Source organism: Cinclus cinclus, chromosome 3 (assembly GCF_963662255.1).
Source record: "Cinclus cinclus chromosome 3, bCinCin1.1, whole genome shotgun sequence".
NCBI classification, from domain to species: Eukaryota; Metazoa; Chordata; class Aves; order Passeriformes; family Cinclidae; genus Cinclus; species Cinclus cinclus.
This window is the reverse complement of record NC_085048.1, coordinates 71,902,018-71,963,548: the sequence shown is the minus strand read 5'-3', so window position 1 is coordinate 71,963,548 and position 61,531 is coordinate 71,902,018. Positions and strand designations below refer to the sequence as shown.

General features: G+C 38.9%; 4 protein-coding genes across 8 annotated transcripts; 2 read left to right on the top strand and 2 right to left on the bottom strand.

Moving 5' to 3' along the window:
* Positions 1-1,263: 1,263 nt before the first annotated feature.
* C3H6orf120 (chromosome 3 C6orf120 homolog) lies at positions 1,264-3,803 on the top strand. 2 transcript variants are annotated; one of them, XM_062490203.1, is made up of 2 exons: positions 1,264-1,502; positions 3,192-3,803. In XM_062490203.1, exon 2 carries the CDS (start codon positions 3,236-3,238, stop codon positions 3,791-3,793), a length of 558 nt encoding a protein of 185 aa, XP_062346187.1. In that variant the 5' UTR covers positions 1,264-1,502; positions 3,192-3,235; the 3' UTR covers positions 3,794-3,803. The 2 variants fall into 2 exon arrangements, with proteins under 2 accessions (XP_062346187.1, XP_062346186.1); XM_062490202.1 differs by lacking the exon at positions 1,264-1,502 and adding an exon at positions 1,951-2,023.
* A 1,216-nt stretch (positions 3,804-5,019) lies between these two features.
* On the bottom strand, positions 5,020-23,126 carry PHF10 (PHD finger protein 10). Of its 4 annotated transcripts, none has more exons than XM_062490199.1 (12): positions 22,665-22,778; positions 20,053-20,159; positions 19,362-19,492; positions 18,449-18,532; positions 17,303-17,436; positions 17,043-17,192; positions 15,814-15,923; positions 14,276-14,429; positions 11,677-11,832; positions 6,849-6,957; positions 6,394-6,582; positions 5,020-5,171 (listed from the first exon to the last, which is right to left on the bottom strand). In XM_062490199.1, exons 1-12 carry the CDS (start codon positions 22,731-22,733, stop codon positions 5,086-5,088), a joined length of 1,479 nt encoding a protein of 492 aa, XP_062346183.1. In that variant the 5' UTR covers positions 22,734-22,778; the 3' UTR covers positions 5,020-5,085. The 4 variants fall into 4 exon arrangements, with proteins under 4 accessions (XP_062346183.1, XP_062346184.1, XP_062346182.1 ...); XM_062490200.1 differs by having other exon boundaries at positions 18,449-18,526; XM_062490198.1 differs by lacking the exon at positions 11,677-11,832 and having other exon boundaries at positions 22,665-23,126.
* Positions 23,127-24,589: 1,463 nt separating this feature from the next.
* Positions 24,590-29,709, bottom strand: DYNLT2 (dynein light chain Tctex-type 2). The gene is made up of 4 exons (XM_062490204.1): positions 29,674-29,709; positions 27,015-27,164; positions 26,037-26,195; positions 24,590-24,700 (listed from the first exon to the last, which is right to left on the bottom strand). The coding sequence occupies exons 1-4, from the start codon at positions 29,707-29,709 to the stop codon at positions 24,590-24,592; spliced, it is 456 nt and encodes a 151-aa protein (XP_062346188.1).
* Positions 29,710-33,054: 3,345 nt separating this feature from the next.
* Positions 33,055-45,700, top strand: ERMARD (ER membrane associated RNA degradation). The gene is made up of 15 exons (XM_062490197.1): positions 33,055-33,108; positions 34,271-34,360; positions 34,787-34,884; positions 35,426-35,562; positions 36,861-36,975; positions 37,524-37,626; positions 38,067-38,096; positions 38,616-38,690; positions 39,256-39,426; positions 40,333-40,416; positions 41,188-41,267; positions 41,797-41,925; positions 43,399-43,608; positions 44,498-44,611; positions 45,293-45,700. Exons 1-15 carry the CDS (start codon positions 33,070-33,072, stop codon positions 45,450-45,452), a joined length of 1,635 nt encoding a protein of 544 aa, XP_062346181.1. The 5' UTR covers positions 33,055-33,069; the 3' UTR covers positions 45,453-45,700.
* The last annotated feature ends 15,831 nt before the right edge of the window (positions 45,701-61,531 follow it).

Sequence of the window (61,531 nt, the reverse complement as noted above, 5' to 3'; positions counted from 1 at the left end):
CAATACATTAATATTCAAGGGACAGTGACTCCAGCACCTCCCTGGGAAGCTCATTCCGGTGTCTAATCACCCCCCTGACGAATTTTTCCTAGTGTCCAACCTACACCTCCCACGGGACACCTTAAGGCCATTTCCTCTTGTCTGGCCATTTGTTGCCTGGGAGAAAAGACCAACCCCAAACTGGCTACAGTCTCCTTCCACGTGGTTATAGAGAGTGATAAGGTCTCCTGAGCCTCCTCGTCTCCAGGGCGAACAATCCCAGCTCCCTCAGCTGCTCCTTATATTACATGTGCTCCAGACCCCTCACCAGCTTCATTGCCCTTCTCTGGATTCATTCCAGCACTTCCAGTGAAATTGACATCTGTGTGGAAAATGAAAGACTGCTGGAAATAACAGTTCCTGATCATATCATGCTTTTGTGTCCAACAGTATATTTCTAGTGGTCTCAATACTGACTCATAAGAAGAACTTTAAAAATGAAGTCTAGCAACTTTAATATTTTAATGTTTTAAGCAGAATAAAAGTCTTTTTACAAACAAAACTGATTTCAAAAAAGCCTAAATTTATCAGAATCTGCATTTGGCAGTCTTATGTAGCCAGTTTGTTTGAGCTAGAAATGAAGGTAACAAATTACATGGGTTTATGAAATTAGAGGGCTTTGAAGATAGAACATTAGCTCAGTTAGCACAGGGCCCTTGGGGTACATACACAGGTTCTCTTGAATCTCTTAGAACACAATGCACGCCATGATTTTTTTTTTCCCACTTTCTGCCTTTCACACTTGCTTCTGATTTTAAGCAGGTCAGCCATGTCAAGGTAATTGTTGAAATCAATGGGTATTAATAAAACAGTGTTTGGAGTTTTTTCTCTCGGTCATACTGTTTTTCTGTTCTGTGATCTTAGGGCAGGTTTACGCCGACAGCCAAATAAGCTGTCGCTAACCCACGGAGGGACACCTATCCTCCAGCAAACACCTTACATCCCCTCTCAGTGCAGCCGAAGGACGGCTTCTCTAATTTTAGGCTTTCCTGGTGAAAAACGCTTCCCGGGGCGTACCGAGCCCTCCCCGTTCCGCCCCCGGTGCCTCCCCGCCCTCCCCAGGCCCTCCCCTCAGCCCGCCCGCCGCGCGCTCTCGCGATACCGGGGGCGCGGCCGTGCCCGGGGCCGCCCGGCGGTACCGGCGGCGCTCGGGGCGGCGCGGCGGCTCCACCCGCCCCCAGCGACTCCCCCCGTGCCGCCGCGGGCCGAGCTCGGCCGGGCACACCGAGCGGCTCCCGGGGTGCGCAGGAAGAGAGGCGTCCCGCCCTGCGTGCCGGCTCCTCGGCGCCGGCCGCCTCTGGGCCGCCTCTGGGCCGCCGCGCTGCCCCGGGGCCCGCCCCGGGGAGGGGCTTTGCCGCGGCGTCCCGGCCGCGCTGCGCTGCCGCACGTCCGCGGAGTCTCCGCTGCTCTTCCTCGCCGTGGCTGCGGCCTCGCCGGAGCCGGAGCCGCGCGGCAGGTCGGAGGTGAGCCGTGCCCCAGCCCCCGGCCCGCGGCCTGACGCCGGGCCCGTCACGGCCGCCCGGCGGGAGCGGAGCGAAGCCGCCCGCGTCCCCCGGAGCCGCCGCCACCCTCGGCGGGGATCCCGCCCGCGGGGAGGCGGGGGCGAGCTGGGGTGGGCTGAGCTGCTCTGCTCGTTCGTGGCTCTGTCCAAGGTCTCTTGGAATCGCTTCTCCTCCCGAGCGCTGCGCCAGCTCCAGGACCCTTTCGTTCTTTCTTATAGAAGTTATTTTCTGGTCCGATGTGGAGCTCCTCCTGTGGCTCCGCTTGGCTTTTTCATCATTACTTCGATGTACAAGTGACAGAGAGTCAGCTCCCACATACGGGCGAGACAAAAGACTGTTTTTTTCCTGTGGCTGTTGAGGAAGTTCTGTCAGTCTGGCAGGTTCAGCAAATGCTGCACCTCGTTCTTTTATGCTGTCTTTGCAGAATCGTGGCCTTGCAGTAGAGAGGCCTCTGGGACAGGAAACGTCGAACTACAGAAACAGCTGGGCAATTTTTTTTCTATTTTTTTTTCTCCCCTGGATCTGTTCAGTTGTAGAACTTAAAACGTTTTAGTGACATCTCAGTGGAAGTAATGCAGTTTGTATTGATGTTTCTAGGGTACAAAACGAGTTACAGGCAGCTTTCTGGTTTCAGATAATTTAGTGTCCTTATGGAAGGAATGAGATGAGAATCTTCCTAAACATGAAGGTGTTCAGGCTTGTGGCTCCCTGGATTTGCATGTCAAATTCAGTCAGCTGTATACTTTGGAAGCCTTCAGTAAGGTTTGGAAGTTGCTGCTTTGCACACAGAGACTGAGTGAAGCTGTTCAGAGGGCTGGAGTGTGGCAGGCACGCTCAGGCTGCCCAACTGGGAGTGTGCAGCAAGGAGGGAATAGGCTGTAAGAGCCTTGATCTTGAAACAGTTCTTTCCATCTCCCCTTGTCCCAGGACTTCAGCCTTACCTTTTGTATGCAAGTGCTGTAAAGAGCTGAGTGCTTGTACTGTAACAAAACCTTCCTGAAAGCAAATGCATTTTTTTAGGGAAAATGTGCCAAATTTGGTCCTAGAAACAAGCCATAAATCAGGATCATAGATTAATGTATTACCTCATTAATTAATTTGTTTATCTAACTAACTAGCTCCATCCCAGTGCAAGTTGGAATGCCTACTGCTTCAAGTCCACATCCAGATTTACACCTGTCTTTTGAAGTTGAGATGTGAGGATGAGGGTGGGAGAACAAATAGGAAGCCCTAAGGACCTCAAATAAAATTAAGCATATTCAAGCATACAAAAGCCTTCCTTTCCTTAAGTGTGTTTTGGGGTTTTTTTAAGTGACCCTAAAATCATTATTTGGTTTCATGCCTTCTGGGTATCTGTTGAGTTTGGCATGCATGCAGGTAGAATGAAACTAAGGTCTTTATGTCAGTTCTGTTGAAAGAACACAGGCTTGATTAATTTCTGTTTAACTTTTGGAAATTTAAGCCATTTTATTCTGACAAAGTTCTGAATCTGGTTTCTGTGACTTAAAAAATACAAGTTAATGAACACAATTGAAGCTAACTTTGTGTGGACCAGAGAGGATCTATAAGAGTTACCAAATTAAAACAAAATAATAGATTACTTCCAAGAAGGGAGTGTACTAAATATTAATTGTGTTTTGTATTCATAAGGTAGCACACGAGCCACAGGAGGAATCCAAACACAACTGAAGATCATGGCAACACACTGGAGAAGAATCCTGACAGTGTTTGTGACAGCTCAAGTACTATTTGTGGCAAATGCCTTTGAGGAAGAGGAGGTACCAGAGGAATGGATTCTTCTTCATGTTGTCCAAGGTCAGATTGGAGCAGGGAACTACAGCTATTTGAGACTAAATCACGAGGGAAAGATTGTTCTTCAGATGCGGAGTTTAAAAGGTGACGCAGACTTGTACGTGTCTGATGTGACACTTCACCCCAGCTTTGACGAGTACGAGTTACAGTCTGTAACTTGTGGCCAGGACGTCGTCCACGTGCCTGCTCACTTCCGCCGCCCTGTGGGAATAGGGATTTACGGCCACCCCTCTCACCTAGAGAGCGAGTTTGAAATGAAGGTGTACTACGATCGAACAGTTGTACAGTACCCGTTCGGTGAGGCTTCTTATAACCCTGAGGAGATGGAGGCGCACCAGAAATATTCACAGTCTGCAGAAGATGAATCTCAGGATGAGGAGTCTGTTTTCTGGACTATACTTATTGGAATCTTGAAATTAATACTTGAAATCCTTTTTTAAATTGATACACACTGGACTTAAGTCACACTTCATCCTGTGAAACTGGTATGAATGACTCGCTGTAATATTTAATACTCACACGTTTCCCGAAGAGATATTCAGGTTACATTTCCTAAACCAGAAAGGAAGTGGGGAGAAAAAGCCATATTTAATTTTATACTGTAAATCCTCCCCAGTACGTAAAATTAGCAGCCAGCACAGTATTTGCAGTACTCTTCAGAGATCAGGGTTTAAAAATGAGTGTATAGTTGGGATCTTGTTAAATTCACTTAAAATAGGTGCTTAGAAAAATCAATTCCAATTCAGTATGTTCTATTGTTTTTTATAAAGAAAAGTGAATAAACTACTTCAGCCCCCCCCTCTCAATTTAGAGCATATTTAAAAATAAAACCTGCTTCTTTTCTGGGCAAGCATCTCCAGAAAAACAAATCTGCAGCATGTTTGAGTATATTCATGGAGTTGAGGAGCTTAGGGTGAAGGGAGGAGCAAACAATCAATCACCTAAGGGAATAGATGGTCTTTGACTGCATATGCTGTACATCACATCAGCCACCTGTCAAACAGAAGGTGGTTCAGTCACTCATCACCACTACAAATCCATGACCTGAATCAAATGCATGTTGCTTCTTTGCTATTACTGCAGGGAGAGGGAACCTTCACCTGTTGTTACTTGTCAATATGACATTTTCATCTCTCATCAGAAACACCACAGCATATAGGTATCTTAAACTTGAGAGGTGCCTTCTCACACTTCCCTTTATAGCTTTTTGTGATTGATTTTTTTTTCAAGCACATTAATAAATTAGTCACTAGCTTGCAAGGAAAATTTCTGCTGAAAGGGAGTTTGCAAGAAGGTCATCTCATGCCCACTTTTCCTTAGAAGTTACTTTTATCAGGAATATTTTTTGCTTTGGTTGAGTTTCAGAATAACAGCTGCTATGCAAATAAAGTACATTTAAATTGCTCTGTAATTTTCTTTTCACAGAGCTTACTGATGAGTGCACTGAAATAAACAAGTATGTTACTATAATTTATACAAATGCCTGTGTAATTTAAATTTCATTACTGAAAGACTTCTCTTTTGATTGGGAATTCGGCTTGCCTCTCAACACCTGACAGGACATTAGTGACTTGTATCACAAAAACGTCATTATATAGACAAAGTTTATTTAGTAAAAAGGGAAAAAAAAAAGTGGTATTGCTCCTCTAATAGAGTGGTTGATTAAATAGCACCAGAGTATCACTTTAATTTGTGCAGTAAAGTTTTGGACAGCAAGTTTTTAAGGGCTTTTTTAGCCCTCCTTGCTGTTTTTTCCCCTTCTTCCTCCTCTTCTGGGTACAGGAGGTTCTTTCTGACAACAATCACAAATCCAGCGACCTAAGAAAAGAAAGTTATCAATTATTAGGAAACTAAGTTTGTTACTCTCTCATCTATTTAGGCAGCCCTTCACCAATTTGTTAGGTGCTTATCTATTTGCAGTACTTCCTTTAATGCAAACAACCAATGCTTTTAAAGTTGAGCATCTTTTCTATAAAGCAGCATACACAATTCCCTTGCAGACTCACTGTGTGTACCCACTAGCAACACCAATCTTCATGGACCTCAGGAAGTGCCAGCACTCCAAGAAGGTGGTTATTAGGTAATGGCTTTACAAACGATGCTCAAGTTTGCCAGTCATATTTTCAGGTCAATGACTACAGTTTGAGGTCATGAAGTTAACCAGAGCAGAAATGAATGGCAATTTTTAAACATTTAACTGTTTATATTACAACAGCTGGAATCAAAGGCTGCTTTGGTAATTTTGTAGTTTTGTAGACACAATCTATTTTGATTATATTTTTAGGTCAGCCTCAAAGTGAAATCAGCCACAGAATCTGTATGAAAGTGACAGCTAGCTCCTGTGCTTCCCAGAATGGGGCAGTGCCGTGTGTTCAGGGAATACTGCCTCTGAATATGTATTCATGAATTTACCATGGACTTAGAATTACATGTAAAGCAACAGTACCACCTGTTATTTTCTTTCTACTGCCCTGAGTTGGCCACATGATATGAGTGACTGGGCAATTTAAAGCTACTGGCTTGCCTGCCTACCACAGAGGTACTTCTGTTGCAGTTTTGATGTTTAAGAATAAAAAAGGGAATGAAAGAGTTTAAAGAGATATTTAAAAATATTAAATTGAGACAACAATTTCATTTAGACGCTAAAACAGGACAACTAATTTGAAAGCTATACTCTAGCAATATGCAGCAAATTTTTTTTACAGGTTTCTTCAATGAAAAGAGGCAATTATTCTCAGTATTCTGTGGATATGGAAAAAAATAGTTCTGAGTGAGCCTGTTCAGATTACGCTGTAAAAACTAATTATATTTCCTACACAGGAATTGCCAGGTTTAACTGTGCACAACCAAATATACATGAATAAAGCTTAGTAAAAAAATCGAGTCCTATAGTGTGAATGCTTTCCTAAAATGTTTCTTACTCTTTCCCTTCACACTTGTTTTAAACTATTCTTTCAAAAGCAGTGCATGTATTAGTTCTGAGAGTGAGCCCAGGACTCAGAGGAAGTGGGAAGGGAACAAGTAACTCTTACTTTATTACCTGAAGGGATAGCATCAAGGCCCACACAAAAAGTGTGATAACCACGGTCACATACATCACAGAACATCATTTCTTCTTCGTGGTGAGGCTGCCCACATATAATGCACGTTTTACACTCCATACATTGCCAAGGGTAAGTCTTAATCATAGCAACAAGCTCCGGGGTCATATCAAGGCAAGAAGGGTGGCCTAGATGAAAACCAGTAATATTACTTTTATGCCTGAAATGAAATTTAATATTAGTTAGACTGTTTGCTTTTACCAAACATGAAGCTTAGGTCATCTCCTGGTGAGATCCCACAGTGCACTGTGTGAGAGCACAGAGAAGAGATGGGGTCGTAACAAAGGACAGGAAAAGCAACTGAACTCTTGCTACACAGAAGTACACCAAATATGTCCACAAACAGATCTGTCAAATTCCCTTAGGAATCCACTTAGTGTATGTAGATACTCACCACTGTTGTCACACTGGGAGCAATGTATAAGAGCTTCAGGTTTTCCTTTCTTGTTGGACTCCTTACCCTTCAGACAAATTCCACATATAGCATTTGGAATGACCTTTGGCTGGAAGGGTAGAAGAGGGCTATAAATTCATTCCAGAAGAATTTACAGATTCAACAGGAAATGTCATCTATCTCCTTAACTATTAAAATTAATAAACTATCTGTCAGGATGCGTGAACCCTGAAACAGTGACAGTCACTGACAACCAGCAGCACTGAAAAAAATAATAGATTTAACTACAAAATATTTTGCATTTGTCATACGTAGTGAGTTATATGTAAATCCAATTGGATCAAAAGCATGTACTTGCCTCTTCCTATTAATTCATCAGTTAACATTCTCCTCATGGTAAACTAAAAGTGACATAGGGTAAAAAATTTCAGGAAGATTCTTCCAATATAGAATACTACTTTATGAACTTCTGTGTGGATTCCTGTTTATGAAGGAAATTATATATACTTTTTTATTTGCACTACATTTGTCCCCACATACAGAAAATTAATTATAAAAGAAAAAAACTTGATTTTTTTCTATTTTCAGTTTCAAATTATCTGGTTAGCTGTGCTGTACAGGGCTGTATTTCTTTTATCGTTCCTTCTTGTATCCAGTCATAATCATACAAGAAACAAGAGCCCTGCATTTGACTAGAAATTTACATTTATAATTTTTCTAAGTGATCATCTGGAGTGTGTCTGGGTCCATGAGATCCATGTAAAGGCTAAGAGAAATAGCAGGCTGTTACAATGTGGAACATCTGCGTATATACTCTGTGTGCCAACTCCATAGATGATACACCAACTTTCATCCTGATGAGGCCTGAGGAAGAAGTAAGGCATTCCGAATTTCGGAAACATGGCAGTAGTTACATTGCTGAGCTTTGACTGCTGCACAATGAAATCAGTGAGAAATGTAGCCTACAATTTACTTACTCACTGATGTTAAACTGACTAGTGTCAGTTTGAAGAAACAATGTTGTGGCAAAGACACAGCTAGCAGAGGGAGCTGAAGGCTTCTGAACAGCTTGTCAGTAAGCAAGAATCTCACTCAACTACCAAACACACACGAGGAGAAGAATGAGGTTTAATTTTAAAACAAATTTTAAAAGTGAAAACATGAATAAATAAATAAATATAATTACAAAGATCTTTTGCAATACAACTTATCTTTAAGTGTGTTTATTTCCCCAACCAGTTTTTGATAGCACCTAGCAAGGTAATTAGTATTTTGACTCATTTTTAAAGTATCAGGATGCATTACTTTAAGTTTTCTGAAGTTTTCAGTGTGCTTTTTATGTCAAAGCATGGCTACAGTCTGCTTCGAATTGTTCAGTCTAAGGAGTTTTATTCAAGAAAGCAAAACACCACACCGTATGTTTACAGGTAACTTCCTTCAAAAGATGACAGAGGCATTCATAGACACTTTTTTTTTTGCTTATTTATTTTAAAAAAGCAAAGTCAACCTGTTTTATACATAAATATAATGAAACAGTAAAAGAAGTCTAACACACAAACATGTCTACAAAATAATAAATATAATGGAAGCAAAACCACGCATAAACTCTTTTACTGTTAACTATACTATGTGTCCTACATGTATACCTTTATACCCTGCTCCTCCCAACAAAAGTGGCACATGCTTAAACTTTGTCAGTGTGGCAGCATTTACCCTTCCATTGTTTAAGCTATTTTTTAAAAAAATGTATTGTAATCTCAGAAACCGAGCCTTTCTAGAATAGCAAGCACGCTTTTCTGATCAGACTTCTGGCTTGCTACAGATTTGTATTTTACTGCCTTTAATATACAACAGCACACTCCCCAGCACTCCAGCCAAAGTGAGCTGCTTTTTTGGACACATCTAAGTGTTACAGGTGTGTGCAGTCCACATTCTGATACATTTAACTCTCAAGGCAGACATTGCTACAGACGCATTTATCAACAATGCCTCCATCTAGTCTTAGTTCACTAACCTGTATTCATTAGAAACCGTTTATATTAAGGGGGAGGGGGGGAGAAGAATCACAGCCTTTTAATAATGAAGTTTCAACAGTATGGAAGTATTTTTACAAAAACAAAAATTTTAAAAGTCAAGACTATTCACATTTTAATCCAGTTCCATTCTACCACCATAAATGGCTTTGAGAAATGCTAGAAAAATGTCTGTCAATTCCAAATGGGAAGTCACAATATCCCATCTCATTAGGAGTAAATTTTGCTTTCTATATCCCCATCTCATTGGGATAAGATAGGAGAGAAAATGAATGCAGGCTCAAAATGATGACTGTGCTGTGTAGGTTTTCACTTCCATGCTGCTGTGCTGCAGCTCTCAAAGTAAGCTTTCCAACTACACCATTTTTATAACATCCTATTCTGAATGCAAAGTGTTACATTTTCATATACAGTGACCCAAAACAGAAGTGTTGCAAAATAAAGATATTCAATACATCTCAGTTTTATGTGCAAAAAAAAACCACCTGTACTTTTAACAGTACCCTGTGTGTGCAATTGTAGCAGTCAGTCCTGCAGCAACAGTCTCACTACTTGTAACATGACAAAATGTAAAACACACACTAATTGTTCTTTGTTAAAGAACTGATAATAAAAAAGACTCCATATAAAATACAGTATTTCTTTTACTTGAAAATAACTCAGTGGAAATGTATGGAATCCTGTAATACTCATAATGTTGCTATAACTATACATACATATGCTGATGCTATAGCAGTTATCCCTCAATTTTAACTACACGTAACCAAAAGATTAGTGTCCTACAAAAATAGTCAAATATTAGAGAACATTATAGAACAAAAGTATTATAAAGATTCTGTGAACAGGGAAAACATTTTGAATCAGTTAAGCCTTCGGCTAGAAGTGCCTTAACACGTAGGCACATATGGCAGGTATATTGTTGTGTGGTGTTTTTGTAGACTTAAAAACAAGAATCATTCTATCTTGCCAGTTAAAATGGCTCATGTAATTTGGCTTATTGCAAGATTTCAAATATTCCCACAAACAAGAAAGCCAATCTTCTCACCCTCCCAACATATCATTACCACTCCTGACTGAACAACAGCCTGATGGTTGATGCAGGCAGGGTATGCTGACATTGTAACGATGTGGCACTCTAATATATAATTTATAATAAGACCTTGCTACTGACAGAATCAGTGATTTTGAAGTAATTGCTACGGAAATCCATTTTCAAAATGCAGTGCTGTATACTACTATTGCTTTCCTGCAATTTTAAGTTCAAAACTTTGCTGAAAGTTCTGGTCCATCAGTTCTCTCTCTACGCATTCATAAGGCCATCAAATAGATTGAACTCATCAAACATTTGGGCATCTCACAGCTAAGTGAAGCTTCTGTAAACCAGTGGCACACAGTTTCTAATGTCAAGTTAAACAAAGCTAAAGCAAAATTTCAGCCTTCATCTTTGGATTTCATGTTCACGGGAATACTGAAATGCATTCTATGTCTACAACTTCTTGCAAAATTACATATAAAAAATATATATATGTGGTAACCACAGTCTAAATCTACACAGTTCACGCATTTCTTAGTAAGTTCCTGAAAAGAGAAAATGCAAATGGAGCTTGCTGTCTGTTATGAACTTGTACAGACACTGTATGTAGAGGAAATTTATCAAAGCTACCCAATTCTTGCTGGAAATTAGCTTCTTATTGTAAGTTATAGTTTATTTACTATTAACTTGGTAAACACAGATAGTAAATATTTATAAACATAAAATGCAATCCATCAACAGCTCACTTTTGCTGAGACAAATTCTCAGTATGTACAAACTTGTCACTGGCAAGTGTTCCTCATCCCATAACTGTCAATAAGCATTCTTGACTGGTAAACACTCAACCCCATCTTAACTTAGTGTTTTCCCTCTTTATGCATCTATTCCTGCTCCCATTTAAGTCAATGGAAAATTCCAATTCCTCTAGGTGGAGCAGGACTAGACAATTACATGCATTAAATGTGTTACAGTTTATTTAGTTCCTCAGTATGCAGAATAGTAACACATAACAATGCATGTCTATACCCATTTCTTCTGGAAAGTATTTTTATCATAATCCTCAAAATTCTTGTACAGGAATACTGAAGATGAGGGTCCTAGGTCTGGCAATCACTGCTGAATAGCTGAAATATCTTAACATCCTCACCAAGTTTCTAGTTTAGATAAAAACATATTGCCCACAAACGTTACTACATAGCATGAACTACATAAAAAGCTTTTTTCCAAATACTGTTACAGGGGTTACATAGTTGCCTATACAGCTGAAGTAAGCTTTTTGTCTTCCATCCTATACATCATAACATTGCAGGATAAAAGGCTGTATTTAAAATGAATATCATAACAATATGTTCAGCCATACAGCTGCACTTTATAGGACTGATCTCTTGGTATGCTGCCATATGAAATAAAAAAAGGAACAGATAGTGAATGCTAACTTCAAACTGGCACATACTTCTGGCTGCTATGTTAAAGCAGACAGAAAGATGTTGAGTTCCAATGATAAATCCACAATGGATTTTTCTACTATTATTGCCTATGAATCTAAGAAGTTAACCCAATAGGAGGCCATTGTACAACTAGGGTAAAGAAAAGCCCAACACGAAATATAAGCAAAAGGAAATAAGGAAGCAAACAGATGGAGCACACAACAGGAGAACAGCTAGTGAAGTACAGCAAGCAGAAGTTCCACATTATTGAAAAAACCAATTACTTCAGGAAGAAGCTGGTGAGTAAAATTCGGTCAGGGGCTTTTTTCTTCTACCTTGTACCCAGGAACTGATTTGGGTAATACAGAACGTTTGGAACCATCTTTTCTTGGAGTAGCACTTTTGTCTCTTGTTTTTTGTCTTCCCTGAAAAGAATCCTCCTGGTTGTCTGTGGCGCAATCACCTTCAGATACATTGCCAGACGAATTGTCCTATAATAAAAATACCATAGCTATATATATTTTATTTTTTTTTGGATAGACAGACAAGTCTTTCCTATGCCCCTCAGAGTCAACTAAGGTAAGAGAAGGATATGTCATTCCTTCTGCAAAAGCATGGGGTTTATCACAATCTAGAACACCTTTGTTCAGAACATTCATAATCTTGTTATTTTCTGGTTTAAGAGACTGGCATAATCAACAGCAGTCATGTTTTTGCAGTTGGTCTTGGTACCAGTATGGGGAGCATAACAGTGTAATTCTCCAAAGCGTTTTCATTAGAAGTCAATAAGAAATCAACTACATGCAAGATGCTGTTTACAAAATAAAGGGCCAGCAAAAAGTTTAAAGTGCCCTTGTCATTCATTTAAAGTGTACAAGGACTGCCTTGAATTAAACATGTGAAGGTTTTTTTTCTGCCACCCTCACCTACTGTTTTCACCAGGAGCAATCTAAATATTTAATTTGGACTGCAGCAGAAGAATGCCATCAGTGGCAAAACACACTTCCACATTTAATACAGAACCAAACAATAGAATTTATTTTACAGTTAAAGCTGTTTTTTTGTTTGTTTTTTTTGAGTAATGAGGAAGCAAGAAAGCGGGGAAGAGGTTCAAAGAGGGTGAGAGATCAATGTAGGCATACTTAAGAGCAGCAGCACAAGACTTTTCTCAGAGAAGTGTTAATAAAGGCTTCCAAAAAGCTCCAGAAGGAAGCAGTATGATTACCCACATTTATAACAAGGCTAAATAACAATGATGCCCTAGAGTAAAACACTCTGTAAATAGCAATCAGCCTGTGCCCCAGGTCCTGAAATCAAAACAGACAAAACAGACACAGAGCAACTAGCGGAGTGTAACACAAAAGCAGATGGAACTATGTGGCAACAAGAAATTGTATGTTTCATCATTATTTTAGGGGAAGGGTTATTTAGGTCAGACCCACTAAAACACTACAGAAAAGAAAACTGCTACCAACTCCAACAGTGGAGAGGGGGGGTGGTGTGAAAAATGAGAAGTTGTAAAGTATATTATGGGGCTCACCATAGAGATCTGACAAATGGTAGGTAGCTCAAATCTGACAATGTCCCACCTCTGTGTTTTTTCTGAACTATATGCCCCCTTCAATGACTAACAAGCTAAGAAACCCTGCTCCCACAGCAAAAACTACTTAGCAGGAATCTGATTATTAATCCTCCACTCTTCTCTACACTTTTCAAATTCAGGGACATTTTTTCCTTCTGTATTCTGTCACAAAAAATAAAAAAGTTTTCTGAGCCTCTGTGTAAAATCAAAAGGGTAGTCTACTTGGTTCAGTTACTTTTCTTTACCATTAATGAGAATGGAAGTCAGTGGAAAACAGGAAACTGGGAAAAAAAGCAGTTAAAGACCAACTGACCAACTGTAAAAAAGCTGGAGTGTGTTTAAACCAAAAATATGAGCTGATGTTTAGCATGCTATGTTTACATGATTAATTCTTCTCAAAAAAACGCAAGCAGGAAGAGTGTATGAAACATTTAGCACTCCTTTTGTTAACCTACAAGCAGACCGCTTCCTTTCTTCAAGTATAAGTATCTTACAAAATTCAAAGAAGTATTTACATGACAAAATCTAGAATTGTACATACCCACTGTCAAACATGTTCATCAATCATGCTAGAAATGGCTAAACACACTGTGACATCCCACTCCTGCTAAAATTAGGATTAAACTTCTGGAAAGAGATTGTCATCAACATAAAAACTGAAGAAATACACCAATGGTTCACTTGTACTTAGTTAATTTGAATCTCGGCTCTTGAGCATTTCAAGAACTATCAAGGTATGTCTGAGAAAGTTAACTGTTAGCTGACACTTAAGGGAATTTTACATTTGCATTAAGTGGAAAGAACATAAATATCTTTTAGAAGATGCATTGTAAAGCAAAAAAGCACAGTGCTTTTGATCTTCTTTTTTTTAATTGGAATGAACTATTTCTACACTGAGTACTTGCTGCTCCACATCATCAAAAAAAAAATTATGAGGTTATCAACACCTATGCTTTGGGGTCAGATTCTGTGGGACTTCAAACAGCAAAATATACTGTGACCTGAACTATAGTATTAATTCTCCTCAGAAATGCCAGCAACTTCCACTTGGGAAAAAGGGCATAATGAAGAGCTGCACTGGGAAGTTTCTTCAAAATTTCTTTAAACAAAACAAAACAAACAAAAAAATTTTAAAAAGAAAGAAAAGGCCTGAAATGTCAAATATTTGTTCAATTTACTCCAAAAATGGACCAAAGAAAGCAAGAGAGAGCAATGTTATGAAATAAACAGAAACATTAAAAAAGGTCTTCCCTTCATTTTGCAAATGTTGAAAGATTTTAAGAAATTAATTAAACTAATGAAAGTGTAGGGAAAGGATTTTTTTGTTCAAGAATACTTTCAATTTGTCTCACCGAATTGCCTTTGGTTTTCCTTTTTTCATCACCTCTCCCTTCCTCTGCATCATCTGAATCTCCATCACTGTCCAGTGTAAGCAGCTCCGGATCCAAAGGAGGTTCATAAAGAGCTGTGTTTAATGGCAAGTAACGAAGTTCATCTGGAGAGTATCTGAAGTTACATAAATAAAATTCATTAAGTCACAGAGTACACACAAACTTCAATAAGAAAGAGTCCCTCTTTTTTCAGCAAGGCACATAAAAACATGCAGTTCTGAAAACAAAAAAAAAAATTAATTTCTCCTACCAAATGTGATACCATGTATAGTACTTGTTTTCTCTGTAGAGCAGACATTCATGGAACACAGGTGTATTTGCAAGGTTTTAACCAATCAATGTTACTACGTCCAACACATCATACACTTTGTTTATGAATGTACAGTGCCCTATAATGTGTACAATTCTAACCCAGGGCAAAAACCCATGTCAGAATACAACTGTATAGCTGATTATTGAGAACAAAAAAATGCATATGAAAATTTCAGAAGAATGTAAAGGCATAATCTCACTGCTTATAGCCAGATACTGCTCAACATGCATTATCTACCCTTCTTCTTTTTAACCTTAAAGACTAAGAAAAAAGTGAAAGTCCTCTTACTGCTGAGGAAAGCATTGCAAGGAACAAGATACTATTTTTCTGCATATAATGAAAGGTCATGTCTTTCACCGAGATGGAAAAGCAGTTCCACTAGCAGTGTACAAGTGCAAAATAAACATAATATGAAGTAATTTTGATTAAATTGATTTAATAAAATTGAAGTCCTTCAGGAACATCCTGTAACATGCAAATTTGGGGTGGGCTGTATGAACACACACTGGAAGGAGTAAGGCACATGCAGACAAAAAGCTTCTCTACAGAAAACCAAGCACATACAGCATGAATACTATCTCTATTGTACAAGAGTAAGACCAGCAAAATCTTTAAATTTGTATGGATTTGTTCAATGATAGCATGCTTCTAGTAAAATCTTATTTTTATGTTAACAGTCAAGTAACACATTTTTCATGAAATTTAAAGTTTCAGCTTGCATTGCCTTTCTTACTTACAAACCCAACCGGACCAATTTTTTTTTTAAAGAGTTTCTAAAAATTCAAAATAAAACAGCAAGACTGTCACACAGAAGACGTGAGCTCACAAGCCAACATCAAACCACTTTGATACAAAAACATTAATTTTACCACACGTGCAGAGGCAGATGATAAGTAAAAAGGGGGGTGGCAGGAGTGAAATCAATATCCCTTTTTACCATGGTAAATAACGGAGCGGACCAAATCTCAGGCACTGCAATACATCAGCAAAGACAGTGCTCTCACAGTCAGTACTGTTTTGTTGACACAAGCTGTCACACTATTCACCTCTGAAGATTATGAAGTGTCTCAAACTAAAATTAATTTGAAACCTTGCACCAAAGACACTGAAATATTTTCCACCTGCTAGATGTAGACAAAAAGAGGTCAGTGCAACAGAGCTGGCAGCTGGAATGCTTTTAAAATACCTTTTGTAGTACTCCTGGAACTGGCCGGGTATGAGAGCCACTGGATAAGGACTAACCTTTGTTCTCTCTGTAGGCAAGACTTTGTATTTTCCTTGAGGCACCTGGATAATCTGCATTGTTTAATATTTAAAAATAATTACATTTTTGTTTCAGATACAAAGAGCACAGCCTTCCTCACCAAATACTCCTAAAACTGTTTTTTAACTTGCCAGTTTACTGAATTGGAACAGCTACCTGAGTTCTCCCTTGAGAAATTAAATTCATTAAAATGTTAAGAGATCCCACTCACAAAACAGTATCATGGATTACATCCAATTCTAAAGTGTCTTGTGAACTGAACAAAGATTAGATAAGGACTCTTTTTAAAGTACATCATGAAAAATAATTTTGAAATTAAAATCTAACAACTGAAACAGTAAACACTAACATTTGTGGCTGGCATCTATAGCATAATTATCACTGTTGGTCCATACTGCTTTAGAGTAGAAAGAACACGTCCATCTAATTCTGCAACCAGACTGTACTATTAAAAAAACCCCACTATTATAATTATGTGGAAAGGAGAAACTTACAGAATAAGCCTTCCTTCACTTAGAAAAAAACAGAAGTAATTATCCACTACCTTGTCTCTAACATGGTCAATACCAGGAAAACAAAAGCTTCCATAATTGTCTGCCATGTAACAATCTGCAGAGAAAACTTCTGCTTTACTGCCTTCATAAAAGCAGAACAGCACTGCTTCAAAATTCCAGATAATTTTTTTAAGTGAGCACAGGGGCATCTGAATATGCAATACAAAAATAATACAACACCTAACAAAAAACAAGGGCATAATAATGATAAGCAGCACACTTCTAGGTATTAAATAAGTTTTCCTTTTTACTTCAGGATTTGTCAGGCAAAATTTTGGAAGTATTCAGAAGAGGAATGAGCCATTTACATTACTGAACAATGTTCTTAGTTTTATGCTACTACTGTCAGAATAAAGACATGATAACAAAATAACAATGAGATTTTAAGAGCTTCCTCAGACAAGTATTTTCAAGTTTGAAAAGTCTGCACGTTCAATATATTTGAGATTATTATTTTTAGCAGTATAACCCATAAGTCTCTGTATGACTGAGAAAATAACCAATCCCATTGAAAATAGTTAAAATGGTACCAAAACCAACTTCACTAAAACAAGAAGCTCCATCCTCACAATTGGTATGAAATTTAAATCTGCCTACATGTGTCTGTAAATCAAAATAGGCTCTTCTTTCTTCCATCCGCTCTCGGTTTAAATTGCTGTTGAATTCTGCAGCTTTCTTGGCAGCTTTTTTAATATATTCTGGAACTTTACTGGCTTCTACTTTCTGTGTGTTCTGCTGCTGCATTTGCTGGAATAAAAACAGTTATATTAATTCACATATATTTCACTATCAGCTTGAGAAGAATCTCGCCTCACATTCCATTGCAGATTTGGTTCACGTTAGTGGTAATTACTTACAGAATACTCTTTGTAATGATCTGTTATTCGCTGCCGTTCTTTCTCCTGCAGTATAACAGAATACTCAGCATGTTTGGCAGGGTATTCTTTAATCATCAGATCAATTACTTCATCACTACGCAAAGCTGTTAGACCTAAAATAAATAAAAGCAGTAATGATGCTATCTGGCAAAAGTAACTGTAGGTTATTTATATCTCAGCAATGACCACATATTTATATCCCACAATAACCAAGCTACAGTGCAAATCTGAAGGTTCCAACACAAGTAATCTCCAAACATGGACAATAATATGCCACTACCACTGATCATAACTATAATTTTAAAAACAGTGGTAGTTAACTCAGCATACATCTCTATTGGCTATATGAGGCAGAATGTAACATTTTAACTCTAAATATAAAAATTAGATACGGTTGTCTTATGCACAGTTAAGTTTAAAAAAATAAGACAGCTCGCAGGTGAGAAATAAAGGTGGTATGCTAAAGATTGTTAGCATATAAAATGACATTACATTTTCACAGACCCATGATACACAGAAAAAAAACCCCATGACAGCATCATTTAAACTCCAACATGCCCAAACAATATATATGAGAAGAGTAAGAAAACAGCCCTTTCAATATAAGCCTCAGAAATTACACCAATCTATTTCAACTATATTCAAGTGCCCTAGTATACACTCTTCTAATTTCTAACATAGAAGCTGAACCATTTAAGATACACCAATGTTTGCTGGGCTGCAATGCAATGCAGCAAAGTAAGACTAACGTATATAAAGACACCCTGTACATATATATGCAATACATATCACCATGTATAGATATACCTATAATGCATATGTATGAGACCACACAATTGTGGTGGTCTCTCTTCTTAGAGAAAAAGGTTCTACAAGTTAATTTAGAATATAGCAAAATCCCCTCTAAGTTATTAGAATAGATCCAAAATACACTTGTTAATAACCAATCTGGAATATTGACACAACATGGCCAATTTACTAAGCTAATAATGAACCAGCTTTAATTTCAGAATTTATGCTTCCAGTTCAGAGGGATGCACTTCTTCTCTACCAAACTGAACCCCCTTTTTCAGAGTGCCATTCTTTTTATACTGTAATAAGGAGCCCAACAATTTGTTTTCTTACCTAGTGTGCATTGAGTCTCTGTGATAACATTTAGTTCTCTGAGGTAGAGTTTCTCCTTGTGAGATAAATCTCGCCTTTCTAAATCTCAAAAAAAAAAAAACCAAAAAAAAACCAAAAACAAAATAGAGAAATAAAAATGTGTGCAGTAACTGAAACTCCCCTATAAACACTGTTTAAGTATTTCAACAGCTTTGTTTCCAGGCAGCTAGAACCTGTATAATACTGTTATTCCAAGAAACATGACAACTTTATAAATTAATTTTAAATTTAACAAGCAATGTGGAGACATGGTAAATTTTCTTGACCTATAGTAGATCAAGACCCTGCCTACAGTTATGATTTACAGAAAAACTAAAGAAACCTGATGTTGTAAGTTCAGATGCAAAAAATTTTACCAAGCACTGAAAGTACAGTCTTTTTTCTTTCATCACGACTTTTAAAAATAAATTCCCCAACAAAAGAGCCAGATTGGACAACTCTGGATAATGAAGCTCAAATACTAGAACCTTCACAAACATTTTTTTTTAGTATTATTCCACAGTGTAGGAATGTTGCCACAATTCAGGAAAAAATACAGAGATGAATTATATAGTAAAAAATCATCAACAAATCCCTAAAAATAAAACTCACATCAGTTTTCAAACATTACTCTCTGATCTAACTCTCAAATCAGACTTCTTTGCAAATTTTCAGTGGCAATACAACGAAGTCTTATATTACTTCGAAAACCAGTGGATACATTATAATTTCAGTAATGAAAATATAAATTTCAGTATAATCCAGGTCTGCTTTTCCTGTCTTTTTGGGTTTTTTTTTTAACAGCTAGCGTATCCTATAACCAAAGAAGCACAGACTACATCCAAACTGTTTAAGGACACAAGCTTTTAGAAGAAAAACTTTTAAAAATAAATACCTGGATATTTTCTTTTAAAGGAAGTCACACCCAAATATTCACTAACTTGCTCCTGAAGCATATAGTATTCTCCTGTTTCATCGGGTGGCCATTTGTATTCTATCAAATTTTCAGCAGGAAAATAACTGTACCTAAACATAAGAACGTTATAACAAATCACAACAATCCTTAAGAATACTACTTACATCTCTAGAAATTCAGTAATTCCTATCTGTATGTCAATGAAAACTAACTACAAAGTTGGACAAGCACTTTAAAACACTGCATCCTGTTAACCCATTTTGAAAGTCACTTTGTTACACCCAACCTCACACATATTTCTCTAAATCACCATTTATCAACATGATAAGGAACAGAATCTGAAGAAACTGATATCCATCATAATGGACAGGACACCAGGAAAAGCAACTACTACAGAGTCAGAATTCATTCAAGCACACAATGTTTAAGAAACATGTCAACTGTGCTTCTGATTGTAAATCAGATGCAGCACATTTTGTGGCACTGTTAAATAAAATGCCTTAAAATATGCTGGGAGTAATAGGCATCTACCTATTTATAGGCCATCACCTCAATTCAGAACGATGTACGAAGAATACATAAGTAATGAAAAAAGACCTAATACTTAACCATGCTAAGTAATAAAGTCAGACTTGCAACAAAAAGTGGGAATTGTAAAAAACAGTACTACCCAAGGTCTTGACTGGAAGTTTCACAGCTTCGAGAACTGTCCCCTGAGCCCATACGCCGTCTTTTGGACGGCTGGCTGCCATCATTGGAATTTTCTTCTGTGTCATCCTGAAATGAAAATAAATACTTTAAAAATCAGACTACTCCAAAGACACTGCAAAACACAAATCATCACTGCAAGGCAATCCACAATTTAAATATACTTGAACTGCTAAGCCACTCTGTGACAGCGCTAACAAACAATTCACAAGACAATCTATGTAACAAATTATTCATTCTTATAAACTACCTGCATTACATATGGTAGCCCAGAAGCAGAAGTGGGTGGCTTCTCACCTGTGGCATAGGTGGAGTTCTGAACAGACAGAGCTGTAGCTCTGACCACCAAGTTCATAATTCCTGATGAAAACTACCTGTGGCACTTGATCAGACTAGCACTCCAAACCAAAAGCAAGTGCAAAACAAAAACCCCAATTCCTTGCTGAGAGCTGATGCTTACAAAATCGGGAAAGTATTACCAAAAGCAACACAGGAGTTTATAGGTATACAGTTAAAAGAAAAGGAATGGCATACAGTTTACAAAAAAATACCATTACAAGCAAGTAGCAAAGACTTGTGTCTTTAGATGAAAAAATATACGGAAGAAAAAAACCCATCTTGGTTTTTCAACAGATACAGAAGAGAACAAAGCTATTACAAGGGAACATTCAGACAGGTGTCACTATTTAGATTTCATGTGACCAATATAACAAAAGGGAATAAAGAGTAAAGAAGAGGGGGAAAAGACCAAAGCAAAACAAAGATTTCTGCAATATCTAGAAGACAGTGACTCAGTTGATGTTGCATTTTCCACTGCTTTGCTGTCCCACAGTGTTGTGCAACTCCTACCTGAATTATCAACAATCTCAAAGCATCTAGTGACCAACACTGTCTGATCATAATTGAGATACAGAAAGCAGAAATCTTTATGTGAATTGCCTACTGTAACCAAGAGTTGAGTCAAGAACAAAACAGTAGTTTAAGTAATTGAATCTCTAACGTGGAGCACAGAGTGAAAGAATCAATTTCCTAACTTCTGTGAAGTTTAAGCAAGAGGAATTAACCTGTCAGAAATAAATGGATCAAACCCAACTATACTTACTTAATAATGACAACAATGACTATTAGGTCTAGCATTGCTAATGTCTTTCATTCTAGTATGTTTTACTTAACATATTACTTGAAATATCAATTTTAAAATATTCCAGCAAACAAGAATACATTACTTTTATTATGTGATATTTCACAATGTTGTAATCACGACAGGCCAAAGGCAAAAAGCATTTGCTCATGGATTTTTGGCTTATTTCTTCTTTTCTGCAATTTTAACAAATATTTTTCTTCCTCTTTAAGTAGCAAGAAGAACATCTTTCACACAGTAATAAAAATGGAAAAGCAAAATTTAATGAAACTGTTTTCTTAGTGAAGCCATCCTTAAAAAAAGCAGTATGCAGCCTCTCCACTCACATTACCAGTAGCACCACTTTTTAGTATTGCTGAGAATATCCTGTATGAACTCAGAAGAATGGAGCAGCAGTCCCCAGTCAAAACAACATTGCATTAGAATGTTTTGTGACACAGTTGCCTCCATCAGTTGTTCATTTCTACTTCCCATAAGAATATTAATGCACTCCAAATCTTTTTAACTGCTAGACAAATACCTGAATAGGCCCAAAACAACCCTCTGGTATACCAAAACTTCCAAGAGACTTCAAAACGTCTTTAGAAGACAGATCTCAACCTGACGATTTGGTGGAAGTGCCTGACATCAGTTTCTCCTTTCGCTTTGTAATTTTTCATTTATTAAACCCGACATCGTTACAAAATATGATTATCCATATCGTAGAGAGATCAGTGCTCTCTGTTCCCATTTGCTTCCTTATTTGCTTAAAATTTCACGAAATTCAATCACACAAGTCCAGTTTGTTGCAGATGACTTAGTAAGAAAAGGATAGCTGTTCTGTGTCTCCCTTTACATGAAAAGTTAAACACTGTCCAAGAAAGCCCCTTTCTCCCTGAAAACGGATGTTTCTGTAAAAAGCCTGTTAGTCCTTATGAAACACGGTGACGTTACAAACTTCTGGTACGTCTATCCATGTAAGATCGACGTAACGCTCCTCTATTAAGCTATCGAGAAGCCTGAACTACCCGAGCCGTGTTTCACGGAGCGACTGCCGATCTACGCCGGGAGTCTTTGGCGCCACAAGTGCCCGCGGTGCCCGGGATGCGCGGGAGCAGCCGGCAGGGCCAACGCGGAACTGCCCGCGGCCAGACCCAAACTTTCCCGGCTGCGGCGCTGCCGCGGTGAGGACTCAGCTGCCGCGCCGCCCCCGGGAAGACGCCGAGGGACTTTTGGGAAGGAGGACGGCACCGAGCCCCACAGACCCGCGCTCAAAGTTAGGCCCAGGGCGCGGGAGGCCGCCCGGCTCCCCCGGCGGGCGTAAGGTGATCCCGGGGCGGGCGGCTCGGGTGGGAGGCGCGGGTCAGGGCGCCCAGGCGCGGGGGCCGCGCGAGGCCTCCCGCCGAGGCGGCTCGTTGCGCCGCAGCTCCGCGGCCGCCGCCACCCGCTCTCACCTTGAGGGACTGCGCGCCGGGCGTGGCCGGGTCGCTGTCGCAGAGGCGCGGGGACAGCACGGCCGCCATGGCCGCCGCCGGCTGGGCCAACAGGAGCGACGCCGCCGCCCCGCGACCGGGCCTCGCGCCGCGCCCGCCGGCCCCGCCTCCCCGCGCCCTGCGGGGAGCGGCAGCGGCCCCTACCGGCCAGCGCGCGCACGGGCGCGGCGGCTCCTGCTCCGCCCCCCTCCGGGCAGCCCGCGGCGACCCCGGCCCGCGCCGCCGGACCGACACCCGCACCGGCCCGGCGCCGCCCCGCGGGACCGGCGCGGGGGACCCGCCGCCGCCGGTGCTGCCGCCGCCGTCGCGCCCTTCTCCTCCTCCTGCCGCCGCAGCTCGGGCGGCCGCGCGGCCCGGCCGCGAGCGCGGAGCCGAGCCGCCGCGGTAGCGCTTGGGCAGCAGCGCGGGACGGAGGGGCAGCATCCCCCCGGCGGGGTGGTCAGCGCCGAGCGCGGGAGCTGGCGCGCAGCAGGGCCGGGCTGCTCCGCTCCGCCGGCAGGCTCCCGTCTTCGGGAACGTCAGCCGGGGACGAGCTACGTTTGTGAACCATCAGCCCCCGCAGGAGGGGGGTTCGGGGGGCGGGGGGCGCACTCGGAGGAGCCGCTACGAGCGCGCTCGCCCCTGCGACGGAGGGAGGGCGCGTGCGGCCGCTCCCCGCCGCTGCGCGGTCGCGCCGAGCCGGCTGCGCGCCGGTGCCGCCTCCCGGTGCCGGTGCCGCCGGTACGGGCGGGCGGAGCTGAGGCGCAGCTTCCCTACACGCCACGGGAACGACCCGGGGACCGGGGTGGCGCGCCCGCCCGCCGGCAGCCGGGCCCAGTGGGCGCGCACGGCCCCGCGCCGGCGAACAAAGCGCACGGCCGCGCCCCGGCCCTGGCGCCGCCCCCGGCCGGGGCTGCCCCCGCCTCGCGTGTGAGCCCACCCGCGGCCCGGGCTCCTCGCCGCCCCTCGAGGTTTGCCCGGCCGCGGCTCCAAACGCGCTCGGACCCAAGCTGGCCATGGGGCGTTGGGAAGCACCGCCGCCCCGTCCGCGTTTGTTTGCCGTTCCAAACAATAAAAGGGGCGTGACAAAGGCACCAGCGCTCGATTTCCACGCACGGCAGATCAAGAAGCGTATGTCTAAGCACTTCACGGGTCTGCCGAAATCTCATTTTAACACAATTCAATCGGTGCAGCCATTGCCAGTTACGGACCAATTCTCAACAGCCTCACGATTGACCCTATCGTCCTCCTGCCACTGCCACCAGAAGCCCCTACACCAAAGTGATCTAATTTGCCCAGTTCAGGATTTGTTCACCAACCAGACCGTAGGCCATACTTAACCAAAGGTTAAGACCCGGGCAACCTAATAACTGAACTTTCACTTCATTCAAGGCAAACGGGTGGAAATTTGCATAAGTTCCTAGGACTGCAAAACACAGCTTTCCTCCCAGCCAAATTTCTAGGCGGACTAGCTATCTATTTTATCATATTCATCATAACTATGAAAAATGAACACTGCTTTATCTTACAAAGAGCATGCTTTAAAGAAAACTGATACCTGCAACTGCATGTAAGCATTGGTTAACAGTCCTAGGCACCCAAGAGACAAGCAGCATTCAAAATTTTGCAATATTTGGCCTTACACCAGCTGCTCCCACTTCCACAGCTGAGCTTTACAACAGATGAAGCCCATATGTACTCAACCATAAACATTTCCAACGCAGTTTTTTGGTTTCTTTCTTTTTTTTTTAACAGAGCAAAAACGAGCAAAATTATCTCAACTCTATGTCAGTTTGAATGTGCCAACAGCAAAAGGACAAAAAAGAATACTAAAATAATGATGTTTTGAACATTTTCAAATATACCGTGTACTGTGATGCACAAATGCAGCTGTGACTTTCAGAGTTTTAGTCGTAATAACAAGCCATTACCAAAGCCAGTGCAATAAATGTATCAGTTTCACATTTAGCTGAAACCCATGTGTCTCTTTGAACATCCCACAGGCATCTGCTGGCAACCTAAGGGAAAAAAAAAGAGAAAAAGGTACAAGTGAACCTATACACAACAGCTTTACTATTTATTTTTAAAGAACACCCAGCATTATCTATATGCTAATCTCATCATATTAGGAGAGTTACAACTATTAACAACAATGCAAAAGTTGAATAAAATGAACAATTCCTATTTGATGTTAAATGCATGTTCTTGCTTCACAGTAAAGCTCCCACCCAAACAGCTCCCTTTACCTACATCCAAATAGATCCAAAAATCTCAACACCAAACCCCCAATTCTCTCTTGTGTTCACTTGTTACAATTTAACATACTGTAAGAGCACCTCTTTAAAAGCAATAGAATGTCTATGTTAATGGACATTAATTTTGGGAACATATACAACCAAGAAGTCACATCTACCACTCCTCCACCTCCAGCTTACTGCAGCCTACTTGTAACCATTTATTGGGCTCTCAGCCTTTTTGATGAAATTGTTTTTGAAGCTAAGATGTGTGAATTGATGGCTGGAATAAACATATTACTTAGGAGAAAAAAGTTAACTTGGACAACTTCACTAATCTGTTTGCACCTACAGCTCCTCAGTCAAAGCACCCCTCACAGCATACTGAGACAGCACCAGAAAAGCACATAGATGCAGGCAACTCACAAACTGGATTTAGTACTGAAGCTCAACCCTTCAAATGTTATTTCATGTAACTCACTGAACACGGGTTGGTTTTAAGAACCAATGATGAACACTCCAAAGTAGAAGTGTTCTTTGACACTCTACTTGACAGATAAAAGCATTCTGAATGCCAGTGGGAGCTTGGAATGCTAAATTTATATACCAACACAGCAAAATCTAGAATCCTTTTATTTTAGGTGTTCCAAGTTCAGATGACTGGTTTTAAGTCTCAGGAGCATGTCTGGTGGCAGCTGCAGTTACCATCCCTTTCTTTGCCCCCCTTCTGTTCCACATCACCCCACACTACAACTACACAGCATTTTGTGCTGAATGTGAAAACCCAAAAGGAGATCCAAGTACACTGGACAAAGAAAAACAAAATTTGCTGAACTCATGCAATTGTACTGGCACAGCATGCAGCAGAAAGAAGTGGGTGACAGGGAAGTGCAGTAGGGGATGTTTACCACTTACTGAACACATGAAGGCCACAACCTTCAAGAGTTAGGCAGAATCACAGCAGCACCTTGAATTGTCACTACCCATAAAGAACATAAAAGCTTCAGGACCACCTCAAACGAGTTAAGCTACAAAACGTGAAAGAACACCTAGGAGATAACACAGTTGTAAAAGTTGGTTTTAATTTTCAAAAGGTGTGACAAATAATATGTTTGCTTACAATCATTGCCTGATTTGCCTTTTCCACAATTAGCACTGATACCACATACTTATAACGGTCATAGTCCAAATCCTTCACAGCCTTTAATATTTCTTCTGAGATTGAAGCACACAAGAAGGGACTAGAAGCTCCATCATATGTGGTTCCTTGTAGTTTATTCTATCAAAAACAATTTTGAAGGATCTTAGTTTTCATCCTAGTAGTCTTTTGCAAAAAACACCTTTTACAGTCATTTTCATTACAAGAACATGAAAAGAATTAATGAGTTGAATAGTCAGTACAGACGATGGTCTCGATTGCACTACTTTTACTCTGAAACATTTTATCTGTTTTTTTAAAGGTGACACACATGCCCAGCCAATCTCTATTTAACAATCAGGGGTGTATCATTCTCCCTTATCTGGGCTCAGTTCACAGGAAAACAGTGCTACAAATATCTGTTCCAAATATCCAAGATAGGTCTTCCAGACAGCAGAAGTAACAAGATCAGGTTATAACTGCTCAGAATACCACTAAACAGCTCTGAATTATCTCAACAGATTGTGCTCTTCCATTTTTGCTTAATTTGTGTACGTAGAAGTCTGATTGTCAAGGATACCAAATAATTTTATGCATGTCCTGTGATTTTAGCAGAAGGAAGAGAAATCCACAGATTTTATGTCATGATCTTTTGCTAACTGGATATTTTGTGGATTATGGTACTTTGAACTGTGCTGTAGCTCAATTTGATTTTAAAAAGTGCAAGAGTTTATGAAGCTTCAGCTCCACCTAAACAGCACATGCTCAGCAGTGACCTTGCAGAGGCCCTTCTGCACTTCGCAAAACAGAGTACATTTACATTACACTCATGCGCCAAAACTCAAAAGACTGCAGAGATTTATGCTTGTTTAAGTTTATGCAATATTCACTGTTCCGCAAATACTTCTGCAAGACAAGCTGCTTTTGCAATGAGACAATTAATTTTGAATACTACTATACCGTTAGTATCGCTTGAGCTTTGTCTCTTATTAAAGCATCCTGAACTTTAGTACGTGGCTCCAGTCTGTATGTGTTACAGGATTTCGGCTTTTCCTGTTCTTCTGGTGGAGCTGAGCCTGAAGCATCCTGATGTGCCTTTTTCCCTTTTGACTGTACAAAATAATTTTTAAAATTCCACATCACATGTCAATATTTTAGAATTTAAAGACTCTAAATAATACTTTATGGTGTAGAGTTAAGAGAACAAAAACCCCAGCAATTAGTCTAGGAATATGCTAACAAAAACCACAGAAAGCTAGAAGCTGATTATCATCCTCTGGCTGTTTTAACATTTCTGTTTTGCCTGAAAAAAAGAGAAGTGGTCGACTTTCACTCAATTTTAAATTATTTTCCAGCAAAATCCAACTGTCGCCTAACTTTGCATTTAAGCTCATCAGTCAGATACATCACATTACCACCCTGAATCCACTCCCTTTTCCAAGTAAAAGTACACAGATATTAACATACTCATGCAAGACTGTTAGCCACAAGTTCAAGCTTTTCATTCAAATGGCCTACACAATACCCAAAATACAGTTCATTTACTGTATTTACTGTACTTTCATTTTGGTTCATTTACTACTTCATTTTACTTGTCCTTATTCCTTGTTACTCAAATGTAGCTTGTGTATTGATAACTTAATTTGCTCATTAAAAAAAAAAAAAAAAAAAAAAAAAGGAAAAAGTAATCTCCAGTGTGCAAAGCTTTGTAATTCTGCTTGGAACTTAAAACCAGATCTCTGAAGATCGCGTTTTCTCCCCATCCAGCTGTGTAGTCTATCTCTTCAACACCCATAACAAAACTTGTCCCTCTATGAATGCAAGAAGCAAGTCTGATGTTGCAAAAGAAAAGTCACCTCCTGTCCACCAGGGTGGCTTAAAATAGAAGTGTAAAATAGTAACAAAGATACAAAAGCACAAGGAGCCAATGAGCCAATGAGATAATAATAAATGCCACAGGCAATGGTGTTCCATACCAGCTACTTCCTAACAAACCATTACTAAGTTTCTGACTGATCAGAATCTAACTGATTCTTCTTCAGTTTCAGCTCCACTTCTCACTACTGCTAGAACTTAACATAAGAGAAAATCATCAGTTCCTTTCCAGGAGAGCGGAAAAGCACTCAAAGTTGAAGTAACATCACAGAGCAAGGCTTATACTAAGAAATACAGAAAAAAGTCACTTATGGATAATATAAAAGTCTAATGAGAATTATTTTAAAAGATGCGCTACTCAGGGGCTCACATATCTTTCTATCTGAACGGTTTTAAGAATCATGGAAGAAATGCAGTGTCTTCTCTATGAAATCATTTACATATTAGTTCTCTCAACAACTGTGGACTTCACCTAAAAGTGTCCTCTAGTTCCTTAAAAACATTCATGTTGGCAGCCTTAGCGCAAATTGCCTGCTGATGTTTGTTGAACTCTGAACAGCACTTACTCTAAAAACACAAGGACCAAATACATTTGCACTTATCCTGTGGACACTCATTATCTACTAACTGCATACTCAGATCTCAAAAAACTACAGCCCTGACATGCTCATCACACCTCACCTAACAGAAGAAAAACCACCTCAAGTCTTGCAGCTCAAGTCTTCAAATGAGCATCCCCATTTATGTGAGTAGCAATGACCTTGTGGAAAAGGGCACAGTCCAAACAGTGATTCTTTGCTGACATGGTTCAGCTTGAGCCACACTACCTTCAACCTCTTTAATTAATGATGGAAGAAAATCCATGTCTACAGCACACAACTTCTAACAACGGTAATACTTAAAAATTTACCTGCTATTATTAGTGACAGGAGGTTCCATAATCACTTGCAAGAAGTCATTGCATTTACTAATGAGGCAACCAAAGAACTTGATTTCTTTATAGACGTGGCTAGTAAATAAACCCACTTCTGTATATCACTGTATAAAATATGCAGTAAAACCGCAAGTTTTAGCACAATGTTGCAATTACATTTGTGTAAAATATTTGCACCCTCTATGAAAAAACTCTCAGAAGTTCAAGAGCTGACTGCATTTGAGCACTTGACCGAAAAACGCCTGTTCTTAGGCTACTCAACTCGAGTTCATCGGCTTAACTTTGGACATATGGAAGGAAGTATGCTAGGAGAAAAAAAAGCTTTTGCTATTTAAATTAAATGCCGTTTGTTAGTAAGTCAAATTTAACAACCAATAGTTGTTAGTTGTTTATTTCATCGGAAGGGAGCACAGCTTCTAGTTTAGAGCAGCATCTCGAGTTGGAGAGACTGCCCCGCCAAAGGGAGGATCCCCCTTCTCTTTACCTCCACAGCAGCTCGGCCTCCCCGTGCCGGAGCCAGCACACCGGCCGCAGGCCACGGGCGAACACGAGCCCTGACAAAGCCGAAAGTGCACGAGCTATCCCAAACCAAGAGGGAACAGCACCCCTGATACCAACTTTGACAGGATCACACGCACCTTTTAACCCACGTTCTCCACGCCCCATCCTTCCCTCCCAGCTGAAGCGCTGCAGGCCCGGACCGGCACCCCCGCCTCAGCCGGGCATCACACTCCCCCGCGCCGGGGCCGCTGTCCCCCGCACCCGCCAGCTCAGCCCCCCGGAGCCGCCCCTCGCCCTGGTGCCGCTCACTGTGTCTTTATCGGGGTGCTTTTTCCCTCCCTCCATGGCTGTGGCCGCGGTCCCTCTCGGTGGCGTGCGGCGGTCCCGGGCCCTGCCCGCCTGCCGGCCGTCACGCGGCGGCCACGGGGGCGGCGGCGGCGGCCACGGCCATGGCGGGACCGGCGGAGCTGGGCCGGGCCCGGGGAAGGGCCGGAGCTGCGGCCTGCGGCAGGGGAGGGGAGGGGACGGGACAGCCCTGCCCTGCCCTGCCCTGCCCTGCCCTGCTGCCGGTGCCAGCCCAGCTTGGTGACCTGCTCTCCCTGCAAAGGTTACCGCCCTGCCCCGTTTTACGTTGCTAATACAGGGTGGCAGCGGTCGTGCAGGTTTTGCTCTGACCTTCTGTCCCTGACAGTGAAACGGCGGACGGCAAGAGGAAGAAGAGACACAAATTAAGATGTTCTGAATGATATGCCTTAGGAAAATTGTAGATTTTAGAATTTCTTTTTCTTTAAATAGCAGGTAGGTACTCCATATGGCAGCTAACAGCGGCTTCCGATAGGAACTGTTACCCTGCTCAGTGCTGATAGCTATATAAGTATTTCCTCTCTCCCTGAAGCCATGAATTCAGAAATTACATTTGTGTTGGTCAATTCTGCTACCTAATTAGAGAGGGAAAAATGTTTTTAACTTTAATGGCATATTTTTCATTGTTATAATTATTATTAGTTGTGGTACTTAACTGTCAAACAATTTCTTGTCTGTCTGATTATTGAAGAAGTGTGAGGGGCTTTTTTTCTAAATCAGAAGTATTTTCATCCTTACTAACATGGCCAGTTCTGTCTGCAATTTTTTAAATCTAAGTGTGTGCTTCTGAATCAGTCCATTTCTCTGTTCAGACTAATGTGGAAATAGCATGAATGTTTAAATCGCACTAACATTGTTACAGAATTCAAGTGTTCTTCCCCTTCTCCCCTCCAAGAATCTTGCTGGTTGTAAGGACTGATGCTTTTGGTTTACTTGAAGTAGCATCAGTTTCTCTGCAAGCTCAGAGATTAGGCAGAGCATTCATATATAAACTGGGATATTTTGCTTCAGTCTATTTTTTCATGGTTTCAGTAGATACAACCATTCTGAAATACACCCTCCTGACCTTGTGAAAACAGAGCAATGCTTTCCCTCAGTTTTACCAAGGTAGTTCTGGTTGAGAATTCCTTTCATCACGTGCTGGGATGAAACTTTCATTGCAAACCCAAAAAGCGTTTTTACAGATGCCATATTACTGTCTGTGTAGCTGTGCTAATAGGTATGTTTTAATAATCGTTTCTTGATACAAGGATTCTTTCTCTGTGTGTGTGTTTGTCCTAGATGGCATTGCCAGACTCAGTCACTACTTGCCTTTCTCAACCTGTGCATTATGTGATTTGCAAACTTGGATTTGAGAAGAAAGACACCTATGATATTAATAATGTTTTATCTGGGGACGGGAAAGTATGTTGGCAAGCTGTTACAGACCATGTGTGTTACCTTGAATCAGGCTGGTGTTTTCCTGCTGTAGTAGTGATGCATTTAAGACGGATGCAGAATTTCATAGCCATCCTAGCTGAGTTGTGATAGTTTGTTACAATACTGCATTAGCTCTGCACATTATAATATGTAGAGTTCATATCTACAAAGAGCTTTGAATTTTTCATCTGCATTTGGTATTTGGCTTTTGCTGGCTCTTAAGGTTTGTGTAATCTGTGCTACCTAAGTAGCTTATAACTTTGCCTTCATCTTGGTTCCCAGCTTGATGTGCCTGTAACATAAGGGGTTCAGTTGTGCTTCCCTCCAACCCCATAATTGCCTTGTTCTGTGTTCTTTATATTCCTTCTGCAGTAAATTTAAAAGCCTGGGACCATCAGTATTCCTACAGTTGCTTCTGTTTGTGTTTGCCAACTTTGCAGAAGTCCAGAAGTATGGTTTTGTTTCCCCTCTATGTGTTATAGTTTGTAGTTATTTTTTAACCAAAACTAAGTATTTATGTCCTGATGAATTTATTGAATTTTAGTTTACCAAACTGCATCATACAGTCTCTGTTATCGATTTCCAGAGGTGGTAAAGGTATCTTTCAGTAGACCAGAAGAATTTTTTCCTATAAAAAGTGTTCCACGAAAAAGAAGTAGTGATACCACTCTGTAAGGTATCACATCCATCTGCCTTCTTTAAAGGCTGTAGGTGGTGCAATTTGACTCCTGCTGAGCCTACACTAGCTTCCAGCTTGATATATGAAACTTCTATTGAAATTCTAGTAGGTTCTTCACATTTCAAGAAAAGCAGAACATAATGATTCTATTCACATCCATATTTTCTTGTATTAAGGTTTTCTTTGGGGTAGAATTATTTGGGTTGTGGGGTTTTTTGGGGTTTTTTTGTTTATTTGTTTATTTTTTATTTGTTTGGTTTTTTGGTTTTTGTTTGTTTGTTTGGTTGTTTTTTTTGTTCTATTCAGAGAAAGTGCTTGATCTTACCTCCTGGTTTTACATTGCAGGTTTACTTTTCAATACCTTTTCTGGGTGGTGTTTTGGACAGTAAATTGTATTGTATTGCTTGTGCTAAAATAGTCAGGATAAAATTGTCTGTGCTAAATATGTACACAAACTGTAGCAGGTTTTATCCCTAGTGAATTTTAAAATAGTGGACCTTCAGGAAGGTTGGTACCCTAATCACCTTCTGTTTTTCAATTTAAGATCAAAGTGTGGATTATATCAAAAGCATACGATCATTAGGACCTGTCTGTGAATCTGTTAATTTGTACTTCAAATCTCTGAACAAGGAGCAATTTATAATTCAGTATGCATCATGGTTCCACTGGACTAACTGCACAAAGGTATGGAAATTTCTGTTAACAGTTTGTATTTTGGCACCTGAACCCGTTGTGGAAGTTTAATGTGAGAACACAGAAGAGATATCCATGAACCAAAATGCTTAGAATTTGTAACTAATGGCCCTCCTCTGATAGATGTCTGCTTGGAATTTTTCTGAATTTATAATTAGATTTTGTATTAGACAGCATGAGAAGCTTTGGGCCTGTTCTAACATTAGTTTGTAGGATTTTGTTTTTCTAATATGTGCCTAAGACCAAGTTTTACCTGGTAAAGTTATTATGGATAATTTTGAAGATGTAAGGCACTAGATATCAAGAGGTACTCTAGGGAAATTTCTCTCCAGGCATCTACACTTTCATTTCTTTGGCATGGCTTTCTTTCTACATTTGTATAGCAACTATGGAGAAACACTTAGGTTTCTCTGTGCTTTTGTTCTTTCAAATGTGTTCTTTGCTTTTGAATATTGAACACAACATTCTTCCTCTCCCCCATCATGTAGGTATTTCTTGAACTATTTGATGTTTTACAATATACACAAGCTACAGAAGTTGCTCTTGGCTTAATGAAACTAACATCATGCTTGGAGCGAGCCTTGGGTGATGTAAGTGCCAGCATGAGGAGTCTATAGCAGATTTGGCTTCATAAGATGGGAATGAGCTTTTGAATTTAATTGTGCATTGAAAAAAGTGATATCACCCTGTACTGTAGTAGTACACTAATAGCCCCCGTGGATTTTGAGTAGAACAGAGGTTCTTTACTGGATCCAGTTGTGCTAATGGAAACATATGTGGGGCTCCTTCACCAGTGCTTGTAGAGTTGCTTGTGCGAGTGCTGTTGCTAACAGATTTAATTAGGAAAGGGAAGAGTTTGATTAATCAGTGTACATATAGTATGTCTTTATTAGTTTGATTTATTTAACTGAAGTGGGGCAGCGTAGCTTCCACAGAAAATCTGATGGTGTATTAACTGCTGTGAGGGGTGGAATGCAGATGGAAAAAAAAAGGCTGCTGGGTAGCTTCTTTTTTAGGGAGAACGGAGAAACAGCTGTTAAAACAGTTTTTGCTGCTGGGCTGTTTTACAGCCATGTAAGTTAAAATGGCCCGTTTTTCAATATCTATGAGGAACCCCGGTGAAGGAAATGACAAAGAAAGACCAATGGGCCAACTCACAAATGAATTTGCCCAAGTATGGGGCGTAGTAAATTTTGCAGTAAAACAAATCACCAAAGATTAGAAAAAAATGTCAGGGAGAGTAGAAATGTAAGGTGTGATAGCAGTTGTAACTTGAGATGCTAAGATTGTCCAACAAGGATAAAATCTACTTTAAAGAACAGTCTGAATCAGAAGACAAACCACAAGTCTCCTCCCTTTCACAATTACAGACCTTATACACTTCTATTGTAAGAACAGAAATACACTGTCCTTGGTAGAGCTTATTCCCTTAATTACATGTTCTTGTTGTGCTTTATTGGTTTTTGTGGGATTTTTTGGAAGGGAAAGTCAGTGTATATACAGATCCTGTGAAAAGCCTAACTATGGTCACATTAAGTACAATATCCACTCTTTCCTGATATGTTGTCTAAATTTTAATTTGTCATGAAATTACAGAATTTAAAGCCTTTTTAAGGATTTGGTGGGTTTTGTTTGATTAATGTTTTTATAGTAATGAAAATGGTTGTGGGTAAAATAATCAAGGTATATATTTGAAATACAAAGATGGATGCTAATTTATTATCTATTGTGCTCTTTTTTTTTTTTTAATAGGTGTATTTACTTAAGGGTAATGATTGTCCTTTCCTTCTAAGAGACTTGCTTGCATCTGAGCAGCTTGCAGATGTCTTTGGACAATCTGTAGTAAGTACATAGTTTTGAAATAAGGAACAACTACTGAGCTAGTTTTCTTCCTACCAAATATACCTTGTGTTAATTTGCATTCAATCACACTGAATTTATACTACAAGAAGTAAGAGCTAAACTTGATCTCATTTGTTTGCCTGTCATAACTATTTGGGATGTCTAATAACTAGTTTGATTCTTCCCATATTGTATTCTATATCCTGTACAAATGAACTGAAAGATTCTCCTTCAGAGAATACTGGGAATTGCAAATAATGAGTTTGTTACTTTGGCAAGTGATGGCCAGTCAGCATGACAGCAGACATTGTAGTCTCTCCATAACTTCTGAACTTTTCTGCCAGAGAAAGGTCATAAAAGTAAGAAGGGTAAGAAAGGCAAAAAATAGGATTTCTTCATGCAATAATTGCTTTGTTTATTAATTAGATGAATGTACTGAGGGTATTCATTGGATCTCCACATGGTCTGAACCTTCGTAATGTTTTGTGGCATGGGTTTGCGTCACCACAAGAAATTCCTGCCAAGTAAGTTACCAGGAAAAAAACACTCCTTCTCTTACCAGTCAGACTTGTGAGTTCTTGAAAAGTGGTTAGAACCACTTACTTCTTTTATGGGAAAAAAATAGATTTCCCTTGCTGCTTCTGCTTCTTTTGTAAATGGGTTTCCATAGAATACTTCAGCCATTACAAAGATGGCCAATATTAGGTCCAGCAGGTTTTGTACTATCAGGGAAAACAAGAAAGTTTAACTATTTTTTAAATCAGGGCAGTGAGGAGTAACTTGGAACAAAAGACAGAGGAATGGGGTAGAAGAAGGAGCAGCAGCAGCCAATGTAGAATACAGTGATGCTTTTTTTTCTAATTCTACTCTTTTTTTTTTTTTTTTTCCCAATGCTTGTGAATGCAGTTAATTATAAAGTGCCCTTACTTAGATGGGGAGTGTAAGTTCTGGGCATTTTTTAAAAAATAAAAAAAAAACCCCTTTGTTTCTAACACACGAATGTTGGCTATTTGCAATAGATTCCTTTGTATAAGCTTTTCTAATATATTGTGGTATTCTCCCTAGATACTGTGCTATGCTGCTTTTTTTAACTGCAGGATTGGGTCAGTTGTTACAGACTTATCTTCTGCAAACTAAAGGTGTTTTAGTACATCGACCTTATGTGATCTTCATTAGCTTAGAGGAACTTGATGCATTTCCAGGCAAGTATTTAACCACTAGCAAATTTTTCATTATCCTGTATTTGTCATTGTTTCCTTGTCCAAAAGTGCTGTTGAAAGTAATGTATTTTCCAGAGTTCCAAGATTAAATCTTAACTGAGATACCTGTGTACACCATCATTAGATGAACCAATTATGCCTGTAGGGAACTTCTTAGAACAGTTCACTGACTATTGACTAAAAAACTACTGCATTCTAAAATAATTATAACACATTGAAATATGAGATATGGTTGCTTCTAAAACACTTCAACTGTATGTTACTTTTTTTTGATTATGAGAGCTAATTTCATGTAACAGTCATCTAGTTTGCCTTAATGAAATATAATTATTTTCAAAATCAATGGACTCCAGCTGTAGGGGTCCCAGCAGGAGTGTCTTGAGTCTTACAGGGAAGGTAGTGTTGAAACAGCCTAAAAGAAGGTGACACATCTTCACTACACTAATTCTTTTCTCAAGGAAGGATTTGAAGTGTCAGATTAAAATCATCTCCCTGTCCACAGATGTTATTTGGTTTATTCCTACTATTTTAAGGCAATAACAGCATATAGGGAATCCTCGTGTCAGTGGTGATCATGGTCAATTTGTGCTACATTGTCAGTGGAACATCTGTCCAAAAAATTGAGACAGGGCTTTTGGGAAGCAAATCGAACTGATAACATTTCAATAATTATGTAGTATAAATCCTATAGCTGTTGATTGGCTTTGAAAAAACACGTACTGCAATCAAGCTACACTTACAATTTTCAGCTTTCTCTTGGATAAGACATTTATAATGTAATCTTATAAGTGTGGCTTTCGTTACATGCTAGCATTGAAGTATGAAGTGTTAATTTTTGTGCTGTATTTTCAGCACAGAAATTTGATAAAATAGGAACAATGTACTCATGTTCAAATGCTCATACTACTGTACTGATTTTGGTTGAATATAAATTATATTAATTTATATTATACTTTTTTAAAGTATCTGAAGTTGGTAGAGAACGACTCAACAGAAGCTGGATCCAGTTGCTATGTAGCCTTTCAATAAAAATAAAACATGGTTTTTTAACTGGTTTTACTCTGTAATTATATATAATCACCACAAATTCAATCTTACATATTTTAATTCTGATCTTAAATATGGCTACTGTTGTACTTGCATAGTTAAAATAAATTGAATAACTTTTAAATTTGCTTTACAAATGTTGAAATAATACTGTATTTTCAGTGAAATATTATAAATTCATTAGTAAAGTTAGATTATATGTAATTTTTCAATGTTGGTTTTTTAACTTGCAGATCTTAATAATGAAACACTTTCCATAGCTGAAGAAATTATAAAACTGTCCAGTTTTATATTAAAAACGATGTTGCCATTTTGGTTTGCTGCTTTAACAGCTTTCAGGCAAAGCAGGTAAGATATTTTAAAATTATTTTTTCATAGAATCTGAAAAGAATATATCCTGTATTTTTATATCTGCATTTGCAAATTTCAAGACTTTATACTAAATAACTTAACAGCATATAATTATGCTTTGTTATGGTGATCTCTTGGAAAGTTTGTTGAGTTATGGCTTTGTGTTGTGCCAACTAAGGTTATAAACTGTATTTTGAAGACCAAAAAGAGCTGTTGGAGATGTAGCAAAAAAGGAGAAATTTACAAAGCAAGTGGAAATAAATCTCCATATGTTAAATCACATATATTTTGAATTTTTTTAAGAAAGGTGTACTGTTTTATTTTCCTCTCCCATTTTCCTGCTCCATTTTTTGTGAGTTGTTCTAGTCTGAGCTTGAATTCCGTGGTCAGTTTCTGTTTGGCACAAGTAGTCATTTATTGTTTGTTTACAAAGTGCATGACAAAGGAATTTTGTGAGGGTTGTTTGGCCTTAGACTGTAACTCTGAAATGGTTTATATTTATTAGGAGGAAAAACACCCTTTGAATGTCCCTATTACTTTTTTAGGTATGCTGACAGTGTGATTCTCTTACTTCCTCAGCTGGAAGTTGGATTTAGATTGCTCTTCACTACAGCTAATAAATGTCCAAATCGATTGCTAACAGCAGAGGTAAACTTTTGTCTAAAGTCAATTATTATTTAGTGCTTAGCATCTGCAAAATAGTTATTCCAGAAGTGCAGTGCGTATAACCGGGTACAGATTTACCCCACAAAATTTCAGTCAAGTTTGGAACATTACTTACAAATCTCCAGTTGAGACTGATGAATGCTGTTAATTTTTTAAAATGTCTGCTTCTAAAAAGGACTGAAAAAGTAGTGGAAGATTAGTGTTCAGAAACAGTAGTTTAGGGTGAAAAGCAGGACATGATGTATTTGTCTTAAAAAACTCAACACAAAACCCAAAGTCCCATTTTTCATTCATAAGGGGACTTTTTGGTATTCATGCACCTCTGGTATCTCATGCAAATGAATAAACTAAAGTTTTATATATGTGTCTAGTTAATTGATTTTGTTTGAAAACCAAATAATATTATTTGTGTTTTGTTGTAGTCATCTACTTTCTACACCACTTTTGATGAGGTACTGTAAGTTTTTTTTTTTAAATGTATATCAGTGTCAGAATTTAAATGAATGTTTCCCATTACTGGAGTTAAGAATGCACTTTCTTTTGTTGAATATGGCATTATTTCTAACTTCTTTCCAAATAAAAGATGGACAGTAAGCACTTTAAATTTGGAATGCTGCAGATAAGTAATGCAAATTTATGCAAAATTAATACAAATAATGCAACATTAATACAAATTGTAGTGAACAGATGATATCTTTCTAAATATTTTTATCTTGAAATTCATCACATCACAGAAACAAACATTCTGCTATTATTCCTATATTCAGTTATTCAAAAATAAATACAAATAAATACTGCCAGCATAAATCCTCAGTTTTACAAGGTAATTGGATTATTTCAAGTTCTTGTCAGTAATACTTAGGCATCTTGATTCTAGAGTGGCAAAGGTTATGAAAACTACTTTAGTTTCTTTTTTGATTATATGGTCTTCAATAATTTAATAAGTTTCTATTAAAATTATTTTTTTCTAGATGCTAGCAAAGCATTTGGATAATGAAGAAATCAACCAGCTACCTGTAGTTCTTGAGGAGCCTGCCATGGAAAGTGTTTTGAAAATGTTCTATGGTTTTGTCATTGTTGTCTTTTGTTTGTTTGTTTCACTTAGTAATTATCTTTATGATATGCCTAATACTTATTTCATATGAGCATGCCTCATACAGGGAAATTTCAAACTTATTTCTGAGTGCCTCTGGGACACATCTTGTACTATTTGGGCAGATAGAACAAAAATGTGGCTCAAACCTACCAGAGCACATTCTGCATCTTGCTACCCAAACAGACTGTGAACAGGAAAAGTAGGGGTGCTGAGTTTAGAGGTTTCTTGAGTGTGTAGGGGAGATCTGAGGTTACAGTCCTATTGCCAGAGGTAGTGGGGCTGTGAAGGGCCTGGGACACAATGCTGAGGGAAATCTGTTGTTAGCTGTCACAGTATAGAATGTATGTTACAAGTACAGTTTGCACTGGGGTTTTTTTTCTGAATACCTGAACACCCCTGTCCTATAGACATGATTGCATACTTGTCTTTCAGAGATATTCTATACACTGATATATTCAATACTGTGTGAATACACATAGAATAGAATTCTGTATCGTTGGTGTATGTTTCCACAGGATTTCCTTTGGGATTTCTTGAACCACCAGGATGGCCCACGTATAAGAGATCGTTTAAGCCATGGAGAGATCAATCTAGAAACATTTCCCAGAGAAGTAGCTAATCAGATAATTGGATTTGCTATCACTATTCTCTGCAGATTCTCAGATGAGGATATGTATTCTTTTAAGGTAGGGACCAATATTTTGTTCTCCAAATTTTTTTTCAGTTATTTTGGATATGATTTTAAAGAGCTTTATGACTGAATCTTTCGTGACAACTGCTTTTTGTGCAAATGAAATATTGCTCCAAGTATAAAATTTTAAAGGTATGTTTTTGCCTAGTTTTGTAGTGAAATAAGTATAGAAAGTTTTCCGAAAAGTTACCATTTCTTGCTGTACCTGAATTTGTTGGCTTAACCAGTCCTAATTCACAAGGTTGATCCATAAATTACATGGATTCCACTTAATTTTGTCAAATGATATTTATGAACTAGCCTGTTTATCTGCAGAATTATCTGCAAGGTATGTAGAACATCTGTAGTTCACCCACTGATGTTTGTAGTGTGTAGTTATCAAGATTTTCTTTTCCTGTAAATAAATAATTTTCCTGTAAATAATACTGCCTTGCTAATGGAAGTGTTATTTGTATATAAACCTACACTATAGATTTGCAAACACTTTTTCCTAGCGCTATGTTTCTCAACATTAGCAATTAATGTGTTTACACTCCCCAGTTTCCTGTTTATATTTGGCATTACATCTTTCAATATCATGCAGCAACCTGTAAGAGAAATCTTCCAGTTATTAGTTACAGCTCTTTTTAGTTTCTCAAGATGTATCGTGTGCTGCTGCATAAAGAGAATATTTGGTTGCTTTTCTGTCAGCTGCTGTCAGGTTTCATAGTTAAAATATGTGAAATTAAGCTTTAACCACTCACTGTGCTGATTACTTCTTTCAGCCCTTAGACATCTGGGAGTGTTTATTGACATCAGTGCTATAGGTGGCATGCATAAAATGAAGTATAAGTCTAAGTCTGCATATGATTAGGACAACTTAGAGAAACTGTTGTATATTGTCTGTCATCTTGTAAATCAGGAACACATGGTCCTAAAACCACTGATGAGCTGTGCAAGTTGCTACCAATCTCGATTTCATCCCATTTCCCGACTCAAGAAACAGGTAGGTACTTCCATCTGTGAAAGCACTGTGGTCCTTGAAATTATGAATCCTCAAAATTATCTAATTCTTTTCTTCATGCTTTGATTGTCCTAAAAAAAAACAAGTTCAAACCCTACTTTTTTTTTAATTTATCAAAACATGAAGGAAATCACAGTTGCAATTGATGCCTGTTAATGCAATTGATACCATTCTAGATCACTAAATAACTTTATTCTTACCTGAGTGTTTGCTTTTCTGTAGTTTTCCTAATGTCCTTATGCTTTTTTATGTCAGGAACACTGCTAGGTCCTGTCTCCAGGAGTCTTGGGTTAGGCTGTTACTGAGTTTTTTACTGTATGAGGGCCAGCTGATCAAGATTATGTCATGGTAGCAAAATCTGCTTTCTAGTTTCATGGTAGTTCTCTGCCAATCAGTTTAATGAACTGCTTGAGGATGTTTCTCTATTGATTAGAGATTGCAGTAGACATACTTCTTTTGCTTTTCAACAGCATTTAAACAGTGTGTTACAAAAGTCATGTTAGTTATTATTTATATAAAAATACCCCCTAGAATATTAAATTAGTTCATCCAGGTAATGTTTTAGCATGGAAGTGTACATCCAGATTTTTTTTCCCTAACCAAAGCCTTAACAAATTAAGTTGGCTTGCACAATTATGACTAGTGAACAAATAACTTACCGCCTGTTGTGTTTTTATTTTTCTAAATGGGCCACCAAGAAAAGCATGTCAAAGTCTATACTTTACGAAACATTTTTCATTATGTATTTTTGAGGTGCTGGAATGTATGAAGAGCGTTCACTTATGGCCTGAATTGCCAACAGTGCCTGAGGAACAAGTAGAAAAAATTAAAGGGTATGTGCTATATAAGATCACCAGATATAAAACAGCAAATAATTCCTTATTCTGAAAAGGACTTGGTAACCAGTGGGAAACTTTATATGAGATATTGGTTAGAAAAAGAATGTAGAATTTTATTGTTATTTGAAAAGAAAGAAGTCATTAATAATATCACTGGAGGATAATGAATTTGTTTAGAGTTGAGAGAAGAAAATTTAATGCATCTATTGTATAATCAGTGTATTGCAGGCTTTTTATGAATGGAGGATTAGGGGGGTTCTGAAGATTGCTGACACTGAGAAAAGGTTGCTTTAGTTGGAGAAAGAAAATCATGCTTGTAAGGTAGAGGGAAACTAAATGATTACACTTACACTACAATTACACTACACTTACAGTTACACTACTCTACTATTAGAGTGTAAGAGTGGACACTGAATACACTGCTATCAAAAAATTCTGCATCTTGATCTGTGCCACTTAAGAAATAATGAGTACTAAACAATTTTATAATCTCAAATCTTTTTTTTTCTCTTCTGTTTTTAAGGTTGGAAGGAAATGCTGAAGCTAATACTTTAATTTTGATGATATCTGAAATGATATCTCAGTTGCAGCATTATCTGCCACAGAATTGCTGCAGTTCAGATGATCCTATCAATAGTGTCCTCACAGAGAGGTGAGTTTGATGCCCTCCTGGTTCCAGCTCTCAGGTTCCACTTGCAGCCCAATGTAAGAACTCTCAAACCTAAATTATCCTGTCCCTGCTTGCAGAGAAATGCTTGAAATGTATGCACTTTTTAAATCTTGCTGCTGATTTAATCTGAAAATTTTAGGATTGCAGTTGAACATCTTCAAAATAAAGATGAGACATTGTATATTTTGGAATTACAGTAGAGATTTTACTTGAATATTAGCCTGAAAAAATAACTTTTTTTTTCTCAGACCACAAAAACAAAGTATTTTAAATATTTGTATACTTACTAGATTAGGTTGGTTTTAGTCTGCTTTGTACTAAAACTGCTTCAGAAAATCCTTTTAATGTACTTATTTGTCACATCTGTGTGTGGTGCTTAAAATGGCAATATGCTGCTATGTAATTCTATTCTTCATGCTTTAATATCAAGATTCAGAAAGAGACAATATCTTGTTATACTTGGTGTTGGACTTGGAGGTATGTTAGTTCCAATTATGTTTGACTTGATATAATGATCAAAATAATCTGACTTTTAATTGCCACTTTTAGAGCAGCCTTTAGAGTCCCACAACTGAATGAATATGTTGGAACAAAACACTCCTAATCAAACCCATTAGGCATGTGCAGAATTGAGCCAAGAGGATTCTACCTGTTGCTTTACTTATGTATCATGTGGGTCTTCTGCTTCCTACCCACAAATCTGCAAATTTATCATCTGGAAGAAAGAAGCCTAATTATTGATGTGTTAAACCTTACTCTTAGAGTTTTCTGCCTTTATTGCTTCAAGTCATTAATGTTTTGCTGTCTCAGGGATAAACTGAGCATGAGGGAGATTAAGAAATACTTCTATAAGAGCAGAGTGTTTAAAGCAATGTGTGTCACATTAATGCAGCAGATATGACAGCAGGAAGATATTTGTGTGCTTTAACAAAGCATGATCTGGTGTGGTGTTGATTAAAAAAATGGCCTCACCACCTGCATTTTACACAATGTTAAGTCTGCTTCTTGTTCTGCCCAGAAGAAAGACCACACACTAATGGGAGTACTAATTAATAGCATTTGTTTCACTGAGTTTTAGTACGGTGGATGTTAATTCATTGTGAGTTGAGCTATGGTGGGAGGCTTCAACCACAGCCCTGCTGTGATTTGATGTGATCAGTGTATCATTTCAGCCAGGCAGTTTTGTTTATCGTGGTTGTGTTTCTTTGATCTGAAATGGGAAACGTATTCATCATAATCAGTTTTACATTTATATTCAATAAAGTGATAGAAAACACAATCACTACTCTTACTACACAGATCCTTGCTTTTTCTCAGTCATGAGGTAAAGGCAGTTTATTTCCACAATTTCTGAGTAAAACAACACGAGTCAAAACCGCACTTAATATGAAATGCATCCTATGTTAAATCCAGCTAACAAAAGATTGACGTTAAAAATCCCTTCCTGTTTTGGAGGCTGCTGGTGGAACTTTGTGATACCCGCATTTGCACGCTGTATTCCCCACGTCCTGTCCTGGAAGTAGTGGTGGTACTCCGCAAAATAAGCGCGCAGTGCCATCAAGTGTCCCGACAGGTTATTGCCGGCGCTGGGCTGAGATACACGCAGTGGGTCAGCAAGACTCTGCGTTCTCGCCAGAGGCACAACTATCGGCGGATGCTGAACAGGTTGGCTGCTGGTTTTGCTTTACTCCGTGGTTAGGTTTATGAGAGAATGGCTGCACGCTGCTGTTGCTGCCTTTCAGTGGGTTAACTTGGAAGTTTAAAGTCAACAGCGCGTGTTCTTGTTAACCATTTCAGAGTCAAACATCAATCAGATTTCTATTAAATAATAATATTGAAATAACAAGAAAATCTCAAATTGGGGAATAATTTAAAGGGCATTGCTAGATTATGTCAGTGTAAAATACAAACTTTCAAATTAAGTATTACTTGAATGTTAGTTTGTATTTTTTCAGTTTCTGGCTTTTCCTATTTAGGTATATAAATACCATTCAAATTTTAAATGACTGCAGTAGGTTTAACTGACCTGAAGATTTTATCCACTTTAGTTTACTGCTCTTTTGTCACTACACCTGAATCAGTCTCTTTATAGATAGAAAAGATTTTAATATTTAATATTTTTTCCTTAATCATAGGGACTTTCCCGAATTTTATAAATATTTTGTTACTGGCAAGTTTATGTTCATAAAAATGTTAAACGTATTATTTAAGAAGCATAGCTTAAACTGAAAACTGATGATACACATTTGTGATTCAGTTGAACTGTAGTTTATTATCTATAGATTAATGGGAACTCGCACACTTTTCTTTGGAATCTCAGACATTTGCCTTCATTCCCCCCCTCATTTTGAGTTTATAGTCTCTGTTTACTTTTCTGGGATTTCTATTGCTTTTTGCTGAAGAACATTTCATAGCCTTTTTTACCCCCTGACTTAGCAATAGCCAGCAATTTAGATTGGGTGAAGAAGTCTTAGTATTTTTTTTTTAATATTAATGATTTCTTTTAAAATGTGGTTTTAGTTTCTTTAAATAAGTATTTTTATTTTATTTCTAGCATTAAATTTTTGTCTCCAGTGTTGCGGCTCGTCTTACTGTTGATTACTCTGGAGCTACTTAGTGTTCATTCAGTTTGTAAGAAGAATCCTTTTGATTATCAGGAGTATCTGAAGTGAGTATATGAATTTACTTTATGAAAATAGGAATTGCCCCAGAATTCCTTTTTGATCTGTACTGTAAAGATTTTTTATCATTGTAGTCATAATTTTACCTTGGACTATGTTCACTCAGAAGCTAAATTAACTTTTTTGAAGTGTAGATAGGGAATATTAACATATGAAAGTTGCATTTAACATGTTGCTGACTTTACTCCTTGTGTGTTAATTAACAACTGGTTGGATATCACTTACACTGTGAAACATTTGACCAAGAAAGCAAATGAAGCCATTTGAGGAAAACTCTGTCACACATTTGGTCACTGTATTCTCTCTGTGGTGGTGGTAATTGCAGTTCTGAAGATCTTCCCATCTTACTGTGAGAGGGAGGGAGTGGTTCTCCAAAAGTAGAGCAAACCTTAATGTATTGTTCATCCAATCCTCCTAAGGGAGATTTGGAAACTTGAAGTTGTTTTTAGCTTTAAGTCAGACATTGCAATATTTTCTTTTCTTTTCTTTTCTTTTCTTTTCTTTTCTTTTCTTTTCTTTTCTTTTCTTTTCTTTTCTTTTCTTTTCTTTTCTTTTCTTTTCTTTTCTTTTCTTTTCTTTTCTTTTCTTTTCTTTTCTTCTCTTTTCTCTTTTCTCTTTTCGATTTTTAAATCCTTAGAAGAGTTTTTCTCTAATGTTATTTCTCCTAGGTTTTTGAAGTCAGTCTTGCAGTACACTGAGAACTTAGTGACATACACAAGCCCTGATAAAAACAAGTGGGATGAAACCGTGGAACTTACAAAGAAGACTTTGATAAGAATAAAGAAAATCAGTGACAGAAAACTATTGTTAATGAATCTAGCTATGTGAACTAAATGGGCTTATGATTGGACTTTTTTATATCTAAACAGTTACAGAGGCCTCATATTGCATAAATCTAATTCAAAGACAAACTTCATAATTCATTATCAAATTTTGGATGCAAAATTTACTCCTTTTATCAGAAGGTAGCTGCTGATACTGGAGATGAAAGATCAAGCTTCCAGAGAAGACGTTGTTTGCCAAACCCAGTGAAAAAGATTTACTGCTAACTAAATCAGGATGACACAAGTTCTACTGTAAATATATCTTGTGTCTTGTACATTGATTTTTTTGAATATTTTTTCATTTCCCACTGTACTGGAAAATACCTAATAAAAAAAAATGTGAATAAAAGCTCTGAAAATTTTTAAATCCAAAAAGTATTTTTTTACTTTGGAATACATCAGCTGTAATACATCATCTCTCTGTCAGAGACTGTGATCAGCTGGTTAAGAAATTATGGATTTGCAGCATGAAATAGTGCTCATTGGCATCTGTGGTTGTTGCTCTGAATGCTGAGGCAGAGCTGGTAACATAGTAACCAGTTGTTTATAGATGAGGATTTAAAGGAGACAGGATGGATGCTTCTGCAGAAGGATGCTTCTGTACAGTAGGTGTTTGTTTTGTTTAATTTCATCTACTCATTCCAATACATATTTAGTTAAATTCATACAGAATGAATATTGACACACACATGCATGTGCTCAGAGACATGTATTCACTGTGGTTTAGAAAGTTATCCTCTTATTGCACATGATATTAATTTAAATATTTTAGTTTTTCAAAATAAATTCTTCCCTTTTTCATCACCAAAGAATAGAACTTCAAAGGAATGCATAGGTTGAAGAACAGATTTACAGAATACCACCAGTGTCTGCCTTTGCTTTCTCCTATGGGGAGTAAAACCAGAGGGCAATGTCTGGAGAACGTTTGGCTCTACAAAGGATTAAAGATTCAAGTTACATTTTAATAAGCTTCTTTGCAATGTTTCTTGACTGGAAACCACAGTTAGAGAATTACTAGCTTGGTTAATTCATTGTGGACTAAGATCATATTGCTTCCTTTGTGCTACTCTTGAAATATATTGCGTGTGCTCGAAATGTAGCTTTGTCACTTCCCAAAGATTGTTTTGTTGTCATGAAACTTAATTATGTGAAGGAGTTTGAACTAGGTAAAATAGATTAAATCTAGAAATGGAAAATAATTAGTCTAATGTAGCATGTAAACCACAGTCTAAAAGTTCAGCTTTTAAAACCTGAGTCAGCAGATCCTAATTATAATTTTGGAGGCTTATTTTATACCCATTGACTTTGCTCACATATATTAACTTCTGCTAAGTGTGTCTTGGTAGTGACATTTATGATGACACTTGCTTTGATGGTGGTAAGTATTCGAAGACAAAAATCACTTAAGTTTTGTATATTCATTGTAAGAAAAAGATCAAGAAATTATCACACAGTCATGTTTTGAAAGTACATAAATGGCTGGCACACTTTCTCCTTTTGAAAGTGCATTCATGTACTAAAAAGCACTTACAGACTACAGAAGTGTATTTTCAACAACATAAATTCTCCTTTTGTTGCTATATTTAAACTTGGGTAAAATGATCTTGCATTCTGTACACTTCATTTGCTTTTACCAAAGATAGAGCACATTGACAGTTTCTTCTTTCCTAATTAGTGCCACAGATGTGATTTTCTGCTCTAAGTTTGTGGTAAGAAGCATGAAGGATTTTGGGAATTCTGTCAAAGATGCTTTTTCAGTTTGTTTTCCTACCTCTGAAGCTCTCTGATGGGAACACTGCTACCATCTATTGTTAAACAAATCTGGAACAGTCTGGGACAATCCAGTTATTTATTCTGACTTAATGCTGTCATTTACCAGAAGGGTTTATGCATGCAGGGCTTATGGCTTATGACAGCCCTGCATGTCATTTGCATACAGGGCTTATGGATTTTTCCTACTTGTTAAAAGACTTGTGGAATAGAGCTGTAGAATAAGTGTGTATCCTACAATGCACATTGAAGAACGAATGGCAAGAGATGTGGTAGAGGTCATTTGGTTTGTCCTTTATCAGTTACTTACTTTTCCACTTCAGTTACTCATCTTTGCCATCTCTTTAGAATCACTTTTAAGATAAGAGAAAGAGTCTAAACTCCAGGAATTCAGCATTCCTGAGAGCAATAGAAGCTTGGAATAACTATGTATCTAGACACACCTAGAATTGTACCAAAAGATGTTTTCTTCCAAGTGTGGTATTTCATCCAAGTATTGCTTGGATCTGATTTAATTGTTGGCCTTGCTCCCCAGTGTCTGTGTTTTCCTTGAGGTATTCACTCAGTAAATGTTTATAGACACAGCTGCAGCACCCCACGAGGAAAAGTGTTGAATTATTTTATTTACCTGGATAATGCTAATGAGGGAGTCATGATTCTTAACTCAGTTAGTCCAAGTTCAACTAGTCAGTTTATCACAGAATCACATAATATGCCAAGTTGGAAGGGACCCATAAGGATGATCAAGTCTGAATCCTGGCCATGCAGAGAACCATCCCCAAGAGTCACACCAGGTGCCTGAGAGCATTGACCAAATACTTCTTGAACTCTGTCACGCTGGTGCTGTGACCACTTCCCTGGGGAGCCTGTTCTAGTGCCCAGAAACCTGGATGGAGAACATTTTTCTAACATCCAGCCTAAACCTCTTGTAACATAACTTCAAGCCATTTCAGTATTCGTGATTTTTGGTATCTTCTAGGGAGCATCAGGATCAACTACAAGTTGCCGAGGTGGGCATTGCACAAGTACATTGAAATAACTTTTGTGGTTAGGCATCTGTGTGTGAAAAAGCTTGTTCTTTATGTTCTTTGAGTCATTCTCTAGTTTGTGCTCTCCTCAGTGGCAATAGGAAGGGTTAGAAACAGAACCACATGTTCTTATTCAAATGTAACACCAGCAACTAAAAGTAATTAAAATCTTTTTAGGGTTGTCATCACTACTGCATTATACAGAAACTTTTATGTAAGAGCTAGAGCAACAAATTTGATTTACTTTATCTTTTAATACATCCCATCTAGCGGTTTTCAAACAGCCTGATGGCCTGTGAAGTGAACACATGGTGGCAGTGTTTGGTAATTCAAAATAGCATGCCATGCTGACATTCAATTTCTTATCTCTTTCCTTAGGATGCGTATAAAAAAAAATTAAGTTTTCTTCTGATTTCATCAGTTTTGTTTATATGTCTCTAATTGTGTCATCTGTAGAAACTTGTTTTCTAATTTGATTCAGATAACTTTTGAAGAAATTGAACGTGTCTGAAAAATTTTTTTTCAAACATTTTAATAGTTAAGTAGAGGTTCATCACATTTTCCACACTATTTTCTGAGGACTTTTGGGATTTTTCAGAAGTCTGTCAGCTGCCCCCCTCCTTACGTAGTTTAAAAGAATGAGTTATTTGAATTTAATAAATAATTTAACAAAATATTGTTATTTAAAAAACATAAGTATTGATATCCCTAAAAAAAAAAATCAGATTGTCATTTATTAATTGCTATGAGAGCACCAAAAAAAGTTTTTCTGAAAACAAATATGTATCTTTTGAACAAAAATCATAATTGTCAAGAAACATGTTTATTGACAAAAATTTCACTGATGTTTCAGCCTTATTGCTGTGGTAATGATTTTTCAGTCTGTTGAAACTGAAATGTGCTATTCATATGCTGCCCTGTGAAGAAGAGCTAGTTGAGCATTGCTTGTTGGGTGGCCTTTGAAAACCCTGCCCACAGTAGCAATTTCAAACCGTGCAGAGAGGTTGCAGTTAGAAGAGATTTTTCATACACATGAAGTGATTTTTGTACACTGTGAAGTCTTGTGTAGAAATGTTGAAACACCCCCAACAGAGCTTGTTTTTGCCTTACACTACATGAGTGCATCTGGTCCATGTGTGGTGTATCACCTTTTTTTCATAAATCGGTCTACAGATGCAGAGCAGATTCCTGGCTGGTGTAAACTATTCCTGTTCATCTTCTTTGGGGCAGACCTTTTACTCTGGTAAGGATCCTCCCCACACTTTTTCAGTTTCCTTTGAGGGGGGTTGGTTTCTAGCTGTATATCTTTTTCAGGCTTGGGTATTTTCAAGGGACTGAAAGAAAGAACCATGTAGTTCAGATAAAAATGCTGTCTAGCAAAACATCATTAATTTAGAGGATTACATTGCAGGGAAGTGAGGATCATATGTGGGACTTCACAGCTACAAGCCAAATACTAGATTCTTTAATATCTTTGTGGTTTTGGAAGAGCATTGCTTAGAGTAGAAATGAGTTTTCTTTTTGAGGCTTTTTCAAGGCAGCACTATAAGTTTGTCTGATACTTGATTTTCAAAAAAATTCAAGGATCAATGGAGATCTCTTATTTAAGAAGTTTTTTAAACCATACAGATTTTCAAATAGAAATTGAAAGAAAAATTCCTGTTGTTTGTCTTCCCTGGGCCTCAGGCTATAGGATGTAAATATGGGTAGTGAATACTGTGTGAGATCAAACTGGCATTTTTTCTGAAGGTAAGAATCCAAGACAATATATACAATTAAAGCCAACAGCCTTCCCTACCAAAAGGAGTCCATGCCTTCTGGCATTCTCCACTGAATACCTCCTCTGTTCCTCTCCCTTGTATATGCATCTCACAATTTCTCAAAAAAAAAAAAAAAAAAAAAAAAAAAAAAAAAAAAAAAAAGCATAGTAGAACCAGCTAGTGCCAGTTTGTTTTCCATGTTTTCTTTTCTTTGTAAGGGATTAGTTGTAGTAACAGATTTCATGTGCCAGAAAGTGGGTGAACATTAACTATTTTGTCATGCACTGATCCTTCCCACAGCCCTGCAAAATTTGAAATGCGGGAATGGTTATTCATTAACATTTCTTTGTGTCTACAGGAAGTACATTTACTATGTAAACATGTTTTATATAGAACATACAGCTGTTTTGAACGAGCACTCAATGAAACATAAGAGTACAGTGCCTGCACTGCCACTTCAGAAACTCTGAGATACCACAGCATTGTGTTTTGGAGGAGTGAACACACAAAGACTTGGCAGAAGTTTCTTTAAAAATAAAAAAATCTTTGATTTGCTTGAATGTTTTGTATCTAAAATGTATCTGCACACTGAACTATATTAATATGCAATTTTTAGAAGTGGGGTGTGGGGGAATGTGTTTCTTTGTGCTGATTTTAGTAGAGATTCCATTAAAGAAAGAATAGTCAAGCACCATCAGATAATTCCACTTTTTATGGACTGTGGAGTATATTACCACCAGAAAAAAAAAAAACCAAAAAAAAACCAAAACCAAAAAAACTTATAGCATGCAGAAAATGTGCCTAGAATATCTAGAAGAATCACAGGCTGCCTGTTCTGAGAATGTCAGTCTCAAATCTGTGAGGAACTTTACTAGTAATGCTACATCCTTGGGTAATAGATGGAATAGTGCCAAATATACCTCTCTGCGAGCAACTCCACTGGCTGAACTTCCCTTTAAGAGCATTTTATGGAATTAGGATGTTTTCTGAAATGGTGAGGAATTATTCTGTTTCCCAGAAACAGCAATCAGAGTGTTTTGGTTGTGCTGTTGCCTCTAGGTGACCGAAGCTGTTTTGCCCCTGCAGAGTTGCAGGATGGTGCATTTACTAAGGTATTTCTCAAACTGCACATTGTAAATGTGGGCTGTACACATAGGCTCTCCTACACCAAGGTTACCATTCCTGAAGGACTCTAGGGCCAAGAAGCATAGGTGTCCTGAGAAGAGGGGCTGTGTACAGCAGTCCAAGCCCTTGAACATCTGTCCCCTGCACAGAGGGCAGATGTTGAGATGCCAAGTTTGCCAATATTTGGACTGTGGGCTGCTATGCTGTGTTTGACCTTTAGATGTGAGAATCACAGAATCACTGAGGCTGGAAAAGACCTTTGTGGTCATTGAGTCCAAACACTAGTCTAACACTACCTTGTTCAGCACCAAACCATACCCTCAAGTGCCACATCCACATATTATTTCTTAACAGTTCCAGGGATGTTGATTCTGTCACTTCCCTTGACAGCCTGTTACAATGCCTGACCACTATTTTGGTGAACAAATTTTTCCTAATATCCAGCCTAAACCTTCCCTGGTGCATCTTCAGGCCAATTTTTTCTTGTCTAATTGCTTGTTACTTGGGAGAGAAGACCAAGTCCCATCTGGTTACAATCTTCTTTCAGGTAGTTGCAGAGAGCAACAAGGTTCCTCCTAATAATCCTTGCTCAGAAAAGCCCAAGATGGAAGAATGGAGTCCTGGCTGTCTAGCCAGTCCTATGTGTACCTTTTATTAAATGTTAAGGAAGGGGAGGGTTTCTGGTAGTATTAATGGGAAAATAATACTGCCCTTAAACTGGAAGGATAGTGCAGTGATAGGAGGTGACAACTAGATAAGCTCATAAATTTTGAACTAATGGCATCAGTGCAAAAGCAGAAGGTTAATTCCACACAGTTGATTAAAAAAAAAAAAAAAGCTGCAGTTGACCCTTCAGGATATAATGCACTTGTGTCAACATGGACTCTGCCCAAACATTGTTCTGCTGTGGAAGCAGCTGGATGCCCTGCCCTCTGGTTTATATAGCTGCAAAGGGAAGGGAAAAGGAGAGATGATGTGAGGAAAGAGGGAGAAGAAAAAGAGGCAGGAGGGAAGATAAAGCAAACCAGCTCATGTCTTCAACATTATGCTCTGACTTGAAAATATTCTCCAGCTGACCCTTCCAGTGCTCATTTCTTGATATTTAGGAGCCTGAATCAGCAGAGAGTATCTGCCTCAAAGTCACAGATGCTGTGACAAGCAAGCCCTTTTTGTGCTTGCTTGACAAATATTTTTTCTCTGGGAGACTAGGCAGTGATGGAGAGAGGGGCAGAGGAGAGAGTAATGGCTATTTTTGTCTGGCCTCTAATATTCAAGGTCTAATTTATAGCATTCCATGTAGCATGATGGTGTCATTTTAATGGTGTATTAACACTGAAGTCTGGAATATTTATTTGGCTGAAAATGCATTTGATACTAAATACACCTCTGGGGACATGGCTGTGGGGTGATTACAGAACTGATGGCCATCAAATTGATAGCATTTCTCTGTCCTCCTGAGTCTTCTGCTGTAAAAGTGGGACAGGGTGTTTTCTGGTTAAGAATAATGGTCTCTGTGCTACCCTTGGGGGCAGATGTGCCCCAGCACCTGCGCTCTGGATCCAGGATACAGAGCTTCTACACAATTATCTTCCAGTTTGCTGTTTATTTCCATGTAAATTAAACAGTAGTTACTTGACATGAGAAATCACACTATGAGCCTTAAAGCTTTATCACACCCCATTGTTGTTTATGTATTTGCAGTCTAGTATTCATGCTAGAAATACTGGACAATTTAACCTGATTGGTTATTTTTTTTCTTTTTTTTTTTTTTTTGGCTTCAGCTTTAGCTTTACTCTCCCATGATTTCCATATGTATAATGAAGTGGGGTGGGGAGGAGAAGGGAGGTTACTGTGGGACTGGATTTTTTTTTTGTTCATTATCTATGCCAGCTAATATGAGATACTGCCCAACAGAATTTCTTAGCACCCCTTACTTTTAAGCAGGTGAATGTACTGAAGCAAGACAGACACTGATCTCAAGAAAGAGCAACCACATATGCAAATATACATGTATTTGATTCATGGAGTTTAATTTAAGATGAGCTGTGTCAAACCCATGCTGTGGATATTTTGAGAGGATTTTTTTTTATTAACCCTCAAGCAAGGTGCTATCCTGTCTGTGGGAAAGACAGGATGTGTGATGCAGGGAGCCCTGCAGCCCAGCATCTGCAGTGTGGTGATCTATGGCTGTGGCTTCTGCAGGCTCAGAGCAAAAAGGGTGTGAGTGTGAGTGCACGGGCCATGTACGTCGGTGGGTTGGTGACAGTGGGGATTCTCTTGCCAGTAGCCTTGCTGGATGGCAGGGATTGCAGCTGTTAGCAATCAAGAGGAAGCTTTCATTTCCTTTTGACTTTTACAAACTGGCCTAATATAAGTTCTATTTATTCAGGTGTTTTTATACAAATTTTCCAAAGATGCCGAGCCTGACCTCTGTGTACATAGCTTCCCCTCCAATTAGGGAAAACCATTTAGAAATGTCGAGGATGGAACTAGAAGGGAGCTGCTAGGTGTTGTCTGCTGCTAGTTCAGTCAACCAAATTGCACACCATCTTTTTCAGCCCTGTCAAATACCAAAAATCTCTCTCCTGCTCATCTGTTCGCTGTACTGCTATACCAGAACCTTGTCCATGTTGCTTAGAAACCCTCTTCAAGTATCCAAGTTTCTTTTTACAGCCCATTCATATTAATTTGTTCTTGTTCCAATATTGTCCCCTAGTTGGGCGGCTCTGCTCTCTATCTAATGTTTGCATATCACTTCAATGTACTTATAATAAGGAACCATATCCTTTCTCAGACTTCATTTTTTTATGTTAAACAAGAACAGCTTTTTTAGTGTCCACTCATAAAATAGGTTTGTTATTTCATAGATATGCCCAGTAACATTTCCCTGCACCTGTTCTTGTTTTAGTTCCTCATCTATAGGACTAGTCTTGCCTAAGATTGAGGTCAGATTAACCGAAATAATTACCACTTTGGTGGCATACACTCTCATCTCTAATGTGACATTTTCAGATCCTAGTCCCGATTTCTAATATTTATGTGATCTTTGCTTAACTCAATACACTCTTTGAGATGATCATTCATCCACATGGGTTTGATGTCACCCTCTTACCCAGAGGTTTGACATTTCACATCTGTTTTATCTTGAAAGACATTACAAGTTTCATCTGAAATCCCAGTCAATGAGATTTTGAAACCTGTTCACTAGATTACCACATCAAATGAAACTCTCAGATTTCAGCAGATTCCCAAATTTAATTCCTATCACTTGATTCCATAAGCAGAAGCACAAAATGAGGAGTTTGTGTTGTTCTGTAAATGTCTGTAGAATGCTTTTGATCTCAGCCTGGCACCCTTGTTGTGGATGACATGAATGGGCAATGGAGCCTGTGTGCTGCTGCCGTGGGCCGGTGCCCTGGAACAAGCAGGTGTTCCCACCTGAGACAGGATGTGCAGATGCAGAGATGAGAGCTCACTCCAGGAGAGATGGACACCCACCCTTGGCTCCATCCCACTCCTGCAGCGGCATGTTTGAACAAGAAGAAAGAACGCGGTTGGTAATGGAATGAGTAAAGTTTTACAAGAAGAGCAGGTGTGCCTGCTTGAAAGATAAATTCTTCCCCCATGCGATGATAAGATAAATGATCTGAACTTGTGATTTAGTTAATGTTTCTGTCTTTAGCCTGCTGTGTACACAGCACCCTGCTGGATAAGCTGCCCAGAACTGCATGCCTCTGTATGCACAGAGCTCTAATAGTCAGCAATATCATTCTCTCACCCTGTGTCCTTAACTAAACAGCCTTTAATCATTATACATCGTTATTATATGTTCCTTATTATACAATGCAGCAGCTACCTTGCATTAAAAAAGGCCAGTGCCTACATTAAATATCATCATTGACTGTGTCCTGAGGATCTTGTTTCACTGCTATTTCAGGCTGTCACGGTTCTCCAGAGCAGTATTTAAACTATGTCTGAATTTAGGCAAATGTTTTTTGTTCATGTGCCTTGAGAATTAGAGTTAATCCATCTTTCTCACCAAGGGAAAATTCCTCCAGAGACATCTTGCTCTTGTTTCACTGCTTATTGATTATCACTCCCAGTTTGCACATTACTGGCTGCGGTGCTCCAGCTGCATTTGAATGAGCAAAAGAAAAGCCAGCTGGTGCTCTGTTGTTCTGATTTTTATATCAGCATTTTGGTTTCAAAGACATTTATCTAATCTTATTAACTGGCTTTACCAAGAGGATTTCCTCACAGACTTAACTGGGAGAAAACAAATAGGCAGCAAGGAGGGGGTGGTGGAGGATGTCTTCTGTTATTCTGCACAGAAGCACATTCTTACCTGCTGGGAGAAAAAATAAATCAGGTTTGCCATTGACTCAAATGCTGACACATTTTGACCAAGGCAAAGCTCTTTATTTTCCTTTATGTGAATGCCTGTAAGAAGACAAGGCAATGGGCATTTTCTTTCTGCAGGATGTTTCAGGATGTGCAGAAGGCACAACCTGCTCCAGAAAAACAGGCAGGCAGTGAGCCCATGCTCCCACTCAGAGTAATGAAGCCAGGGGACTGGGGACTGTGGCCATGTGCCCGGCACCTCTGTTCTCCCTTTTGGGTGAAAGATCACTTGTTTAGTGTGGAGTTTTCTTGCATGAAAAGTGGGACTAAGAGGTGTGAGTGCAGACTGCAAAAATGGAACAGATTTGGGGAAATTACTTCTATTGGTGCCTACACATTTGGAATCTCTAAGGTTGAGGGCAGCAAGCATGCAGCCTAAGGTCCAAATATCCAGTGAGACATGTGGACAAGTTATGGTATTCATAAATTCGACATAAGGTAAAATATGGTGAATGTACAAGCATTACAAGAGTGTGTAGTGACAGGACAAGGGGGAATGGCTACCAACTGAAACAGAGTAGATTTAGAAAACAAAACAAAAAAAAATGTGAGGGAGAGAGCTTCACTTTCTCATGAATAAAATGCAAACAATTGTACCTATCCTTATGTTTTACGATCAGTATAGTCATGGCTCCTGGTGTTGGGCTTGGGCTTGCTTGCTTGCTTTCTTCTTTTCCTCATCTCTATCTCTCTCTTTTGCTGTATACAGATCCCATGTTTGCATGAAAAACTTATTTTGATTCCTAAGGAATCTTTTTAGATTTATATGTGTTAGCAATGAGGGCCTTTTAACTTAAAAGCTCTGTTTGGGTTAGCACTGGTGGAGAATAAAGGATGGTCCTGGGCCGAGTCAAGGGAGTGGTGGATGGCTTCTCCTGGGAACAGAAGGAAGCTTCCAGGGAGTTATTGCCCTAAAGTCCCTTGCAGAGCAAGCTTGGCAAGAGCCACTAGCTTTTCCTGGTTCTCTCTACATGCTGGGAATTGTCCACAACGGAGACTGTATTATCCTGTATAGAGGGAGAGCTGCACAAGGATGCATTCACGTCCTCCAAGAATGTGATGAAGTCCATGTCAAATTTTTACTTCACCACCGAGTAAGAAGCAATGTTTCCCGCCTGTGAGAAATGTTTTTGTGTTTGTTCAGTGTCAGTCCAAAGTGAGACAAAATTGTCTTTAACCAGAATTTTCATCATGGGATATCTCACAGCCCAGTGTGAGGTCTCAGGAAAGGGTTTTGCCTTTGAGCTGTGAGCTGTGGACTCTCACTGTTGCACATCCAGCCATTTCCAAAGCTGCATCCTTAGGGGTTCTCTGGGGCTGCAGACACAGTACAAGCATACAAAGGCACAGACAGGCTTTGTGCCAGACTCTAACATAGTGTTACAAACTGCGTAGAAGAACATGAGAGTAAGATCTGAAGAAATAATAAGCACATGTATACACACACACACACACATATATATGTCTTAATTTTATTTCTTATCCTTCAGAAGAGTTGGGAAGGGGTGAAGCTATCCAAGTTTTTCAACTTATTTTTCATTTGGCAGTCTTTGTTCAGGCTAGGTAGATTTGTTCTTTCTGTCCCTAGGGAGTTCCCTGATTCAACTGAAAGTCCTGCCAAAATGTGTCCCTCCTATTTCCTCTTTTTCATCTGAAGTTTATTATTTAGTCCCTCTTAAAGCAGTTTTGCATCCTCCTTACTGACAGAGTACTACTGCTGTTAATTTGCCTCCATATAGCTGTTGAACTATCTCCTTGCCTAAGCAATCTCTAAATATTGCACTCTTGGATCAGTGCACAGTTAGTAAGTGATTGATGACAGCAGAGAAATGCTTCAATTTCCACAGTAAAAGAGGAATTTCATTCCTTCACAATATTTTATGGCTTAAGAGTGCCATCTGAACTGCCTAACTCCTACCATAGTTCTTGAATTGCACATAGATAAGTGGAAGTGTTACCTTGTGCCACCTGAAATGCTAAAACTCTTTTTCCCCCACTGATAAAAATAGATATAAAGATATGCTATATATATAAAAGTCACACACTTAGTGGAGATAGAAGTCCGTAATGAAGATTTCCCACTTGAAATTGCACTTTGAGAAATATCAGTTAATTTTTAATAAATTTAATCTAAGATCTTGTATCTTGTAGTGTCCTAGTTTCTTAATTGAATGCCATATGGTACAAGGTGAAATGCTTTGTGGAAAAAATCTAAGTCTCCTGTGTCATTATTTTGCCCTTATTAATCAAATGTATGGCCCAACAGCTGTTGAGCATCCTGTGTGCAATACTTCTTTTATATTTCATCATGGCAAAGTACCCATCTCCAGGCTTGAAACAACTGCAGGAGTCAGAGCTTAGAAAGCACTTTCTAGGTTTGCACACCAGGCATATTTAATAAATTTTGTGCAAGTATCCAAGCAAGGTGAGTGTAATATATTTGTAAGGAATTAATTCGAAGTTTGGCATTCACTTAGTGAACAGTAACAAGATGACTTTGCTATCAAATTTCACAGGGATCTGTCTGTGTAGTAGTTTGGAAGAAGTACAAGGTCATGACTCCTCCTTTTTTTACAGTCACATATTGTACAGAATGATAACTTGGTGTAGATGAATGCTTATGCTCCACAGCTGGAATGTGACTGATTTAATGAAGTGTTTGAATTACTTCAGGTTCTGTGGACTTGATGATAAATCTAGACCATATATTTCATCTCATCTAGCAAAGAAGTAATGCCAGAATTCAGGTCCACTTTCAGGTATGGATAAATCTACTTTTGGTTCCAACTAAAATATGAAGTGTTGGCTCCCTTCTGTAGTTGGGTATTTCTATGAGTTTCTCTCTAGGCTGGGGATATTTAAAGTGCCTTTCCTTTTCTGGAATACTTGTGCATTAAAGAGATCCAAAGCCACCATAGTTTCCCTAGTGTGTATTTTCTACCTTTTTCTTCCCCTTGTTCTGTATTCCTCACTCTCCTGTCAAGAAGATACCCCGGAAGCATCGGCTGTGGTCTCCACCGGAGGGAGCTGGAGGATGAGCTGGCACCCACCCTGCAGCACCATCGTCCTTCCCCTGGGACTGGACTGGTGGAACAAGCCCTTCACCCTATCGCCCAAGCTTCCTTTGGTGATTGAACTTGTGGGGAAGACAAAACCTGAAAAACAACTGGCCCAAGAACATACATTGTTGGATCAAATATTAATGAATAAGATCAGTAAATCTTGCCAGAATTTTTCTTGCCTGTATCCTCTCCTCTCCTCTCCTCTCCTCTCCTCTCCTCTCCTCTCCTCTCCTCTCCTCTCCTCTCCTCTCCTCTCCTCTCCTCTCCTCTCCTCTCCTCTCCTCTCCTCTCCTCTCCTCTCCTCTCCTCTCCTCTCCTCTCCTCTCCTCTCCTCTCCTCTCCTCTCCTCTTTTAATTTCTAGAGATTTTCTTCATCCTTTAACCTATTTTTGATGCCAAATATATCATTGTCCTGTCTCCTTTGGTTACTCCTTTGAAATGCCATCATCTTGTCAGAGTCTGAGGACAGCCGTTTGCCATAAGGTGAGACAAGAGCCATCACATATGGATGAGTTAAAAGGAACTCAACCAAAACCTACCCTTGAGATAGTACCAGTCTTCTCATGTTATAACATCTTTTAGCTGCAATGCAGAAGCTGCAGTTTTAAGGTGTTTGTTGGAGCCAGTCTACCCAGCTGCCCAAGGGTGATGTTTTATACTCAAAGAGAAGTAGATGTTATTTCTGTAGGCAACTCTTGTCCATCATCCCTGTGTTATCCAAGCATGGCTACCACCCTCATGAACACTGAGAAATTTGAGCCTCTTTTAGTGAAGTATTTGTCTCCTGCTCTGTATTTCCCAGCAGGTAGAAAACTACAGATGCTGCTTTTCTGAAGAAAACATGCAGGAGCAAGCAGCTGTTTTGCATAATGAGGACCCATCATTTTTGCAAATTACTGGTCACCTGGACTTGGTTTTACAGGTCACTAAAAGATGATACAGGGTTTATGTGCAAGGACACACCTGGAACACAAGTGATTTTGAGTATGGTGATGGATTTATGGCCTTCTGTGAAGAAAAATATTAAACTGCATCTATTTACACATGTGCACTCATAATTTGTATAAACCCAGATGTTAAAACACTTGCATATCCCTGCATAAATAAATAGCAGATAAGGACAAGATTTCTGAGTTTAGGATGCCTTTTTAGTGCATGTTCTTGATGGATTTTTCTTTTCTGAGTATAAAGAGTAATTTCCTTTGAAAAAAGAAAATCAACATGTACCATAAATGACAACTTGTTATGGATGTAAATATTAATTATGCATTTAAATTCTGGAACTGTTTTTACTAGAAGCTTGTTAGCTTGTTAATTATCATAATTATCATACAAGGGGAAAGGGAAGAGAGAGACAGAGACTGATTTGTGTTGGTAATTTGCCTCATCCTTTCTGAGCTGTTGCCTTTTTTTTTTTTTCTCATTTTGGGAAAATTAAGTCTGTGAAATTATCACTAGGGTGCTGTGTGCTCCAGGACACGTCTGTATGATGTGGCATTGTTCTGGCAGAATGCAAACTTAATTCCCGCTTGGCACCTTTCCTTGTTCCTCTCTTCCACACCACGTTGGAGTCTGCCAGTCTTGGGCAATGGTATATCATGCACTGCTCCACCCTCAAAATGAAACTGAAATAAAAATAGGGACAGACACACAGTGCTCCTGAAACCTCAGGCAAATATGGGCTGACACAGAAATAAAGGAAAATGGTAGTGTTTTAATTACAATATAATAGAGGAACATTACTCCTAATAAGCAAAAAGCTGTTAGTGGATACCAGTGTGTGCCATATCCATCCTTAGTGTTTTGGAGTGGTCTTGGAGTAAGATTTCTCCTCTTGCTGACCTTTAATGAACTCTTTGCCTTTTCTGCTTGCACCTATATGGGTGGGACAGCCCTGCATCCTGAGAGAGGAGAAAGAAAAAAGGAGAGAGAAAAAAATCCCATATAATGTTTGCTCATGTGACAGTTTTGTTTAACTCTGAGGCAGGAAAAAAAAGAAAGCAGGTTTAAATATGCATTTTATCATAGCAAAAATTTGCCTTTCAGGTTATTTAAAGATCCACATGGCCTCCTGGGTTGCCCAGGATACTCGGGAAATATCTGGAAAAAAGGTGGTTGTGAATCCATCAAATCTGCAAGAAATACAGAATTAGTCCAATTCTGAAAAGTCTGTGAGCAACTTCAGAGGCACCTTATCTGACTGGATGAATGGGTGACACGGTGTCATATAAGGTTCAGTTCTGTTCAGACAAAGTGTTGCACACTGAAGGGGAAAAAAAAAAACTTATGTGCTCGTATGCCTTACAGGGCTCTCAATTACCTGCAGTGGCTTGGGAAAGGCAGCTGAGTGTCACGGTGGATGTCTCAGTGATCATTTGGATGCAGAGCACAGCTCTAATTTATTGGTCAGGCAAGATGTTAGACTGCAAAAGGAACAGGATAGAGAATAATGTGTAAAATACAAGCAATTAATTATGTAAGTCGATGATGCATTCACATTTGGAATAACATATGCAGGATTGAACACCCAATACTCCCAAGTTGCACAAGAAGCCTGCACCAGAGCAAGACAGAGTTCAGAGAAAGGTGACAGGAATGGAAAAGGGCATGTGAAATTTCCCATATGAGAAAAGACTGAAAAGACTGGATAGTGAAAAAAAAGGTGAAAAGGGTGAAAAAATGCTGATGTTGTATAAATAGTGTAAAAGTAGGCTGTGGTATACTGCTAGAAAACAGAAAACCTATTTGACCTGTGTCACAATTAAGAAACGAGAGAGAAGTGAGCAAATTGGAAAAATAGTAATTTCAGAGCTAATTAATAATAGAAATTGTTTAGTACACATATCATTGGCCTCAATGCCACCAGACATCCGTTGCTAAGCCTGTAACAGCGAGTGATTTGTCATGGTAGGAGTGGGCTTGTGGAGTGAATGGCAG

Coding starts and splice junctions, on each gene's coding strand:
- C3H6orf120 (XM_062490202.1), top strand. CDS start 1,951: ATGCTGTCTTTGCAGAATCGTGGCCTTGCAGTAGAGAGGCCTCTGGGA. Junction 2,024..3,191: donor AACGTCGAACTACAGAAACA/GCTGGGCAATTT, acceptor TGTATTCATAAG/GTAGCACACGAGCCACAGGA.
- DYNLT2 (XM_062490204.1), bottom strand. CDS start 29,709: ATGGAGGGAGGGAAAAAGCACCCCGATAAAGACACA. Junction 27,165..29,673: donor AGCACCCCGATAAAGACACA/GTGAGCGGCACC, acceptor TATTTTGTACAG/TCAAAAGGGAAAAAGGCACA. Junction 26,196..27,014: donor AAGCTCAAGCGATACTAACG/GTATAGTAGTAT, acceptor TGTTTTTGATAG/AATAAACTACAAGGAACCAC.
- PHF10 (XM_062490198.1), bottom strand. CDS start 23,126: ATGCTGCCCCTCCGTCCCGCGCTGCTGCCCAAGCGCTACCGCGGCGGC. Junction 6,583..6,848: donor CTCCCAGTGTGACAACAGTG/GTGAGTATCTAC, acceptor GTTTTCATCTAG/GCCACCCTTCTTGCCTTGAT. Junction 5,172..6,393: donor CCTTGATGCTATCCCTTCAG/GTAATAAAGTAA, acceptor TTCTTTTCTTAG/GTCGCTGGATTTGTGATTGT.
- ERMARD (XM_062490197.1), top strand. CDS start 33,070: ATGAAACTAACATCATGCTTGGAGCGAGCCTTGGGTGAT. Junction 34,361..34,786: donor ATGTCTTTGGACAATCTGTA/GTAAGTACATAG, acceptor TTTATTAATTAG/ATGAATGTACTGAGGGTATT. Junction 40,417..41,187: donor TTTCCCGACTCAAGAAACAG/GTAGGTACTTCC, acceptor TGTATTTTTGAG/GTGCTGGAATGTATGAAGAG.